Source organism: Protobothrops mucrosquamatus, unplaced genomic scaffold (genome assembly GCF_001527695.2).
Source record: "Protobothrops mucrosquamatus isolate PMUCROS unplaced genomic scaffold, P.Mucros_1.0 scaffold_126, whole genome shotgun sequence".
Taxonomy (NCBI): domain Eukaryota; kingdom Metazoa; phylum Chordata; class Lepidosauria; order Squamata; family Viperidae; genus Protobothrops; species Protobothrops mucrosquamatus.
In genome coordinates, this window is record NW_015386202.1 from 256,785 (window position 1) to 328,274 (window position 71,490).

At 39.2% G+C, this 71,490-nt stretch overlaps 5 protein-coding genes across 6 annotated transcripts in view; 1 reads left to right on the forward strand and 4 right to left on the reverse strand.

The window, feature by feature from the left end:
- The window catches only part of ADCK2 (aarF domain containing kinase 2), a 16,623-nt gene extending 9,744 nt beyond the window's left edge, over positions 1-6,879 (reverse strand). The window contains exons 1-3 of the mRNA XM_015817246.1: positions 6,782-6,879; positions 4,858-4,869; positions 1,248-1,374 (exon numbers count right to left, since the gene is read on the reverse strand). Coding sequence (XP_015672732.1) covers positions 1,248-1,374; positions 4,858-4,869; positions 6,782-6,879 — 237 coding nt within the window. The remainder of the gene's footprint in view (positions 1-1,247; positions 1,375-4,857; positions 4,870-6,781) is intronic.
- A 12,319-nt stretch (positions 6,880-19,198) lies between these two features.
- Positions 19,199-25,566, reverse strand: LOC107288636. Its single transcript, XM_015817279.1, has 5 exons — positions 25,410-25,566; positions 23,333-23,509; positions 21,922-22,021; positions 20,957-21,087; positions 19,199-20,083 (listed from the first exon to the last, which is right to left on the reverse strand). The coding sequence occupies exons 1-5, from the start codon at positions 25,473-25,475 to the stop codon at positions 19,808-19,810; spliced, it is 750 nt and encodes a 249-aa protein (XP_015672765.1). The 5' UTR covers positions 25,476-25,566; the 3' UTR covers positions 19,199-19,807.
- Positions 25,567-28,361: 2,795 nt separating this feature from the next.
- LOC107288698 lies at positions 28,362-35,884 on the reverse strand. The gene is made up of 5 exons (XM_015817341.1): positions 35,760-35,884; positions 33,609-33,782; positions 31,525-31,624; positions 30,101-30,231; positions 28,362-28,808 (listed from the first exon to the last, which is right to left on the reverse strand). Exons 1-5 carry the CDS (start codon positions 35,811-35,813, stop codon positions 28,536-28,538), a joined length of 732 nt encoding a protein of 243 aa, XP_015672827.1. The 5' UTR covers positions 35,814-35,884; the 3' UTR covers positions 28,362-28,535.
- Positions 35,885-37,003: 1,119 nt separating this feature from the next.
- TRMT10B (tRNA methyltransferase 10B) lies at positions 37,004-49,670 on the forward strand. Of its 2 annotated transcripts, none has more exons than XM_015817291.1 (9): positions 37,004-37,107; positions 37,681-37,883; positions 39,167-39,275; positions 40,106-40,230; positions 42,970-43,122; positions 43,558-43,636; positions 48,282-48,349; positions 48,618-48,741; positions 49,368-49,670. In XM_015817291.1, the coding sequence occupies exons 2-9, from the start codon at positions 37,707-37,709 to the stop codon at positions 49,469-49,471; spliced, it is 939 nt and encodes a 312-aa protein (XP_015672777.1). In that variant the 5' UTR covers positions 37,004-37,107; positions 37,681-37,706; the 3' UTR covers positions 49,472-49,670. The 2 variants fall into 2 exon arrangements, with proteins under 2 accessions (XP_015672777.1, XP_015672784.1); XM_015817298.1 differs by having other exon boundaries at positions 37,684-37,883.
- A 1,328-nt stretch (positions 49,671-50,998) lies between these two features.
- FRMPD1 (FERM and PDZ domain containing 1) overlaps positions 50,999-71,490 on the reverse strand; it is a 40,697-nt gene continuing 20,205 nt past the window's right edge. The window contains exons 6-16 of the mRNA XM_029284398.1: positions 69,923-70,030; positions 66,349-66,444; positions 65,341-65,466; positions 63,735-63,854; positions 61,896-62,032; positions 61,413-61,539; positions 60,066-60,161; positions 56,239-56,421; positions 56,009-56,156; positions 54,575-55,363; positions 50,999-53,494 (exon numbers count right to left, since the gene is read on the reverse strand). Coding sequence (XP_029140231.1) covers positions 51,204-53,494; positions 54,575-55,363; positions 56,009-56,156; positions 56,239-56,421; positions 60,066-60,161; positions 61,413-61,539; positions 61,896-62,032; positions 63,735-63,854; positions 65,341-65,466; positions 66,349-66,444; positions 69,923-70,030 — 4,221 coding nt within the window. The 3' untranslated portion in view covers positions 50,999-51,203. The remainder of the gene's footprint in view (positions 53,495-54,574; positions 55,364-56,008; positions 56,157-56,238; positions 56,422-60,065; positions 60,162-61,412; positions 61,540-61,895; positions 62,033-63,734; positions 63,855-65,340; positions 65,467-66,348; positions 66,445-69,922; positions 70,031-71,490) is intronic.

Here is a 71,490-nt window from a genome sequence, read left to right on the forward strand (position 1 = left end):
GAGATTACTATTTTATCAATGAAATTACTAAGATGATAAAATGTAATTGGCTATTTACACACAAAGAAACAATAATTTAGGCCATCATCTGGTCTTTATTTGAATGTATTTCCTATTCAAGGAAAAGAAAGAACTTTCCTTCCTTCCTCCCTCCCTCCCTTATTTTCAAGCCTTGAATAATTGTACTTTATTAAACAATGCACCTGCTAAATTAATGTATTTCCCATATACATTTGAGCTCCAATCAACAAAATTACTTTAGCTGATCATTGTTTGTGTGATCACACATACCCAATAAGGATAAGGGTGCATTGTATAGATTGCAGCCTTCTTTTTAAACATCTAACAGCAAAGGCATGATTTAATGTTTTCCTCCCTGATTCTGCAAAAGATGCATGTGCATCCATATAATTTAGGAACAGATCTTACACTGCACTATTAGAAAACGAAGGTAATCAAGTTACAAGCATAATGGAGCCTGCTCATTCCAGTTGAAAGGGTGTTAAAGGGTCCCCATCCTTGCTCTGCCTGATGCCTTTGTTAAACAAATATGCAGGTTGTTAAGTGGAATTTGGGGTGCCTCAGGAATGGGGAGAGCCTAGTGCAGGCATACATTAGTTGTGTATTGCTAAATATGACCTAAAATGTTATTTGTTTTCCATACAAGTCTTAAACCTAGATGAAGAGAACCTACAAATGAAGGCAAATATATGTGTCCCAGGATAATAATGTTCCAATCAATTCCAAGCTCAGAATACTAAATCTCTGATTCCAGTGACCAATCTAGGTTGATCACTGGAACCAGAGATTTAATATTCCAAGCTTTTGGACTCATGTTGGAGCCCATCCTCAGGGAACTTTCTCTCTACCAGAATGGGTGCCCAATCAGCACCCAAAGAGAACCTAATTAAACAAAGGAGTCAATAAATTCACAAACCTTTAAGCCCCATTGTAATTTAGTGATTCTTAAGGATACAACATTACTATTAAAGAAAGACTCCAACAGCTTCTGTGGTTAGAAGCATCCTTTATGAACTTTAGCTGATGTGCAGCTGCAACCACACCTGTACAGAGATGTCTTAACCATTCTTATAACTTCACTTTTGAAAGACTACTATGTATTGTACACAGGATTGCCTTTAGAAAGATTTAAAAACTGCTGTGGTTTCAAGATCTCTCTCTCTCTCTCACACACACACACACACACACCACCACCACCACATTTTTAAACCACCCATCTCCCTCACAGGAGATAAAGCTCCAAAACTAAGAACTGGAATTGCTTCAAACACATATGCTAATGCTTTACTAGCTGCATAGGCTCCAAGTAAATTTGTGGACCCTGTTGAAAGTGATGCTTTTAACCATAAGGGCCTTTTAACAAATAGGGATTAGGACAATTGGAAAATTATCTTGATATGTGTGTGTGTGTGCGTGTATACACACACATATACATACATACATACATACATACATACATACATACATATACACACACACACATACGTATGTATGTATGTATGTATGTATGAGTATATATACCGTATATGTATATGAAAATATTTTTTGATAGGTAGTCTGTGACGGTCTGTATTTACCTATGGCTTCTTGCTTGCTCCTCACATACCCATCCAAAGAAATGCTAGCTAATTGATAACAGAAACTAAGATTAGGAATATAAGAAGTAGAGGATGTTTCCTACAGGAAAGGGGAGAAGCCTCAGATGCTGGACTGCCATTAAGGATAGAATCTTACATCACCAGAAATACATTGGCACCAGAAATACTGAATTGGATGCAACAGTATTTATACTGCTGAAAGCTTACTAGATGGAGAATGCCCCTGTGTCCACAAAGAAGAGGACGACAAGCCTGGGGAACTCTGCCAAAGACAAATGTGAGGATGCATGGTGGGACTTGCCTACCTGATATAAATAGTATTGGGGGGGGATTGAAAATGACTTCATATCACAGAGAAATAAAGGATCTAATTGTAAATTAAACACAAAACAAGTCCTAGATTTCTGGCTTCTAGGTCCAAATGCAAAGTGGTAACCTTTAATGCAGGAGTGTCAAACAACTGGATGCGTCATGCCAAAACCCCATTGCCAGCAATGGAAAAAAAGTCGTGATATGTCGCTACATGTCACGTGACATTGCGAGTTTGACACCCCTGCTTTAATGCCCCTTAAACTTAAAGTATGACATCAAGGGAGAAAAAAAGCAGAGAACCTTGAAGTACTGTTTTCTCAATGATTTCACAAGCCACTGTCATGTATCAATAGGCCAGAATTCATGGACAAACAACAGTGTTTATGGGATACACACAGTCTCCAGCCCCACTCTGCATCCTCAAAATGCCCCCAAAGGGAAACTCAACTGCAATCCACCGATGATTTTCAGCTGTGTAAGGTTGTGTTTTTTGTTTTTTGTATTTGGGGGGTGATTGTGAAAAAAAGTTAAATGGTTCTGTGAAGCCTCTGCAATGTTTAATGCACCGATTTTGTACCTGGAAAATAAACAAACCAAAGTGGAGTGGAGAGAAATTCAGCTTCTTCTATTTTAATGATATCACTAAGTCATTTATAGTTCCCTCATTCTACCAGAAGGTAATTTAAATGGAATTTGAATATAAAAATATTGTACATCTATATCATGCTAAACAAACATGAAATACAAAATAACACTGTGTGAATCAAGCCAAATTAGTAGTGTCAAAGCACTGACACAGAAGATTTCATACTGCTGATCTACTGCTAAAGGGATTAATTTGGTTTCCACCAGCCATCTTATTCCAGGCTTAAGAAATAAATTATTGACAAAATGAAACAATCCAACTATTATCATTAAGGAATACCAGGCAATCATTCACATATTGTTTCAAGTGATTTTACAGTCTACTGTGTGAAAGTCATACAGTTTGTGAACTTTCAGTGCTGAAACTTAATTATGAGCTTTAGCTACATTTTTGAAAGACTCTGACTTATTAAGGTACTATAGCAGTTATTTAATAAGGCTGCACTACTGGTGGTCCCAATAAAAGTGGGTAGACAATGCAAAGATAAGTTTATTGATTGATTATCCGTAAGACCATATTAAAAAAATAAAAGTAAAATACAGCGTATATTTCCAGGAAAAAATAGATAAAAGAAAATACTATATAAAAATACATACGGTATGTGCTAAATAGGAAACATCAATGTTTGGATAAATACATCGCTTTTACACGATATCCCAATCTGTTCAATATAACAGCTTCTAAGCTGAAACATCTTTTCCATAAATTTAGCAGGTCTGCTCACAATGTACACTCTAGAGCAGTGGTGGTGAACATATGGCACGCGTGCCAGAGGCGGCACTCTGTGGGCACGCACGCCATGCCCCGGAGATGGCAACTGTCCCTCTTCAACCAGCCGCTTGCTAACTAGCCAAGGTCCCATGTGGCCGGATGCATCCCGGCACCGCTGTTTTCCCTCCCTCCCATCCCGTCCCTCCTGGCCTTGCATGCTCTCCTTTTCCCGGGCACGACCCACTGCATCACCTCCTCAGCTGTCAGCCGGCCATCCATCTCAGAGGCGGCTTCTTTGAACTGCTGGCGGCGGGCTGCGGAGCTCCAGAGTGTGCCGATCAAGAGGCCGGCAGGCTGTGGCTGCTGACAGACACCGTCGGCCCCCATGTGCTCACTGGCCTCTATGTGCGGAGGCCGATGGTGTCAGGCAGCCGCCGCCCCTTGCCTTGCCCCATGACAATGGCACCCCCACCCTGCCATGCCTCACCCTGCAGGACGAGCCTCCTGCCTACTGCTCCACCTACCAGAGACCCCCTGGATCTCCCCCAACCCTGCCCACCCCCCACAGGCGTCACCCACCCAATCTGCCATGACCACCACAGCCATGCCCATCTAGTGGGCCACGCCCACCTGGCACCCGGCGATAAATAAGTGGGTTTTGGGTTGCAGTTTGGGCACTCGGTCTCTAAAAGGTTCGCCATCACTGCTCTAGAGCCCAGGAAGAAATAGGATAATCTGTCACTCAGGCCCCAGTGGGCTATTATTTCAAATAGAGATCTAAGCCTATAAGAGGCATATAGTTGATAAAACATGAGCAATAAAAGAACTGCCCATGCATAGACATGCATATAGAGTCAACTAGCCTCTGAAACAATTGCACGGGCCTTTCAAAGTATGCAGCCACGTTTACATTTTGAGGAGGAGTGCTTCACTCACACCAAGACACTTTGCAGAAGTATCCCTTTCAAATACTTTCCACATATCTGGACTACAGCTAACATATATTTAGCTGAGAATAAAGAACAGTGCGAGATATTTCCAAACACACATGTAAGATTGCACTATTAATTAACTTTATGGAATGTCTAAATATCCCTCTACTTGTTTTTGAGCGACAGAGTAATACTATGAAAGCAAATACAGTAGTTCTCAACTTACAACCGAAATTTCTGTTGTTAAATGAGACATTTGTTAAGTGAGCTTTGCCCCATTTTACAACCTTTCTTGCCACAGTTGTTAAGTGAATCACCACAGTTGATAAGTTAGTAACACAGTTGTTAAGGGAATCTGGCTTCCTCAATGAATTTGATTATTCAAAGGTTGCAAAAGGTGATCACATGACTTGGGAGACAGCAACAGTCATAAGTATGAATCAGTTGCCAAGCATCTGAATTTTGATCATGTGACCATGGGGATGCTAGAAAAGTCGTAAGTGTGAAAATGTTCATACGTCACTTTTTTCAGTGCCGTTGTAACTTTAAGTGGTCACTAAATTAACTGTTGTAAGTCGAGGACCACCTGTAATAAAAAAAATGTTGCAATGTATTATATGAAATATACTAGCATTACCTTAATCCAATGCTTCAAAGAACAAAAAGACAAAAACGAGTAGAAAGTGTAAAGCAGGGGTGTCAAACTGCCTGCCCACAGGCCAGACGCGTCACGCGGAAGCCGCGCCCACCCATTGCTGGCAATGGCAAAACCGTCCTGATACGTTACGCAACGTCACGTGACGTCACGAGTTTGATATGTCTGGTGTAAAGGGTATTAATCAATCTGGACATACATGAAAAAGTAATTTGGGACTAACTTGTTACAGTATTTTAAATAATGAGGGTCTCTGAGAAATAGATTTCATGCTATGCTAAACCAAGCTATATTCTACAACACCAGTTTACATTCTTTAATGCTGATAGTCCTTATCTTACGACCACAATTGAACCCAAAATTTCTGTTGCTATTCAAGACATTTGTTAAGTGAATTTTGCCCCATTTTACAACCTTTCTTGCCACAATTGTTAAGCAAATAACTGCAGTTGTTAAGTTAGTAACTCGGTTGTTAAGTGAACTTGGCTTCCCCATTAACTTTACTTGTCAGAATGATGCAAAAGGGGATCATATGACTCCGGGACACCGCAACCATCTTAATTATGAGTCAGTTGCCAAGCATCTGAATTTTGATCACTTGACCATGGGGATGCTGCAACTGTCATTAAGTGTGAAAAATGGTCATAAGTCACTTTTTTCAGTGCTGTTGTAACTTCAAACGGTCACTAAATGTACTGCTTTATGTTGAGGACTACCTGAATACTTACTTCTTCTGTCATTTGTTTTTGCAGCAGAGATTGTGAAGAAATTATACTTTCAATAGCAATAGCAAATCACTTCTGAAATCTTGCCAAGAAAATTGCAAAGACTTCTCCAGGCAGTTATCAGGAGTCAAAAACTGACTAAAAGGCACCACCATTGCCAACAAATCATTATTCAGAAGTTACACTTTTCCTACTTTAGTTTCCTTTGATCTTATAATAAATTTAATACAACAAAAATTGTTGCCATTTTCCCTTGGAGCAGCACAATGCAATATTCCTATCAAGTATGATGAGTGCCATGAATATTTCTTTTAAAAATGTGGACCTTTTGTTATACACTTCAGCTTTGCAAATGCTATTTAAATCATAAATTCATCTTTAAAAAGAACTTAAGGATAGGAAACAGAGTTACCATACATAAAAAGGTGCAAAAGCTTCTGTTTATAGGTGACAGCTTTAATAATAATAATAATAATAATAATAATAATAATAATAATAATAATAATAATAATAATAATAATAATAATAATAACAACAACTTTATTGTCACTTTGAATGTACACCAATCGGCATACCTCAAAATGAAATTTCGTTGCATAAAGCTCTCAAAGCTGTAAACCACAACAAATTAACATTAGTTGACGGAAGATTAATGGAACTGCTCTAATGATTTTGGGAAGATTAATGGAACTGCTCTAATGATTTTGAGAGATTTGATATAAACTACATAAACCACATATTTTTCTCATTACACCAAAGGCTTCTGACTGATACGTGACACATCCATTCTCATTTATTTCTTGCTACTCCTATTTCCCTATTTGCAAACACTTCACTAGTCTTGTGCAGTTGCTTGCCCCATCACAGTATTTCCTCATAACTTTATGTAGAAACAACACCCACGGGGTGGGAAAAAAAGATGCAACATCTATTATATGTACTAAATCCAGAAAAAAAAACACCCAAGTATAGGAATAAAAATGGACAATGCTTCCTTGCAAGCGTGGACACAATTCAACCAATGCACCTGCAGTTAAAACTGCACAACGTGCTGCGAAACCCGCAACTAAACTGAGATCCCTCGCACCCTACGGTGTGCAAGCAGCCACACAAACGAGAAGGCCGAGACACCCAAAAGCGACCCTTCTTCGGGCTCCGGGCAACCCTTCCCTTCGTCTTACCCGCCAGGGGAGTACTCCAGGTTGAAAACAGCGCCGTGGGTGCGGGTGATGGGGGACACCGAATCGGCGGGTTGAATAGCACCATAGAGCCTCGTCATGGCCCGGAACGTGTCCCTCGCCGGCTCCACGCAGCGGCCCCNTCTGTTTGTTCACAAGCAACAGTTAGCACTGACCTGGACAGCAAAGAGAAGCAGGTCTATTACACAAAATAAATCTCACATGCTCTCACAAGAAAGACTCCAAAAGGTCCATGCATGCTTAGAAATGAATCAGTAATAATGCTAATCATGGAACAAAGCTGTTCCTTTTGTGTTAATTTTTTTCTACAGAAGCAAGAGTGCATTGAATAAACAGAATAAAAATATAATAACTTTTTTGTTTTTTTTTGACTCAATCTTGACTTCAAACAACTGCCTGGACAAGTCCTTGCAGTTTTCTTGGCAAATTTTTCAGAAGTGGTTTGTCTTGGCCTTCTTTCTAGGGCTGAGAGAATAGAACTGCCCTAAGTCACACAGCTGGCACTGTGCCTAAGGCAGGACTACAACACACAAGTGTCTTGATTTCTAGTCTAGTTGTTTTAACCATGACACCAAACTGGCTTTCTTCAATAACCATAGTGTAATATTTCTAGCTAAAGCACTCTAAATTATGTTCTACATATTTAAAACATTAATTTTATTTTCTTCCACTTTTCTTCAGTATTATGAAGCAGAAACTGTTTCATGAATTCTTCTAGCACTTCTGGTAAAACAGTTGTCCATACACAGTTGTCCAAAAAGAACCAATCAGGAAGATGCTTCCTTCAATCATCCAAGGTTCAATCGTAGAGAAATATCACTCTACTAATGGGAGAAAGTACTTTCTCCCCAGATAGAGTTCTTCTAGAAGGCTTCAATTTTTATTTATTTATTCAATTCAATTTAGGCACTACCAAACCCATCTGACCCTATGCGAGTCCTCAAATAGTAACATTAAAACCCAAACTATAACAGAACCAAGGTGAGATCCAGGCACAACATGCAAGCAAACATAAAAAAGCCAGAGACACACCCAACAGGGCCCCCCTTCCAAATCACACCAAGGCTTTGAAGTCCAAAGGGGTGGGAGCATATAGATTTCACGGGGTAGCTCATTTCAAAGGGCACCCACTGTGACAGAGAAGGTTATGCTCCTTGGGTCCCAATAGATCAGGGCTTTTCAACCTTATCACCCATTGTACCACTTTTAGGATATGGCAATATCCGAGTACCACCAGTCGCCTAACAAGGTGTCAAAAACTTGATGACCAAAAAAAAAAAAAGGAAAAAAGTGATGAAGTACAGATAGTCCTCGACTTACAACAGTTCGCTTAGTGACTGTTCAAAGTTATAATGGCACTGAAAAAAGTGCCCCCCAAGCCACAGCCGAGCAAGACACCTGCCTGCTCACCCAGCGGCGCTCTTCCTCCTGTCCGAGGTTTTCATTGTTGTGAGCATTTCTGTTGAGGATTGGCAGCAGGGGTGGGGTGGGGGGTGTTTGGTTTTTATCCCCCCCCCGTCTGCTGGGTGGTTGCAGCAGGTTTTGGTCACTTCACATGACCCTGGGACACTGTGACCGCCATAAATATGAATCAGTTGCCAAGCATCTGAATGTAAATCACAAGACCCTGGAGATGCTGCAACATTCCAGCTGATGGGCGCTTCTTCTGGGCTCAGCAGAAGCGCCAGGATCAGCGCCGAGCTCCAGCTGGAGCCTGGCACTGATCCTGGCGCTTCCGCTGAGCCCTGACAGCCCTGCAGCTCCAGCCGTCTCTCGCTCAGGCTTGTGTGGTGCTGCCACTGGTTCAGCTCATTCCTCTCCCCTGCTACCACTTTTCTAGGATGGTCGCATACCACCTGCCAGGTGCCAATGTACCACAGGTAGTACCCGTAGCACTGATTGAAAAGCCTTGCAATAGATGATATTCTTTAATTCAAGAGAACCAGAGTGGGCTAACTCTGTGAACATCCTACCAGCTGGGTAGAAACCATGGGAGACAGGTTTCACAATAACTTTGTCCTATGCCCTGTAGGGATTTACAGGTGATTTCATTAATGAGATTACTATTTTATCAATGAAATTACTAAGGTGATAAAATGTAATTGGCTATTTACACACAAAGAAACAATAATTTAAGCCATCATCTGGTCTTTATTTGAATGTATTTCCTATTCAAGGAAAAGAAAGAACTTTCCTCCCTCCCTCCCTCCCTTATTTTCAAGCCTTGAATAATTATACTTTATTAAACAATGCACCTGCTAAATTAATGTATTTCCCATATACATTTGAGCTCCAATCAACAAAATTACTTTAGCTGATCATTGTTTGTGTGATCACACATGCCCAATAAGGATATGGGTGCATTGTATAGATTGCAGCCTTCTTTTTAAACATCATCTAACAGCAAAGGCATGATTTAATGTTTTCCTCCCCGATTCTGCAAAAGATACATGTGCATCCATATAATTTAGGAACAGTGCACTATTAGAAAAAGAAGGTAATCAAGTTACAAGCATAATGGAGCCTGCTCATTCCAGTTGAAAGGGCGTTAATGGGTCCCCATCCTTGCTCTGCCCGATGCCTTTGTTAAACAAATATGCAGGTTGTTAAGTGGAATTTGGGGTGCCTCAGGAATGGGGAGAGCCTAGTGCAGGCATACATTAGTTGTGTATTGCTAAATATCACCTAAAACGTGATTTGTTTTCCATACAAGTCTTAAAACTAGATGAAGAGAACCCACAAATGAAGGCAAATATATGTGTCCCAGGATAATGTCCCAATCAATTCCAAGCTCGGAATACTAAATCTCTGGTTCCAGTGACCAATCTAGGTTTAGTATTCCGAGCTTTTGGACTCATGTTGGAGCCCATCCTCGGGGAACTTCTCTCTACCAGAAAGGGTGCCCAATCAACACACATGTACCCAAAGAGAACCTAATTAAAAAAAAGGAGTCAATAAATTCACAAACCTTTAAGCACCATTGTAATTTAGTGACTCTTAAGGATACAACATTACTATTAAAGAAAGACTCCAACAGCTTCTGTGGTTAGAAGCATCCTTTATGAACTTTAGCTGATGTGCAGCTGCAACCACACCTGTACAGAGATGTCTTAACCAGTTATCCACATTCTTATAACTTCACTTTTGAAAGACTACTATGTACTGTACACAGGATTGCCTTTAGAAAGATTTAAAAACTGCTGTGGTTTCAAGATCTCTCTCTCTCTCTCTCTCTCTCTCTCACACACACACACACACCACCATCACCACACAGACATTTTTAAACCACCCATCTCCCTCACAGAAAGAGGTAAAGCTCCAAAATTAAGCATTGGAATTGCTTCAAACACATATGCTGATGCTTTACTAGCTGCATAGGCTCCAAGTAAATTTGTGGACCCTGTTGAAAGTGATGCTTTTAACCATAAGGGCCTTTTAACAAATATGGATTAGGACAATTGGAAAATTCTCTTGATATGTGTGTGTGTGTGTGTGTGTGTATACACACACATATACATACATATATATACACACATATACACACACACACATACGTATGTATGTATGTATGTATGTATGTATGTATGTATGTATGTATGTATGAGTATATATATATATATGTATGTATATACAGTATATGTATATGATAGGTAGTCTGTGACGGTCTGTATTTACCTATGGCTTCTTGCTTGCTCCTCACATACCCATCCAAAGAAATGCTAGCTAATTGATAACACAAACTAAGATTAGGAATATAAGAAGTAGAGGATGTTTCCTACAGGAAAGGGGAGAAGCCTCAGATGCTGGACTGCCATTAAGGATAGAATCTTACATCACCAGAAATACATTGGCACCAGAAATACTGAATTGGATGCAACAGTATTTATACTGCTGAAAGCTTACTAGATGGAGAATGCCCCTGTGTCCACAAAGAAGAGGACGACAAGCCTGGGGAACTCTGCCAAAGACAAATGTGAGGATGCATGGTGGGACTTGCCTACCCGATATAAATAGTATTGGGAGGGGGTTTGAAAATGATGGAAGATCAAAGGTTTTAGCAGAGAAAAGCCATATGCCAGACTGACACAGAGAATACATTTTTGCCTGTATCTGCAAGTCCTTCATTAATTCTAACAAAGGCTGGAAAACCCAAACTTTGCATATAAAAACAAATAGCCCCAAATAAAAGTACTAGTTCTGCTAAGCAATATATCTTGGGAATTGAAAATAAATGCTGAACAATAGCAATCTAGAATTATATTTAGCTCTGAATTTCTATCAAATTCCAAGAACCCATAGGTAACCATATACATTTAATAAATCAGAGCCCATTGCAGATTCTTCATATCACAGAGAAATAAAGGATCTAATTGTAAATTAAATAACAAAACAAGCCCAAGATTTCTGGTTTGTAAGTCCAAATGTAAAGTAGTAACCTTTAATGCAGGGAAAAAAACCCATTGCCAGCAATGGAAAAAAAAGTTGCGTCACTACACGTCACGTGACATTGCGAATTTGACACCCCTGCTTTAATGCCCCTTAAACTTAAAAGTATGACATCAAGGGAGAAAAAAAGCACAGAACCCTGAAGTACTGTTTTCTCAATGATTTCATAAGCTGCTGTCATGTATCAATAGGCCAGAATTCATGGGACAAACAACAGTGACCCAACTTTATGGGATACACGCAGTCTCCAGCCCCACTCTGCATCCTCAAAATGCCCCCAAAGGGAAACTCAACTGCAATCCACCGATGATTTTCAGCTGTGTAAGGTTGTGTTTTTTGTTTTTTGGGGGTGATTGTGAAAAAAAGTTAAATGGTTCTGTGAAGCCTCTGCAATGTTTAATGCACCGATTTTGTACCTGGAAAATAAACAAACCAAAGTGGAGTGGAGAGAAATTCAGCTTCTTCTATTTTAATGATATCACTAAGTCATTTATAGTTCCCTCATTCTACCAGAAGGTAATTTAAATGGAATTTGAATATAAAAATATTGTACACCTATATCATGCTAAATAAACATGAAATACAAAATAACACTGTGTGAATCAAGCCAAATTAGTAGTGTCAAAGCACTGACACAGAAGATTTCATACTGCTGATCTACTGCTAAAGGGATTAATTTGGTTTCCACCAGCCATCTTATTCCAGGCTTAAGAAATAAATTATTGACAAAATGAAACAATCCAACTATTATCATTAAGGAATACCAGGCAATCATTCACATATTGTTTCAAGTGATTTTACAGTCTACTGTGTGAAAGTCATACAGTTTGTGAACTTTCAGTGCTGAAACTTAATTATGAGCTTTAGCTACATTTTTGAAAGACTCTGACTTATTAAGGTACTATAGCAGTTATTTAATAAGGCTGCACTACTGGTGGTCCCAATAAAAATGGGTAGACAATGCAAAGATAAGTTTATTGATTATCCGTAAGACCATATTAAAAAAATAAAAGTAAAATACAGCGTATATTTCCAGGAAAAAATAGATAAAAGAAAATACTATATAAAAATACATACGGTATGTGCTAAATAGGAAACATCAATGTTTGGATAAATACATCGCTTTTACACGATATCCCAATCTGTTCAATATAACAGCTTCTAAACTGAAATATCTTTTCCATAAATTTAGCAGGTCTGCTCACAATGTACACTCTAGAACAGTGGTGGTGAACCTATGGCATGCGTGCCAGAGGCGGCACTCAGAGCCCTCTCTGTGGGCATGCACGCCATGCCCCGGAGATGGCAACTGTCCCTCTTCAACCAGCCGCTTGCTAACTAGCCAAGGTCCCACGTGGCCGGATGCATCCCGGCACCGCTGTTTTCCCTCCCTCCCATCCCGTCCCTCCTGGCCTTGCATGCTCTCCTTTTCCCGGGCACGACCCACTGCATCGCCTCCTCAGCTGTCAGCCGGCCATCCATCTCAGAGGCGGCTTCTTTGAACTGCTGGCGGCGGGCTGCGGAGCTCCAGAGTGCGCCGATCAAGAGGCCAGCAGGCTGTGGCTGCTGACGGACACCGTCAGCCCCCATATGCTCACTGGCCTCTATGTGCGGAGGCCGATGGTGTCAGTCGCCGCCCCTTGCCTTGCCCCATGGCAATGGCACCCCCACCCTGCCATGCCTCACCCCGCAGGACGAGCCTTCTGCCTATCGCCCCACCTACCAGAGACCCCCTGGATCTCCCCCAACCCTGCCCACCCCCCACAGGCGTCACCCACCCAATCTGCCATGACCACCACAGCCACGCCCATCTAGTGGGCCATGCCCACCTGGCACCCGGCGATAAATAAGTGGGTTTTGGGTTGCAGTTTGGGCACTCGGTCTCTAAAAGGTACGCCATCACTGCTCTAGAGCCCAGGAAGAAATAGGATAATCTGTCACTCAGGTCCCAGTGGGCTATTATTTCAAATAGAGATCTAAGCCTATAAGAGGCATATAGTTGATAAAACATGAGCAATAAAAGAACTGCCCATGCATAGACATGCATATAGAGTCAACTAGCCTCTGAAACAATTGCACGGGCCTTTCGAAGTATGCAGCCACGTTTACATTTTGAGGAGGAGTGCTTCACTCACACCAAGACACTTTGCAGAAGTATCCCTTTCAAATACTTTCCACATATCTGGACTACAGCTAACATATATTTAGCTGAGAATAAAGAACAGTGCGAGATATTTCCAAACACACATGTAAGATTGCACTATTAATTAACTTTATGGAATGTCTAAATATCCCTCTACTTGTTTTTGAGTGACAGAGTAATAATATAAAAGCAAACACAGTAGTCCTCAACTTACAACCAAAATTTCTGTTGTTAAATGAGACATTTGTTAAGTGAGCTTTGCCCCATTTTACAACCTTTCTTGCCACAGTTGTTAAGTGAATCACCACAGTTGATAAGTTAGTAACACAGTTGTTAAGGGAATCTGGCTTCCTCAATGAATTTGATTATTCAAAGGTTGCAAAAGGTGATCACATGACTTGGGAGACAGCAACAGTCATAAGTATGAATCAGTTGCCAAGCATCTGAATTTTGATCATGTGACCATGGGGATGCTAGAAAAGTCGTAAGTGTGAAAATGGTCATACGTCACTTTTTTCAGTGCCGTTGTAACTTTAAGTGGTCACTAAATTAACTGTTGTAAGTCGAGGACCACCTGTAATAAAAAAAATGTTGCAATGTATTATATGAAATATACTAGCATTACCTTAATCCAATGCTTCAAAGAACAAAAAGACAAAAACGAGTAGAAAGTGTAAAGCAGGGGTGTCAAACTGCCTGCCCGCAGGCCAGACGCGTCATGTGGAAGCCGCGCCCACCCCATTGCTGGCAATGGCAAAACCGTCCCGATACGTTACGCAACGTCACGAGTTTGATATGTCTGGTGTAAAGGGTATTAATCAATCTGGACATACATGAAAAAGTAATTTGGGACTAACTTGTTACAGTATTTTAAATAATGAGGCTCTCTGAGAAATAGATTTCATGCTATGCTAAACCAAGCTATATTCTACAACACCAGTTTACATTCTTTAATGCTGATAGTCCTTATCTTATGACCACAATTGAACCCAAAATTTCTGTTGCTATTCAAGACATTTGTTAAGTGAATTTTGCCCCATTTTACAACCTTTCTTGCCACAATTGTTAAGCAAATAACTGCAGTTGTTAAGTTAGTAACTCGGTTGTTAAGTGAACTTGGCTTCCCCATTAACTTTACTTGTCAGAATGATGCAAAAGGGGATCACATGACTCCGGGACACCGCAACCATCTTAATTATGAGTCAGTTGCCAAGCATCTGAATTTTGATCACTTGACCATGGGGATGCTGCAACTGTCATTAAGTGTGAAAAATGGTCATAAGTCACTTTTTTCAGTGCTGTTGTAACTTCAAACGGTCACTAAATGTACTGCTTTATGTTGAGGACTACCTGAATACTTACTTCTCCTGTCATTTGTTTTTGCAGCAGAGATTGTGAAGAAATTATACTTTCAATAGCAATAGCAAATCACTTCTGAAATCTTGCCAATAAAATTGCAAAGACTTCTCCAGGCAGTTATCAGGAGTCAAAAACTGACTAAAAGGCACCACCATTGCCAACAAATCATTATTTGGAAGTTACACTTTTCCTACTTTAGTTTCCTTTGATCTTAAAATAAATTTAGTACAACAAAAATTGTTGCTGTTTTCCCTTGGAGCAGCACAATGCAATATTCCTATCAAGTATGATGAGTGCCATGAATATTTCTTTTAAAAATGTGGACCTTTTGTTATACACTTCAGCTTTGCACATGCTATTTAAATCATAAATTCATCTTTAAAAAGAACTTAAGGATAGGAAACAGAGCTACCATACATAAAAAGGTGCAAAAGCTTCTGTTTATAGGTGACAGCTTTAATAATAATAATAATAATAATAATAATAACAACAACAACAACTACTACTTTATTGTCACTTTGAATGTACACCAATCGGCATACCTCAAAATGAAATTTCGTTGCATAAAGCTCTCAAAGCTGTAAACCACAACAAATTAACATTAGTTGACGGAAGATTAATGGAACTGCTCTAATGATTTTGGGAAGATTAATGGAACTGCTCTAATGATTTTGAGAGATTTGATATAAACTACATAAACCACATATTTTTCTCATTGCACCAAAGGCTTCTGACTGATACGTGACACATCCATTCTCATTTATTTGTTGCTACTCCTATTTCCCTATTTGCAAACACTTCACTAGTCTTGTGCAGTTGCTTGCCCCATCACAGTATTTCCTCATAACTTTATGTAGAAACAACACCCACGGGGTGGGAAAAAAGATGCAACATCTATTATATGTACTAAATCCAGGAAAAAAAACAACCAAGTATAGGAATAAAAATGGACAATTCTTCCTTGCAAGCGTGGACACAATTCAACCAATGCACCTGCAGTTAAAACTGCACAACGTGCTGCGAAACCCGCAACTAAACTGAGATCCCTCGCACCCTACGATGTGCAAGCAGCCACACAAACGAGAAACGGCTCTGTGGGTTTTCGCTGGGAAGAAGCCCGAGGCCCGTTGGGAAGGGAAGCAGAATGGGCGGTCCCCTCATGAGGTCCAACTTTTGTCGCGGCACCCACGCCCACTACCCCCTGTGGCTTAGCCGCCCAACTTATCGTGGTATCTCGGAGCAGTACCGGGCCTTGCACAGGGAGCGGCCGAGGTGCGTCGCCGGGGCATGGCCCTGGCTCCGTTCCCGCACCCAGGCGAAGAGCCCCCCGCCTGGGGTCGTGACTGGGGCGGTGGAAGAAAAGGAGGCCGGGGGTGACTTCGGTGACACCGCCCGGGGTGGTGAGCTCGAAGGGGGCGGCGACTGGTCGCCGTCGCCCGGGGGCGACCGCTCTGGGGTAGGGCCCCACCGCACCTTCCAGCTCATCCCGAGCCCGGTCCCGCCGCCACGACAAGCAGCAGCACCACCATTCCCCCCACCCGGCCCTCGGCTCCCCGCCACTTCCGGTGCGGTGAGCACCGAAGAAAGCGCGCCGGGCGCAAACTCGAAGTTGCCTCGAAGCGGCCGCCCAAATGGCTCTCCCCCTTCCTCCCTCGCGAAACGCGGTCTTTCTGGGCGGCTGAGCATTTGGAAAGCGAGGTCGTCTTAATGCCTCTGATTTCATTTCAAAAATGTCAGGACTACAGTGTAATTTTCCAGAGGAGTTGTGTAGAATGAATGCCTGCTTTCAGCAGGGTTTGTGCTCAGAGATGCAGGGTTGCTAGCAGGGTTCCGTCAGTCTCAAAAATCCAAATGCAAATTAATGTCTTGTCTACCCCTGCGTGTCTGTCAAATTGGTGGGAAGAACCAATAGGAGAGAATAGTTGTGCCTCAGGGTTGAACGGTGGGGTCCTTGATGCTCTCTAAACTGGTTGTTTTCTTGAAGATGTTTCATTACTCAACCAAGTAACATCACTGGTGCTGGAGAGGAAGCCAGCAATATGTTGTCCTGTTGCTTAATCTGTCTAGAGTAGACATCCAGCCTTTCACAAAATAATCTGAGAATGCTTGGCATAAAAACTGGGCTTGTGACATTATAAATATGCCAGAAGGAATTGCAGCCATACTTACACTTACCAAGGAATACTGTGTGGCACAAGTATGAGTTAGGGATGAAGCTACTAGCCTATCTTAATAAAAAAAGCATAATGGAAGACAAAGTCAGTATCCATGGGTCTATCTGGCAATGGCCATGATATAAGGAAGATAATGACTTGGAATGTAGGAGGAAGCTAGAGTTCAATGTTCATTGGAAGCTAGAGACATCAGCAACAATAGGGACAGTGCACAACAGTGATCACTGGGAGATCAGGAAAAAAGTCCTCAATAAATTGATCAGTTCCATAGCCTATATTCTTGGTTTCAAGACTTCCTTTAAAGGAATCAGGGAGAAGCATGCTGTACCTGTCATATCCCATTCAAATTCTTCTGAGTGTTGGTTCTGCTGAACCACAGTCCACCTGGAAAGGTTGAGCAGAATATTTGAGAGACATGTTTATTTCAGGTTGAAAGAATATACATTTTCTTTTTCACAAACACTCCTATGTGCTTTTGGAAAATAGATGATGCCAGGTTGTTGGCTGAAAACTTAGCTGACTTGCAGCAAAAGTTAGGCTGCTTTGCAGTGAGGAATATGGAGTTGAAAATTATGACTCAAAGATCAAGTTGTTACTTAGAGAGAAAACAGAGTGAATGATTGCAAGTTATATGTACATAGCAAAAACTAGAACAAGTAGGAGAAATGTGAGTGGCTTAATGACACTGGAGATGGTGTCTGCTGTAGCAGATTGAGTCCTAGAACTGTGTGACATGGTGAGCTCCCGTCACTCGCCTCAGTTTCTGTCCACCTAACCGTTTGAAAGCATGTTTTATACAAGTAGATAAACAGGTACCACTTAAACAGGTAAGGAGATAAGTTGGTGCTCCATGCAGGCAATCAGATTCCTGCTGGCTCTGAACTTCCTGGTTATGGCGCCTGTTTACAAAGTGGTTCCGGGTAAGAGAGGGAGCCTAGGAAGTGCCACTGGTCTTTCTTTCTGGTGCAAAGCCAGCTTGCCCTCCTTTGGTACACCTTGGGAAGCACGCGAGCATGTACTACAACAGAGCTGGTAAATTGGCAACCAAACTATTATTCTGCAATTGAATTGTGGTCTCCTGGCTAATGTAACTACTCCATATACTACTATTACTGCTACTACTAAGTTGTCAAACTTTCCAGCTGAGGCTAAAGAAAGTATGCTGATTGCCACAAATATATGTGGAGGGCCTATAAACAAACAAATCACTTGGGTATGCAGTATGCATTGTTTTTCAGCCTCCAGGTTCCTTAGATCTTTAGATATGGGATTTTCAGAAAGTAAAGCTGTTGTCCAAAAACTTCCTAAAACATGAAGTGCTTGTCCTTGATTCAAAAACCAAGATTAAATTAATATATGGTGTCCTCGGCTATTTAAACAGACCATGAATATGGGTACCCTCTGCTCAATGAAATGTCTACTCTAGGCAATCATCAGAGGCTGTTTTTGGTAGATCTGTACTTATTGTACCTGATTACATCCTGCATTAAAACTTCCATTTGTCTCAGATGTATATTCCCATACACATTTGTAAAAAGCATTATGGCTCATTATTTTTCTGATGTTTGTGGGATTTCATGGTTGGTTTTTGAGGAATTAGTGATACAGTAATAGCTTGATGAATTAATAAGACCAATTAACGATTCTGAAAAATGGGTCAGTAAGCTTTCTAGGCCACTAATTTTGCTTTGTATTGGATCCCTATTTTATCTAGCACTATGGAATTATTGATAAAAATAGGTCATGGCAGCCTGCAACACTATAGGACTGAATCAATGAAATAAGCATAGAGTATATTCATGCTTTTTGTTTCTAAATTTCCAGATTAAATAACTTCTCATCTATGCAGAGAAGAAAATATCTGAGTGATATTTGATGAGTATTAAAATTAGATTTGGAATGAATAGGATACATTTTGGACACAGATTCACTATAGTTACCCTTATCTTATTATAATGGGCAAATATTACAGACCCAACTCACCAAGCTAATAAAATGAGCTTTCAAACATTGGGATTAAAGGAGATATGTTTACAGCAAGACTTTCAATGCATATCAGTCTTGAACAATGTATTGCTTCAATTAAAAAAAAAGCACTGTGACTGCTTTTTCATCTCTACTTGAAAATCTAACATGCTTGCAGAAATATTTAACATAGCTCTGATATAGCGGCATCAGGAAAGCTATTACATCATTATAATTTAAGACAATTTACAAAGAGCAATAGCAAAAACAATAGCAAAATAAATACAATAAATACATAAAATAGCAAAAAATAGCAAAAACATATAATAATTTATTGTAACTGTTTAATACCTTTCATTTTTCAGTTATGTTTGTGTGACCTTTTTTAATCAAAAGATAAAAAAGCTGAAATTCACAAATGTATGAAAGCATTGTTAAATCCAGGGAGAAGAAAGAGAATTACATTCTCATTAAAATAATAAAAAAGAGTCCTGATCCAGTGCAAAAACTTAAGCCTTTAGGAAGCAATCATGCTTGCCAGTACTTTATAGAGGAAATGAGAATGTAAACCCAGCTTATTTGTCTGTTCCAATGTTTGAATAAAAAGTCTTATTACAGTAGAGATTTAGTTAGCTATACAGAAATAAAATATATGAGGTTCTTACTTCTAATCATATCTTTAATTATGATCAAAAGAAACTGAACTACAAGTATCTGATCTCACTTTTCTCTTTTCAAGAAACTCATTCCAATTGACATCTACGTGAAATCATTTCAGAAGTACAGTACAATCAAAAGTAAAGTTTGATTCTCTTTTCACTGCGTCTAAAACTGGTCCACTTTAATTTGATAACTTTCACTCAGTAATTAGTCAAGCTTGACCTTAAGTGTTTGCACAGATTAGGATATCAACAAGTTTTATTAGGAGGAACTGGTCTTTTTCTCTCTTGGTACTCTTCCCATGATATAGAACTCTGGGTTGGGATGCAGATCTATTAAGTGAGCCAGGCGATTGGACATGGCAAAAAAGGCTGAAATGGAGCCTATGTCCCAGGCATCTTCTCGGTCAAATCCATGTGCCTCCAGCTTCTGAAAGTGCTCTTCTGTTATGTTATCTGCTCTGCAGATAGCAAGGGCAAAGTCAAGTATGGCCATTTCCCGATCATTTAGATCGGCCAACTTCCAATTCACAGCCACCTAAACAAAAACAAAGCCACCAGAAATTACAAACTTCCATTTGGGTTCATTTAGGATTAAATGTGAGATCTTTTAACATGCACACTCAGATCAGCTTGTGTCAAAGAAATCAGAATCTTTAGAACAAAGATCGAGGAATATTTATGAATGCAAACTATAATGCAACACTGGATATTCATAACAGTGTAACCAGATAAAAGATTTTTTAAAATTTCTGCACATATTTATTTTTTTTACTAAATCAAGTTGCCCATCCCAACAACTGAGTTTGGGTGGTGAACAATATTACAGTTAAATTAAAAACAATTATAAAACAGTTACAACATCTGAGGGTATCCTGGCCTGTGCAGGATATTTTTCACTTTCAAAGGAAGATAGTGTGATTAGTAGCATCTGCCAATATAATCTTTTTGATAATAACCAAAGCAGGTTGGAGGGCTGAGTTAGCTTCCGCACTGCAATCTTTAGAAATGGATGAATTTACTTTACTTTTATTTTATCAGAATCTCATTTAGATTAACATAAGAAGAACTCATCTGTAATTGTTACTCGGCCTTCTTTAAATAGCTTTCAAATTTTTCTTTCAGTTGCAATTTAATACAGGTGCTACTTAAACTTTTTGCAACCATATTCCCAGAATGGAATTCAATGAAGAACAAAACTGCTAAGAATAACACAGTCATGAGATATACACTTTGGAAAACTGGCTCCTGGACTTAGAAGTTACTTTCACTCATTTCTTCCAGTTTTCCCAACTTTTCTCACATAGATTCCAAGGTGCTGTATGTATTTGATCATGCGTATGTACATGTACTATTTAAAACAGAACAGAAATCAAACCCACACAGAAAGGAAAATAAACTTGGGTCTGACCTGATCTGCCAAAGTTAGTTTCTTGGAGTAGATGCGATGTAAGGCACTATGTGCAATTACACAGTAGGGACAGTGGTTGACAATACTGGTAGCCACAATAATGAGTTCTTTGTCAGCCTTGCTTAGGTTTCCTATGAGAGAAAGATGAATCTTATTTCTATAGCTGCCTTAGTCCATAAAGCAAGTATTATGAGTTTAAATTACTAGGAATTATCCTGCCTTAGCTTGACAATTTCAATCCATGCCTGATGTGTTATCATGTCACTGCAGGCAAGCAACTTCAAACAGAAGTTAAACTTTCTATATTTAAATACTGTTATCTTCTGCTAAGGAGGCCCTGGCAAATAAGGCCCTTGAAATGAGACTGATCGCTTTTTATTATTCAGCTAGGAAAAACAAATATCCAAATATATACTGAATTCTAATAGCTACTACGCTACACTCATAAAGATCTTGCAACACAGTTCATAATCTGCACAACCAATGCATACAAGAAATAATTTTGGATCTCAAATAATCAGGACTAAAACTACATTTTTTTAATGCACCAACAATTGAATCACTACTGCAGTAATCTGCACAAATATATTCACATTTTAAGAGCTAGCTTTTAAAATAAATAAACCATTCCTTGCTGTATATTGTGAAATTCTATGAAGCCTTTTATTTTCACTGAAGCCTTTCAAAGGCATCGTCATTCTTATTCCAAGAATTACTGGAAAACCATGTTTGATATAACAATGGTCCGTAGTAACTTTCTGATTGCAAATTAGGGATTCTTCAGGGATATAAAAGCTAATGGATATTATTGTAATTGGCCGATTCCTGTTATATAGCCAAGGAAAGTTTGAGCCAATTCTTAAATTGGACCTATATTTATTGGAATACTAAATGCAACAAAATGATTTAAGAGATTCTTACCAGGAAAAAGTTTCTATCAATCAGTGCAAGGTGGGTATTCTTACCTGTCTCTTTGTTCATGATGGCATTGTAATAGGCAAAGAATGCCCTAAATTCTGCTGGCCGATGAGCCATAACCTTAAACACGTTGGGCAAAAACCCAGTCTGAGAATTAAGAAAAAAAGTAGTCAGACATCACTTATGTAAGAGTCTATCCAACATCTGTATTATTTCAATTCACAGATGCTGTAGTTACAAGGTGGAATTAGTTTGAATTATGTACAGGTGGTCCGCAACTTACGACAGCTGGGACCAGAATTTCTGTTGCTAAGCAACATGGCTGTTAAGTGAATCGTGACCTATTTTACAACCTTTTTAAGCAAATTACTGCTGTTATTACGTGACTCACATGCTCATTAAACAAATCAAACAAACCCCCCACTTGTATGCCGGAAGCTGGTTGGGAAGATTAGGAAATAGCGATCACATGACCCTGTATTACTGCAACCAGCATAACTACATGGCTGTTGCCAAGCGCCCAAATTTTGATCATGTGATTCTAGGGGTGCTGCGGCTGTTGTAAGTATGAGGACAGGTCATAAGTAATTTTTCTCAGCGCCATTGTAATTTTGAATGGTCGCTAAATGAATGGTTTATTCAAGGATTACCTGTAGTGCAGTATTAAAGAGTGATTTTAATGGGGAATAATAATGGGTCAATGGGAAAATATATACTTTTCTACAAGGAGAACTCTGGTTCTCAAGTCTTGTTCCTTTCCAATTGAAAGGTCACTAGCAGGCAAGAATCTTCTAGAGCAGGGGTGTAAACTGCCGGCCCATGGGCCGGACGCGTCAAGAGGAAACCGTGCCTGCCCCATTGTTGGCAATGGGAAAAAGGCTCCGATATGTCGCGCGACGTTGCGAGTTTGAGATGTCTGATCTAGAGCACCACATTAACTAGAGAAGACTACACTTAGCTACATGGAGTAATAAAATTATCTGCTATCAATCAGATTTTTTAAAAAAGTTTCTCAAATATTATTTCTTCCAAACAATAGCCCTGAGATCCAATGTAGTTCAACCGATGCTCAGTCATCCTGGTGGCTTTTATAGTTCTAGAAAGTGAGAAGAACAGGAGATACATAGTATATTAAGTTCTTGAAGAAGTCTGATTGATGGCTTGATGGCTTTGCAGGCACACAGTATCATCCAAGGATCTAATCCAAGGCATATCATTTAACTCAGCAATGCTTAGAGTACCCAATCCAGACAATGTTTAATCAGAAATGTTTTATATTTTCATGTTCTGCTAAAGACATCCTTCACTTCAGATGCCTCTTTCACTGATACAATGGACAAAAACAGCCATCAGAAGGTATCAGAGCCAAAGGGGGAAAAATGTTAATAAGATAGGAAATATAGTCACAAAATAAGGAAACTAGCATAGGCAGGATTGTCCCAATAAAGTATTTTTTACCTTTACTTCCATTTCCTCCATGAGCTCTACTATATCATATGGCAAATCCGTCTTCTTGGGTATTGGATAGCGTCCAATTGCCTTAGTAATATTTTCTCCTTCTGTATTCTTTGGATGATTCAGTGCTACACTTTGGGATCTCCCCCATAAGTTTCCTGATACACTGAGAGGAAGAAACTAAAATACAGAGCAGAAGAGAATGTTCCATTTGCATAGGACAGGGGTAGGCAACCTTGGCTCTTTTATGACTCATGGACTTCAATTCCCAGAATTCTTGAGCCAGCCATGCTGGCTCAGGAATTCTGGGAGTTGAAGTCCACGAGTCATAAAAGAGCCAACAAGGTTGCCTGCCCCTGAAATAGGATATTAAATAATTACTCGTATTTTTGATTGTCTAAAGCACCTTTAGCAACTTTTCGCCAGGCTACAGTCTTTAGAGCTTCAGTATCACTGCAGGTCCAAGATCTAAATTCACATTTCAAACTAGTGCAGTGAGATTGCTAAACTTCCCACCTACCATTTTGAAGAGATGCTCTTACCAGTGATAAATCTGAGTTTACTGTCAAGTATAAGGATAGCTTTTTAAATGCATACTGCACCCAATAGTGTTGAGTATGATATTTGAAAAAAATCTACAGTCGCTAAAGATATTGAGAATCATGGGATTCCTTGTGTAATTTGTATTTGGATCACTGCTTTAGATTCAAATCTTAAATTCAGCTGTTTGGGGCTCAACCGTTACCAGCTTTTCATGAAAGTTCAGAATCAATGAATGATTTTGTTAGCAGTAGATCCATTTTTGGAACAACCTTCTTACCTCCTGCTATAACAGTTCAGGCTTAGATTTTCTTCTGTTTAGAACAGAATATTTTCTCTTTATTAAATTTATATGCCACCTATCTTACTACTGGAGCAACTCTGGTGAAGAGTATGTGAGGAGAAAGCAAGCAGAAGGGCTAAGAAACAGAAAAATGGCCAAATGTCTCCCAGTTTTGAAACTCTTAATAAATAGAAGTGAGGGAACTGTAAACTCGCTTTTTTCAGAGATGTTCAAATTCTGAATGAAAAGATATGGGATTTTTTTTATATAAAGGCCAAATGACATTAGAAAATAGGGACACTGTGGGATTCACTGTGTCATTTTCTTACATGGGATTCAGAATGCTCTCTAGAGTTGTGCCAAAACAACAGTATTAAGAAAAGGCTTTATACCTTTTATTTCACTGATGGTTGGGATGATGCTATGAACTGTTGGGAAACAGCCTCAGAACACTCACTTTTGAAAATGAGAATGATAGCCTTAATCTGCAATCCTATTTTTTTAAAAAACTATCCAAATATGAAACTTTTAACACTCAGAGTTCAATAAAGATTATCTTGCCACATATGTGATAGAGATATCAACTAAATAATTGCCCAGAGTTACTTTGCATAGTGAGATGGACAGCATGTGTATATATGTGTGTGTATGTATTATATATATATATTATATATACGGAGGGAGGGAGGGAGGAAGGAAGGAAATAAAGAAAAAGGGGAGGGGAGAGAGGGAAGCAACTATATGAAATGAGTTGCTGCATCTCTTTTTTTCTCATTAACATTTTTGTCAGAGACCAGGTGCTTTTGATTCTCTGTTTTGGTGAAATAATGGCCTCCCTCCGTACTCAGGAAATTTCTGAAGAACACAAGAAAAAAAAAACCCCGCTATTGAGAAAGGCATTGCAATAAGCAAGATTGTGCTTTTATACAAACATGAGAGATGATCCTTGCAACAGGCTATTTCACAATAAAAAGCGTTCCAGAGTTCATTTGAAATAATCACCGGGCACAGTTATAGAAGATCTGTTAGCTGAAAATTTCCCTTTAGTCTCCTCATTCTTACCTACCCTACAGTATAAAATATAAAGGGGCTGAACCCCACCACCTCCCACGACTCCCCTGGCCGAAAGCGCCCCCTGTTGAATTAGGTCGAACAAGCGCCGCTCCAGGAAACCCTTCGACAGCCGGGGTTTCTAGGCGAGGAGGGTGGAAATATTAAGGGGCGGCGGGGAGGGACAAGTGGAGGAGCGCTACTCACCGAAACGGAGCCGCCACCGCGGCGGCGGAGGTGGAGGAAGCCGGAAAGGAGAAAACGCTTGATCATGGTACCCTTGCGGAAACAGGACCGAGCAATCCGAATCGCTAGCCTTCAGCGGGTCTTTGAGGCGAGAGGAAGCACGCATGCCCGGCACTGTCTCCCCAAACCCGCCTCCTTTATGATATCATTGCGAGCACGCCTCTCAAAGCCAAGCTGGCTTGTGTTGTGCAGTTCAAGCTGTGGGGGCTCCTGACTACTTTAAGCCTGGCGTGGGGAGGAATGAGATCGGAGTTGATGGGAGGTAGCCATGCCGAAGAAGCAGGAAAAGTTGCCCCTGAGAGACTGTACGAGGCAGGCGAGGATGGAGAAGAAGAGGAGGAGGAGGAATTAAGTTTAGATGAGAAGAGACAACACAACTGAGATTTGGAGGCGGGAGAGGACGTGGTCCAAGGCTGCCTTAATTGGCTTCACAATTAAAGCAGCACTAGGCTTGAAATAGACACATACATAGAAGAATGGACGCTTAAAGTGTCAAATTTAGCAGAAATGGCTAAGATTTCTGCCTATTTGAAGGATCACTGACAAGAAAGATACATTTCGGTTTGGAGAAGATGGATAGATTATATTCAGAATAAATATGGGACTAAAAAGTTCCATTTAGCCTATGCGTAAATTTTAGAGTATTATTAGTATTAATAGTTTATTATAGTGAAATTTTTATTAGTTTTAATTATATGATATTATTATTACTTTTAGTATTAGTATTGTTTAACAATATGGATATTCTATCGTTTAATAATTAGGATACTAATTTGTTTATGTTTTAATTATTATTATATTTATGTTAAAGGGGAGTTAAAGCGCATTATGAACTTGGTTATTTATATAGTTGGTTAATGTTAGTTAGATTATGATTATTATATTTGTAACCCTGTATTCAGCTCTGGGAAGTGGAGGGAGAGGGGGGGTTAGGGTGGGTTGGTTTTGGGGTTTATATTGTAACTTTTATAAAACTTTTCAATAAAAAAAGAAAAAAAAGAAATATACACATACGCGTCCCAGGGTTTCAGTTCTAGACTTTTTTCTCCTGCTTATCCAAATTAAGAGGCCTTGGCTGGTTTCTTGATATCCTTGGGCTGTTACTTAAAATATGTTTATATAGTAGTTTTCTGCTGAAGCCTTGAAACTGCTGGTTTCTGCATGTGTATATGAAGAAGGAAGATATTTAAAGTTATTTTACTAAAAATAAAATGTTTTGTCCCCAGATCCTAAGATGTTCATGAATTTCATTCAACATACATGAGGTGATGAAAAAAATTCATTAACAAAAAGATAAGTAGTTACTGTTCCCATGTCCTTGCAGATTTTAAGGGAAGTCAACCTGATGTAGTGGTTTAGGTGTCAGGCTAGAAACCAGGAGGCTGTGAATTTTAGTCCCATCTTATATATGAAAACCAGCTTTGGGCCAGTTACCCTCTCTCAGCACAACCCACTTCACAGGATGTTCATATGCAGTTCCAAAGTGCATACTTACAAAGCTGAACACACTGTGGGATATTCCAATTAAGTTTTTTCAATGAACTTAACTAGAGATAAAATTATTTAGGAAGCTTGCAAACTGAAGGAGACAAAGTTCATTATTACTGAAACATTAGACAAACTGTCTTACAGAAAAAGATTACATTTAAGGCTTTTTCAGAATGATGAAAAAGATTTGATAGAAATGAAGGTTTTCATTTAAACTTATAATGCAACCATATGGAAGAGAAACAATTTATACTATTCAGGATAGGAATAAAAGCAGACTTGAAAAAGACTCCCTCTGGTGTAAACTCAAGGAACAACCTTGGAGATTTGGCCAAACTGGAAATGATGATCATAAATGAAAGAACATTGTATATAAAAAGTATTATTAATAACTACTTTTTAGGATGAATAAGTAAAATATTTAATAGAGTATTAAAACATCTGCTTGTATGAGGATTAAGTTATACGTGCATGAGATAAGTAATTCTTTAGAAGGGAAGTTAATATGGAAAACAATATATTAGGATAGAATTGATTTATTAACATTATTAATTCATTGTGTGGCGAACAATGTGTTACAACATAATTAAAAAGAAAAAACATAAAACAGATACAGAAATTAAAGATTTGTAAGCAAACTATAAAAAATAAGTTCCTAAAGGTATTATAAACATCCACAACTAGAAAAACATGTGACAAACAAAATTTCAATACCATTTCTAAATTCAAAGCAAAAATATTGTGATTTTGAACTTTATTAGGAATGTTTTTTTAAAAAAAACAAATTATTTATGTTCAAATAATTACTTACAATAGCAATAATAGCACTTACTGTTCAAAATTCTTTGAAGAATTACACAGAGAGTCCTTGACTTACAACTGAACCCCAAATTTCTATTGGTAAGCAAGGCAATTGTTACATGCCTCATTTTATGACCTTTTTGCCATGGTTAAGTGAACCACTACACTTGTTAAGTGAATCACATGAAGCTGGCTTCCCCCATTGTCAGAAGCTCCCTAATATTCCAGGACACTGCAACCATTGTAAATACAGGCCGGTTGCCAAGCACCTGAAGTGTGATCACATGACTATGGGCATGTTGCAATGGTCATAAGTCTGAGAACTGGTCACTTTTTTCAGTGCTATTGTAACTCTGAACATTCATTAAACGAATGGTTGTAAGTTGATATATATATCAGAGGACATCAAAGGACATTAAGAATTATAAATTGGAGTTAACCAGTGTTATCAACACAAAATATTCAATACGTAGGTTCATCATTTATAGCAGGGGTCTTCAAACTTGGCCCTTTGTGACTTGTGGACTTCAACTCCTAGAATTCCTCAGCCAGGCACTGCCTGGCTGAGAAATTCTGGGAGTTGAAGTCCACAAGTCATAAAAGGGCCAGGTTTGAAGACCCCTGATCTAAAGTATAGAAAATATTTAAGTATAAGAAAGTAAGCCAGACGTGCTATATCAACCAAATAGAAAATCTCTTTGAAAGTACAGTATTGCATGTATAGAAAGTGGTGATGTCCATTAGCCACACTTAGCCATAGCAATGAGGAGCCAATATTCTTGTAAATACCAGCAAACTTTATTTGGAAGATTGGATCTTGTCCTCTTCTCTATCCATGTTATAGTATTCTGGGTTGGGACGCATATCTGTGAAGAGAGCTATGCGATTTGCCATGGCAAAAAAGGCTGAAATGGAGCCTATGTCCCAGGCATCTTCTCGGTCAAATCCATGTGCCTCCAGCTTCTGAAAATGCTCTTCTGTTATGTTATTTGCTCTGCAGACAGCAAGGGCAAACTCAAGCATGGCCACTTCCCGATCACTTAGATCGGCCATTTTCCAATTCACAACCACCTATATAAAAACAAAATACAAACTTTGAGACGCAATGTTTTTTGGTTTTATTTTCTTCAGTAATCTTTCCATCTTTCTTTTAAGCTGCTATCTTTAGAGCAAGCTTCTTTTTGCATAACTTGTTTCTTCTGGGTTTTTTTGAACTTATTGTATATAAATACAAGAAATCCACTCACACCGTGGTCACTTCCTGGCCGGGTTTGTGCAATGAAATCTAAATGAGGCTACTCTTGAAGTCCATCTGAAAACTGTAACAGGTCCAGACTGCAGTGAGTGGGTAATATTGGGCATACTTGTACACTCATGGAGCACCAAAACTTCACAAGCTGTATTGGCTTTCAGTAGGTTTCTGGATGCAATTCAAGGTGCTGATTATCACTGATAAAGCCTACATGACATAAGGCTGGATTATTAGCAGGACCGCATGACTATTTCTGATCAACCCTGACTGCTCTTTAGAAGGCCAGATTTTGAAGTTGAAACTCAAGGACTTTGGCCACCTAATGAGAAGCAAGGACTCATGGAGAAGAGCCTAATGCTGGGAAAGATTGAGGGCAATAGAAGAAGGGGACGACAGAGAATGAGGTGGCTGGATGGAGTCACTGAAGCAGTAAGGGTGAGCTTAAATGGACTCCAGAAGATGGTAGAGGACAGGAAGACCTGGAGGAACATTGTTCATGGAGTTGCGATGGTTTGGACATGACTTCGCAACTAACAACAACATATTATTTCTGCCTGTCCTACTAGATTACACAAGGTGAGCATGCTCCAGGTCTCGTCTCTGGGGCAGTATGGGAACTGGAAGAAGCATCTTCTCTGCTGCTGTATCTATCTTTGGATAGTTGGCAGCCCCAATTCTATTAGCTTTTCCTAGAGCAATGAAGATGTCGCTTTTCTCCTGGGCACTGAGCTTTCATGTTAACTGATCCACTTTCCTGCCAGGAGAGTAATGTTTGTTATGCCCACCTTGGTTATGTGCATTTATATGACTGTGGTTTGTTATCTTGGCTTTATCTTGTTTTTATCCATTTTTTGTGCTCTGGTTTTTACTGATGTACATTGCTAAGAATCATACATTATGAGTTAGGCAGGCAATACATGCATACATACTGAAAATGTTTGCTGCCCAGAGTCTTAATGGATTTGACATCCTACAAACTAAGCAAGCAAACAAACAAATGCATTTATTTTATTCATTTCTTCTAATTTTACAGATGTTTCATACAACTAGATCCTAATGAGGGAAAAGAAAATGCTTTCCAGAGACAAACAAGGCAGATATGGGGACTGACCTGATCTGCTAAAGTTGGTTTCTTGGAGTACTTCCGATGTGAAGCACTATGTGCAGTTACACAGTAGGGAGTATGGTTTACAATACTCACAGCCACAGCAATGAGCTCTTTGTCAGCCATACTTAGCTTTCCTGTGGAGGAAGAGAGTTGTAAAAGATGAGTAGCCTCAGAGCAGATTCACCGAAGCTCAGGTTGATGTTATATATGAATTTTGCCCCCCAATAATATCATATTGTTATACAAGATCAGGCTTTTTAAAAACATACTAATGTTTTATTATGCCAGTGGAAGCAAGAATAAGATTTTTTTAATAATTATATAGTACTGTCTGCCACCTTCTGGGTTATATTCTTTAAATCCTGAAAGAAGCCCCACTTGCTCACAAAGTATACTGTACAAACACACATTACAGAGTCAAAGCCACAATAGGAGTCATTCAAACCTTAGTCCCCAGAAATCATGTCAATGCCGACAGTCATTATGAACAGACAGATTAAGGCAAGTATAATCAACAAGAATAGAATTGCATTCTCAGCATTATGCAAATGACCAAATCTTAAGAGAAGCAAAAGCAGCCATTACTGTTTTTTTAGAGGAAGAAGGCAATAGTTATGCATAAGTTTGGCACTTATCTGGCATTCCATAACCAAAAAAGAAACCAGAAATAAACAAATTGGTGATACTAAAAGATAGAGCAATGCCATACATTTGAATATCTCTTCAGATCTGTTCTAATGCCTCAAAATTATATTACTAATTATTGTTGACCATTTGGTACCCTATTCCATGCAGTAGTGGAAATTAAATTATCATGTTGAAAAGTGACTACTCTCTATTACTAGCCATTCTTCAGGATTCTAAAATCAAATCCTGTTTTGTTGCTTGTGGAGGTGATTCATTTAAGCCAGTGAAAGACATGTCCTTTATATAGGAATGAGATGCTATATAGGATCTCTGCTGCAGCCACTTCTACTGCCAGAGATAACCAGTTTCACATTCTGAGTTATAGCCTTTATTGCAAAAAGTACCTTACTCTTGTGACATGTATTGGAAATTTTAATTAAATCTCCCCTGAGCTTCCCAATAATCTCAAAAAGGACATCAGCAATCTTAGCAGATTCTAGTATTCAGATAAAGAACATGAGACATTGCATTCAATAGTTTAAAACTAGCTCCCTAATATAAGCGAAGGATCCTGGGAAGATAATTGCTTTTGTATTAGAGCCCTACTGAATCACCTTAAGATGATTTTAAAGCTTTTGGATATCACAGTAGTTTAATTATCTCTGTTGACTCAAACCTTCTTTGGTTCAATGATTCTTGAATTACACCTACATTCTTAGGAACACATCTGGAATGCAATCTAGTGTAATTGGTTTAGAAAAATCTTTTCAAAGCATCCATGTTTTGACTGCTACTCATACCTGTTTTCTTGTTCATGACGACATCGTGATAGGCAAAGAATACCCTAAATTCTTCTGGTCGATTAGCCATCACTTTAAACACATTGGGCAAAAACCCATTCTGAGAATCAAGGAGGGGGAAATAGTCAGACACCTTAAAATCACATTCAAGACTATTTAGGGAAATATCCAGGAGTCCAGAATTATTCTCCACACTTACTATCAAGACATTCTGGTGGGATTAGAATTTCTTGAACCATAATGTTTTCAGATTTGTTGTTGGTTTCTCTGATAACGCTCCTTTAAAAATAGCAGGGTGAGTTTTCATTTTAAGACAGCTACCCCCCCAAGCCATAGAAGGAAGACAATCAACAATTTAGCTGGTGCTAAAACATTCCCTACTAATTATTCTTGATTCTCAACTTGCACACAAGATGATTAAGTGAGGAAAAGGTCCAAGAGAGAGGAATCAGGGGTGGATCCTGCATTCTAGCAGACACTAAATAACTGAATGAAATTCTTGGGACCTGACAATATTTGCCAAATCTTTGAAACGATGAGCTGAGGTTCAGATACAAGGGTACTGTTGAGTAATCTCAATTCTCTCTTTATGAAGCATCCTAGCAAAATAAGGACTTGAGCCTTACAACTGAGGCTTTTTAAGCAGAAAAAAACAATTTCTCAGTGGAAGGATGTAAAGGATTCGGGCCCAGGTAAATGGAAAGCAAATGCCAGCTAAATAATATTGGGCTATGTGGACAAATAAGCTGATCGGTTTTAAGGCAGCTTTTAATAAATTCTAGCAAATATTCTTTGCTTTAAAACAATAAACCTGCAAAATAACTAAGAGAAATGAAACTCAACAGGTACTCTTTCACCTTGGGAGTTTTCTGTTACCAGATATTGAGATTTATAGAGCAGCGGCCCCCAACCTTTTGGGCACCGGGGACCGGTTTTGTGGAGAGAGGTTTTTTCCACAGACCGAATGGGGTGTGGTTTCATGTGCTTCCTGCATTCCACAGAGATTTCCCTTGTTTGCGCGGCCTGGTTTCTGGCATGCCGTGGCCTGGTGCCAGTCCACGACCTGGGGGTTGGGGACCTCTGTTATAGAGGGTTTCTGAAATGGCATGATAGGGCTACTATATTAGTCTGAATGACAACAAATAAGTAGCACCTGACCAAGCCATTCATTGTCATTTCCCTTTTCCACTATGCTATGAAAGGCATCAGTTAGCCTGGAAGAGTAGAAAAGGGCTAAACAAAAGTATTATCTTTCTGATCCTGTTTCTCATCTAACCACAGCTTGATTGTTGTGCCTATTTTAAACCTCAGTACGCAACTTAGCTGAATAAGAAACATGCAATAGATAGCATATCAAATCCTCATCTTTAATCATCATTAGGTTCACATGTAGAGCAGTGGTGGGATTAAAATATATGAACAACCAGTTCTTTGTGTAGATGCCGCTTCCAGAAGTCCATTCTGGGCCTGGGTAACAAAAAATTAGCTGCCATTTCTACCGAAATGGTGCAAACTGGCTGAATCCCACCACTGATGTAGAGTTAAACTGTCTAACAGCTGTCCAACAAAGCAACTCTTTAGGAATTGCATTAACTTCTCTTTAATCTGATAATGATCAAACTCTAGTCCAGTGGTTCTCAACCTTTTTAATGCCGCGACCCCCAACCGGTCGTAAGTCGAGGACTAAACCGGTCGTAAGTTGAGGACTAAACCAGTCATAAGTCGAGGACTACCCAACCGGTCGTAAGTCGAGGACTTTCCCTGCCTGGGAGCGCCACGCATGCGTGGTTCCGCCCCCTACGCCGGCCGAGGCGTAGCTGGCAAGCGGCAGAGACGGAGCAGGCCGACCACCAGCTGGCCCAGCTCAAGGGAGGTAAGGCACCCGCCGGAAAAGGGGGAAAAAATGGCGGACAGCCTTGCTTGGCAACCCCTGTGAAATGGTTGATCGACCCCAAATGGGGTCGCGACCCATAGGTTGAGAACCACTGCTCTAGTCAAGTGTATAGGAAGAGCACTTATGTTGAAGAAGGTTGATAAAGATACTACAAGCTTCTATGAACTGATTTTTTCCAAATGATTTTTACCTTCACTTCTGCTTCTTCCAGGTGTTCCATTATATCATGTGGTAAGTCTTTCTTATTGGGCATTGGATATCGCTCAGTTGGCTTGATGTTTTCTTCTTTTGTGTTGTATGCATGAATCGAGGTTACACTTCGGTGTTTCCCCCCAAATCTCTCAGGCATGGTTCGTGGCAGAAGCTACAAACAGAAATATAGAATATCTTCCATTTTAATAAAGTATATATGGCATATTATTCATCAGTGCTCCCCAAGCTTAGTGAAATTAGAACTGCATTATTTATTGCCTGGAACTCTTTAGTAGGTCTGTACAATTCCAGGAGCTCAATGGGACAAATTCTCACCAATGACAAAGTTGCTGGAAGAACTGGCCTCCGAGAAACAGTAGTAGAATGAAGCAAAGAACGAATGAATGCACAGATTTAGAGGACTGCATCTACAATTAGTCCTCACTTAATGACTATTCATTCAATGACCATTTGAAATTACAACAGTGCTGAACAAATGGTAATTATGACTGATCCTTGAAGTTACTACTTTTGCAGTGCTCCCATGGTCATGTCATCAAATATGGGCACTTGGCAGCCCACCCACATTTATTTTTATTATTTATATAACTCGTTTTTAATATGGTAACACCTGACCCTCCAAAAACACAATGATAAAAAACATACATAAGCAAATAAAAATAAAAATAAAAAGTGCTTTTTAATAAAGTGAAAAAAATACTTTTAGCAATAAGTAGTGATCTAGGAGTGATTTATTGCACAATTTACTGTATCTGTTTTTTGGCAATGAAGCTGATATTTGTGATATTAGGCTAACAAATGCTGAAGATTCCTTTTAGGTCAAATGGAAAAGAGAAATGGTAGACTATGGATCAGAATGAAAGCTGCAGTGAAAATAATTCAGGCACACACAAAAAAATAGCGTTATCCAAATCCTGCCTGTTGAAAGGTTAAATAGGTGGAGTCTCAATTATGCAAAATCTTTTAACTAAAGTTGTCCCTGTAGCCTCCCCATTCCTCACCCTAGTATAAATAATGTAAAGTATCTAATTTTCAGATTATATGTATGCACCCTGATCATAGCCCTGAATCTGCAAACAGGTATATTCAGAAGGTATAACGACATTTAAGTGGTGCAATTTCACAAAGTCTTAAATTGGCATGCTTTATTGAATTGTATAATTAAATTCACACAAAAAATAACATTTATAAATTTTGAGTTTTGACCTCAATGAGTTTTCACATATACATTTTTACCATTCTGCAGGCACTTTTAATTATCTGCTTTGGTAATTCTAATAACCTCCCAGAGACCCCCACTCAAATTTAACTTTTTTTCCAAAGAAAAAATGTTATAGGGAAGTTATTAGCTAGAGTCACACCTACAGTACTTGCAATATGCAGTCACCTCTTGCAACATTCAGTTTCCCAATAAACAGTTCACCCAGTTGCAATAATCACTAGGTACAATCTGTTCCTTAACACAACTATGCTCTGAATGGCCTCTCTTCCAGAATGAAGACATCGCCTGGGGCAATTCAAGACTTCTTCCTCAAACTGGAACCAATGGGGAAAACCCGTTCTGCATTACCCTACTGCTTCATTGCCCCCACTCTCTGAGACTCTGGGGTGACCTGTGGGCCTTAACTCAATACTGTCATTAGAAGAGAGTGGTGTTTACCTGTGGCCATTTTAATTCCCAACAAAAAGCACCCAGCCCATTCCCATCCTAGACTCTCTTTCTGCATCACAGTTGGGTAATTCCCCAACTCAAAGTAGGTCTTCTCCCAGCCACAATTTTGTACTGCCCTTTATAGCACAGCCAAACCCTTAGAACTGTGTTTCTCAACCTTATCCATTTTAAGATGTGTGGACTTCAATTCCCAGAATTGAAGTTCACACATCTTAAAGTGGACAAGGCTGAGAAATGCTGCCTTGGAAGAAGCATCAAGTTGCAAAAGAGGTGTTTCCTTCTGCCTAGAAAGATTTTCCCAAAGATTGCACCGCATATCTGAAAGGGAAGTTGGGAAGAGAGCAGAAGAGAAGTGGAGCCAACGGGATATTTGGGGGAAAATTCTCGCTCGACAAGAAAAGCTAACTGGAGGTGACCAAGTCCTGCAGAAGTGGCTAGATTGAGGGTAATACTCGCCGAAACAGATCCTCGCGGCCAGAGTTGCAGGAGGCTGTTGAGAAACGGCTTCATTATGGTATTTCCCAAAGAAAGAGCAACAACAGAAGTTTGGGACTTTCAGGCTTCTACTCTCGGATCGGAAGAAAGCGCGTCCACCAATCCGCCCCCTTTTCTAACCTTAGAGGGGGGGGGGAGAATCACTAGGAACAAATCAACTGCGCCAGCAAGGGGGAAGTTGCAGGCTTTGTAGCCAATGGCAAGAAATGTTTAAAGGGAGAGTTATGCAATGGGTAGAAATCGGAGCAAGTCTCTCACTTTTCCAGCTTCACTTAATGGGATCGTTCTCTTGTGAATGACAGTGGAGTTCCAGAAAGCGGCTTTCAGATCAATAGCCAAACTGCTGTTTTCCCATCTTTTCTTCTAGAACACATTTTAAGTTATTTCCCAAAATCGTTGTATGTGTGCTGCTAGGTGCGTGCGCCTGTGTATTTTTTTCTTTCCCAGAAAATACCCATTAAAGAAAAAAAAAATCTAAATCCATTGTGGGTGCATCCTGTATTTTTACAAGCAGTGGCAGTTTAAGATGGTTTACATGAGGTAAGGACGTGGGGAGTTAGAAATTGAAGGTAATGGCACCATCTAGATCTGTAAGGAAGCACAAAACCTCTGGAAATAGTCGGGCTATCCTTATCTATGGTTTAACAGCATGCAGGTGGCAGCTTGTCAGATTAGGCTGCAATATGTTTTCTTAGAGGAGAAGCATAGCATATTATGTGAACACTGAAATTGTGTTAATTTTTATTCACGTGAGCTACGGTTCACGGAGTTACGTGCACTCAGAATGTGTGGTTAATATATTTCTGCTCCTCCCTTTCTAGGATATAGGTGAGGTATTTAACATAAGCATGGTTGATGCATACATGAAATGGCAATCAAATCACAGAAAGACCGCCTGATTTCCAACGACTCTGAGCGACTTATAATTAAAAAGTTTTTTTTTAAAAAAATCAAAAGATAAAAAGAAATCAAGAGTGGCCCGAAAAACAATAAATTTGAGAATAGGTTTTCAGAATTGAAAAGACTGTTTTTGCTTTTCATGAAAAAATCTAACTCAGGATGACATTTCAGAACGGAGGGCCAGCGAATCAAATTTAAGCTCCTCCCCCGTCGTCTCCAAATCAAAGAAACGCACCCTCCCATCCGCCCAATCCTGAAACAGATAATCCTCTCCCGTCGCCCATAATGAAAACTAAAATTCCCAGAATGCAGCTCGCTCCCGGTAGAGGGAAGTCTCGTTGGATGATTCCTTATAGGTGAAGGAAATCAACTAGCGTGGAGCTAATTTTTCGTAATGTATCAAAGGGAGGTGAGTAACCGACGTTTGGTCTGAACAATAATTCATGACTATTAAATTACTTAATCGATTTGGCTGTTGCGTATTCATAAAAGTTATAAAGCATATTTTGTTTATCTTCTTCTGGATCACACACTGATTTTATTTGTGCAATGTTACTTAAGAAACTCTTAAGTAGAAAAAATCCCTTTAAGACGTTATATGGCAGGAGGAATTGCATGCTTCAGAAATTCTTACACAATTGCCAGCGTTTGAATTCGAATATGGCTTCTTTCACGTTATCTGGAATTGGCAATGCAGAATTCTTAGCTTTCCGTGCTATAGCACCTGTTAAGGCTGGTTCACACATTTTCCCATTTTCTGTATAAAGGATGAATACTCAGTGTGAATTATGCCCTTATCAATTCAATGTTGGATTGCTATAACATGCTCACTTGGGGCTCTTTTGAAAACTAGCCAGAATCTGCAGTCAGTACAGAAGGAAACTATTCTGTTTTAGGATGAGAGCAGCTTCAGTAGCTGGCTAGTATCTGCCAATTAAATTCTATGGTCCAGCATCTAACATAATTTTTTCTGTTTTCACAGCAGTTTGGACAAAAGAAAAAAAAACAATGACTAATCCTGAGAAGAAAGTAGAGAAAAGTATTTGTGGAGATTATTGTGATCAGCAGCAAAACTATGGAGATGGAGATGGGGAAAATTTCTGGGACACATTTGAGCTTCTGGAAATTGATGGGAATGATGAAAGATCCAGTGAACAGGTGACAGGAAATGAGAATTGGTGTTCGGTAAGTAAAATGGCCTTCAGCCATTCATGTCAAAAGCAAATTGGGGTGATTTTAATGTGGTTTCATGTTGTGAATCTCAGTGTTTCACAGGGATCATATTTTACATTGAAGAAGGGCTTGAAAGTCTTGCTAACAATGGCTTTGTTTAAAGGCATACTTGTAGATATGTAAGGTAGGTACTTATACATTGTGATTGAATACTCCTTTTATCTCCACCTTCCCAGTTTGTAGACAGCAAAAAAGCTCAAGCATTTCACTTACTTCACTTTTCCTTAAACTTATATGTTTTGAAATAGCTCATTATTGCTCTTTAGCTAAAAGATATCAATACAAATGAAGAAAATGGGAAATTACCATAACTATTTAAGCAATACAAAACACATTCGATCAAGAATCAAAACAGATTTGCTCCCAAATGTCTGGGCCAATGGAAAGTTTTTAAGGTGGTGCCAAAAAATGTCATGTTGACAATAGCTGAGCCTTTCCCTGCACCAGTGTCCTAAAGATCCTTTAATAATAAGAATAAAACTGGAGCACCACTTGAACACCGTTGACAAAATCACCATCGCTCAATTACAAAAAGGCAGATTTATTTGGAACAGTTTATATCCTGTGATGATACCTTTAACAACAAGACAAGATTCAATAGATTTGGATAAAAATGCCAAATCCAATCTAAACATCTGGCTGACTATGCAACCAATCATCATAATAATAATAAGCAGGTCCTTGGGAAAACCTAAATTGATGGATAAAAATGCCAAATCCAATCTAAACATCTGGCTGACTATCATAGTAATACAAATGTTATAAAAATACTTATACAGCAGATCTTTCCTGGATTCCCACAAAGGTCCTTTATGCATTTAGAAAGGCAAGCAGTGTGCTAAAATGCCATTTACATATAACATCTGCTATTGACTGAAAGCACTAAGCAAATAATACTGTACTCCCAACATTTTTAGTGGCAGAAAAAATATTTCATAACTATTCTGCCACTTATTAGTTATCTGGGAAAAAACACAGCACACAATTATGTATTCCTTTCTGTCTGTGTATAATAGTTTCTATGTGTGAGAGGTAGAAAAAGAAAGAGGAGAGATAGCTACTGTGTATACCTGCATTAGATGGACATATGCAAAAGTTTAATCAATGGAATATATTCACCTACATCCAAATGCATATGCACCTCTAATATCAAGTTCTGATAAGAAAATCTTTGCAAATGGATTCTTTTCTGCCTAATATGTATCTGATTATTATTATTATTTTTATATATGAAGAGGAATGTTCTAAGGAAACAACGGCACTGGGAGAAGATTGTTTCTGCAAAGAAGGATAAAAGAAAATGTGAAAGAGAACGACGTAAAGCGAAACATGCTGAACAAAAAGGTACAAGAAACACAGAATAATTTCTGTCTCCGTCTTCTATAAAAAATAGTTTGCTTTCTGTACTCTAAAGTTTCACAGAACTCTACATAGATTTTCTGTGAGGAGATTCATAATGGCAGACCAGTCTTCTGAAAGAGGCTTCTCTACTACAACTAATATTTTGTAATTGTCAGATCCTCAAACTATATATTCATTTCATTTTTGTTTTCAGGTACTGCCATTCTGTCTTTCACTCTTCGGTGAGGGCGAAGCTCTGTGGGCTTTGGGATGCATTTCCTTTACTTTGTTCTGTCACCTTTGGTGCATCTCTCTGGGTGTGAAAGGGAGGAGGAATGTGCCTGGGGCCATCGGTCTTATCTCTACTCGGCTGGGAAGAGACCCGGACGAAAATGAAATGCCTGAGAACTGTGGCTTTATCACTCCGATTCCCATAACAACTTCACACCTGTGGATTGGCTGAAATCATACTGAACCATTGGGCGCTGGGGAGGGGTTTGAAGGGAGAGTTTTAATGTAACATTTTGCACGGGAATTCTTCAGATCTTGCCTTGCTCTTTTGCTATCACCGTCTCTCAATAAAAGTTCCTTTGGAAGCAATGACTTTCTTGGGAGCGCTAGCTAAAGCAGGACCTTACAGTAATGTTCACCTGGAAGGAAGTGTAGGGCAGGCTAGGCAACATTTTTTTCTAGAGGGATTTTGATTTATAGGCACTGAAGTGCCTTTCAAAGAAGTTATTGCTACTCTGAAAAATCATGACTTATGCCTCACCTGTTTGCTTAACATTGTTCAATAGTGAGCAACTGGATGATTTGTTTTTTCTTCATTTCAGGCACTGCTCCTCAACTTAGTAAGCGAGATTTAAAAGCCATTGCAAAAGATCGTCTTCTAGAGGCCAAGGCTACGGGGCCTCGGCTGTGTATTGATATGAGCTTGACCAGTCACATGACTAACAAGGTAGCTTTATATTTTTGCTCTTTTTTTAAAAAAACATGGAATTTAATTTTCAGTATGCCTCTGCTCTTCAGTACCTATTTCACAACATTTTGAAGAGGATGCTGTCATGGTTCCGATAGATGAAACCCATCAAAAGAACTTCCTCAAAGAACATTTTATTCAGGAAACAAAGTATCGGCACTATATAGTTGAACCCAAAACTAGATTCCATTCCTCCAGATACAAAGTAACAGAATGTAAGTCCCATCCCCACAAAGCAGTCATAAATCACATTCTCCAATTAGCCAGGAGCCAGGCTCTCTTCCCAGCTCCTCAACCCACTAAAACGTTATCTGTTTGTGTCCTTGAGTTTCCCACGGAGCTGCATTGTTATTATGGCTAGCTGAGCTCAAGCATTTACCCCAGCCCCCCTTCAATATCTAATTTCTAAACAGAAGAAAAACCATGTTAAAAGCAAAATAAAAATGGCTGCAATTTCCATCAGTTGTCAGAGCAGGAACATCCAATGTTACAGCGTTGACAGATGCATTTAGTTGTATTATTTGCAGTATTGACTGAAGAATTAGAAAAATTAGAAATGTGGAAGTGAGCATTTGATTTTTCCTCCTGAAAACGATAGAAAGCTTCATGCACATTTAAGCCCAGACTGGAATGTAACTTGTTAGTTCTAGAAGTGCAGTTCAACCTCTGCAACATGCATGGAGAAGAAAATGGTTGAATGAAGGATGTCGGATTCTGTGAGAGATTTTATACCTTGCTTGTAGTTATAAGGCTAAGTCCTCTTGAACCAAGGAAACATTGAGATTGGCAGGATTTTAAGCATATTTTGTACGATTTACCTCTTGGAATAGTTGATGGAGAAGACTTTGCTTAAGGGCCACTGAAAGGCAATAGATGGAAGAAGTGCTCTTTATTAAATTTATCAAGGATAATGTTGCAAGATCAAAATGTGTATTACAGTCACATATGGCAGAGCATGAAGTCCAGTGTTTCGAGATGCTCATAAACTGGGGGTCTTGGTTCCTTTGAGTCAATTTTGACTCCTGGCAACTGCAGTTTTCTTGGCAAGGTTTCAGAAATGCTTTATTCTTGCCTTCTACCTAGAGCTGAGAAAGAGTGACTGGCCCAAGATCAAACAGCTACTTTTATGCTCAAGGTGGGACTAGAACTTACAGTCTCCTGGTTTGTAGCTTGGTATCTTAAACAGTACACCAAATTGGCTCTCTAAACAGCTAATGCTCAGTAGGAAATTTAGAGCAGTTACATCAGCCTGAAATAAAACTGCCAAGTTCTTGGACTCATAAGCTTTGGTCATGACCCTCCATGACTCTTGTTTGACTTTAAGTTATTAAATATGTTAATATAAATTGGGATGTGGAAACTTAACAATTAAAGATGCAAGTGTGATGTTGATCTACATTTCCAAATTCTCATATAGAATTTGATATTTTATGGAGAACTCACAGTTTGGCAGAGAATTATTCTGCCTTGTTAGAAAGAAGTTTATAGTCCTGCTGTTAAAAAATGGATTCCAAACATATGTTCCCAGTATGAATTGTCTTTATCGTATGCCAGTGATGGCGAACCTTTTAGAGACCGAGTGCCTAAACTGCAACCCAAAACCCACTTATGGATTGTCAGGTGCCGGGTGAGTGTGGCCCATTGGGTGGGCATGGCTGCGGTGGTAACAGCAGACTGGGAGGGACTAAAAAGTTCAATCAATCAATTCCAACTTTGTAAGATCTTTTTTTTTCCCACGAGAAGTTGAAATTGATTGATTGATTGAACCTTTTTTTTTTGCACACGGCGGCGGAGGCCTAAAGCGAAAAGGTTTTATAAAACCCAGCTGAAGGCCTAGGACTGGAGCGACGGCGCGCGTGCCCACAGAGAAGGCTCTGAGTGCCACCTCTGGCACCCGTGCCATAGGTTCGCCATCACTGTCGTATGCAAAATGAGAAGATGAGGCAATATGTCCTATATCAGGGGTGTCAAACTCAACTTCATTGAGGGCCGCATCAGCATTGCGGTTGCCCTCAGGGGGCCGGGTGGGTGTGGCCAGGATGGGTGTGGCCTATTGGGTGTGTGTGGATGGAGTGGGTGTGGCCTACTGGGTGGGTGTGGCCAGCTCTACATCGTTCGCGTCAAGGGGGCCTGTGGGGGCCTGGGCAGGAGTGGGACAGATCTGAGGGTCTCTGGCAGAAGGGGGTGAGACCAGGACAAGTGCCAAGACATGGTCCACTGGAGGAACCTCACCATTCCTCTCAGGCCATGCGGGGGGGGGGCTTATGGAGCTAAGACTGAATGTGTTTCAGCATAGATGGCCAGCACAAAATTGTACATTGGCTCCCGGCTGGCCTGGGCCAGGACCAAGGCAGAGGGGGCTGTTCCGTCACTGTTTCCAGGATGGCTTCGCGGGCCACATGAAACCACGGGCTGCATCCGGCCCCCGGGCCTTGTGTTTGACATGTCTGTCCTATATGGTCAAGCTTTAAGAATATGTTAAAGAATTAGCCTAGTTCTATATGAATCTGTTTTTTTCCTTTAGCTTTAGTTCACTTTAATTATTATTCAATATTATTTGCTTCTTTGTTGTCTAAATGCTTTATTCTTTAATCTTGTGCATTATATTTTGATTGGTATATTTCACTGAAAACAACAAAAAGCTCTGAATAATACTGGAGCTTTTTGAAGAACATCTAAAACAAAAAAAACCACTGAGGCTTTTTTCTCTTCTTCAAGGAAATAAGTCGGCTTGCGGCACAGATTAGGCGGCTTTATGGGTCCAACAAGAAAGCTCAAAAGCCCTTTTGGCTCCACCTCACAGGGATTGTGAAAAACAGTCCTATTTATGAAGCATGCTTGAGAATGAATGATGGATTTGCCAATTATCTGGTAAGTATATCTCCCCTCTTCCCCTCTGTTTTATCTCTCTCCAAGTGATGACACTGAAGGAAAATACTTCTTTCTCAAATTGCTCTTATCAATAGAAGGTAAAACACATAGAATTGGTAGCTTTGCCTTCCTTTCCCATAATATTCTGTATGATTAACTTGGTACTTTCCAGAGTTGCAGTCCCAACATAACTAGACACAGAATAGTTGCTTTTAAGAAGTCCTGTAGTTTAATATCTTCAGTAGACTTGTAAAATATTATTAGGTTTAAATTGGGCTAAAATGCTGTTTTGATTTAAAATCTGTTTTTCAGTAGAATAGTAATGGATAGTCAGAATGACCTGTATTTCCAAAATTGCACACTCATTCCTGCACAAGTGCTCTTTCTAAAAGGATTTTCTGAAATTCCATTTACGTATGTTGCGTTCTTTTTCAGATGGATGTGACTGCAGAAAGTTATCTTGACCTATTTCCTTTGGACATGATTGTATATCTCACACCGGATTCTGATAATGGTATATTGCAGCTTTGGGGCTGTTTAAAGTTTGTTGTTCTTATTTTAAATAATTGGATTTGGGGTTTCTTAATGTAGGTTTCAAATCAGCTTGATTAAACTTGTTTCCACGTATCTGACATCCTCCTCATAAGCTGTCAGCTAATGCCATATAGCCTAGCATTCAGCTGGGACAAACAGCCGTATATGCCAAACTGAGCAACAGTTACGTGAACTCAGCCCTTAGTAAGAATAGCAGTTAGTAGGGTAACTATAACTTAGCCCAACCTGATCTAGGCTTGTGGTTTTTGCTGATGCACTTCCTCTTTTTCTAAATACTGTGACTGGGAACCAAACATTAATTTGTCTTGATTGGTGGAATGAGGGCTCGAAGTTACAAGGTTTTTGCAGCCCTGCTGAAATAATGCAGCACTGGAGTCTTACTAATACTTAAAAATTAACATCAGATAACATAAAAGAAACTATAAAATAAGAAAAAGTACTATAAAATGAATCTTAAGTAAAATGTAAACCTGTACAGTAATGCAGTATATATAGTTATAAATTGTACTTTAAAATCTAACAATACATTTCCAAAGATGAGTAGAGCAAGTATGAACATATTGCTCATATAGATCAGAAGTCAGCTGTTTGTACATATTCACAGCTGTTGTGCAAAACGTTGCTATATTATTTATACTAAGGCTTTTGCTATCTAATAGAAAGGAAATAATATAAGATTCTTCAGTCTGGTCTCTGGGGTGTAACAACAAAGGAAAATGGAATCTTCTTGTTAACAGGAATGTATGGATGGATTCATGGAGCCATCACCACAAGGGCAGGTCCGATTAGCTATAGGAACTTTTATTAAATCTCCCATATAAAAATGCTAAAGGCCAACTATTGTCTGAAGAAAATCCTTTGTCGAAATGGGGAAGACGGTGAGTCAGCATAATTAGCTGACATCCATCTAGGGTGGTTAAACTGTAATGGGATAAATTTTGAATGAGGTCTCTCTCATTCTAATATTCACTATCTAGGAGCCTTTGTTTGATATCTCTCAGCCACCATAAATTTGAGGAAATTTGGAAATTGAGAAATGTTCTAAAAATTGCTAGAGTCCAAAACAACTGGAATTTATTGGCTAAAAGTAATGGGATCGACCCGCTGGAAAATGAATAACAAGGCTGTTTCCTCAATCGTCATCTGGCCAGCTTTTAGCCTTAGAATTACATTGAATACACATTTTAGAGCTTGAAGCACTGCTCTAATAGACTTAGTTTGTAATATTTCCTCAACAATCAGCCTATAATTTGGGTAAGAATGTAATGGAGATATATAAGCAACTGAGCCAAGCATTGCTCAGTGAATAGAGCTATAAAGATGACTTCTTTTGTGTGAAAAAAATAGCTGAAGAATCTCTTTGAGCCCTTAAGAATACAGATTTGATATGTACATTCCATGATCCTGAGTCTTGAAGGACTACACCTGGATATTTAAAAACCTTCACTTGCTACTGTCCTGTTACCCAGTGAAACTACCTAAATGTTTTAAGAAAGATCATTTTAGATAGTTTTCGACTTACAAGCATAATTGAGCCAAGAATTAGGGTTACATGTCATGATGGTTGTTAAATGAACATTGTGGTTGCTAAGTCAACCCATTATACCCAATGGGCATTTTTTGCTGGAAACCAGAAGTAAACACCATTTTCCACAAAAAAACATTGCGAGTTGCCGACGCTGCAAATGTTGCCAGTTGCCAAGTGCCGAAAATGTGATCATGGGATCTGGAGGGACAGGAGGCTGTCAAAACCAGGTTGTAAGTAGCTCTGTGGAGGTCTGTCATAACTTCTAACAGTCACTAAATGACCAGTTTTAAGTTGAGGAATTACCTGTACGTTAGTCTTCTGGAAATGTATTCTAAGGTGATTTTCTTTGCAGTAGTACATCAAGTGAACATCTGAGGCCATTTGGAACCCTTGAAATAATCATCTCCATTAAAAAAAAAAGAGTGAGGCATTCATGTTTGCTAGTCTAGAGAGCTGAAAATTTGGATCTGAAAATTCCTTTGCCTATAAATTCAGTATAAGTTGAACAAGGAGGCAGCTACGATAAGTTAATAGGCGTTGCGAGTAACATCAAGTTCCTAATTCTAGAATATTTATAAAATGTCTGGATTAGGAAGAATAACTGAATCTAAAATACCAAATCTACTAAATCTTCCCTACTGAAGAAGTCTCAAAATTGAATGAAATGTTGATTTAAAATCACTAAAGGCTGCCTAAAGAGAAGCTACAGACCTTCTACCATATTATTCAAGAATATCATAAAATAGGGACTAACATGTAATATTAACCTTTAGAGCAAAATAAGAGCTGATACCAACAATTAGGGGTGTAAATTTCAAAATAGAACAATCTATAATATTAAGCAGATGGTAGTTTATTTTGATGCACTTTAGGCCAGAAATACTCTTACTGGAGATAAGAGAAAATGATAGTATAAACGGTATCTATAAATAACATTGTTCTTTTCATAGCCAGTACTCAAGTACCAGCACTTAATGTTTTATTTACCCAAAATAACATCACCAGCTAAATGCAAGCTTGCTGAGAGCACCACAAGCTTTGGAAAACAGCAAAGTTCGCAGACAGATAAAACATAATTAAGAATATTTTTTTTAATGAGGAAGGAGAATTCTTCAAAAGAGTCCAGTGACTAAGCTTATTTGAGCTGGGAAAGAGAAAAAAACAAACCCTTCACAAAACAGACAAGGAGAAATTGGGGTCAAATAGAAATGATTATTAGAGTTCTTCTGTATTGCATATTGTGTAAATTTTGCTAGGCATAATTTTAATATGTTTGAGCACACCTGGACATTTTGGTTTGAACCAAGGCAGTGACTAACACTATTGGCAGCAGTTCTATTTCAGTCTTTCTGATTTTAGTTGTGTTTTTTTAAGACCGCTATACAATTCAGAGAACTAAGGTAGAATAACATATTACTCAATGACCCTGTTCTCAATGCATGCTTAACTGGCTCAAGGAGAGTTAATGTATTGTAGCAACACAGAGAAAGATCAACTACCCTGCCCCTCTCCCCTAGAGTTAAATTTGCCTCAGAACTGACCTAACTAATTCCACCAAGTCAGTTGTGTTATAGAACACCTAAGTCCCATATTTTGACCCATTTTGCGTAAGTATTCAAAGAACAGAGAATTTGACATAGTGGCAGAAGAAGCCTTTCCATTACAGAATTGCCTACCAAGTTTAGCCATACAGTGTAGAACATTTGGCTTGCCTGGGCTACATTGAGTGAAGAGGAATTGTCTATATACACTATAGTTGATATATATATAAATCACATAATATTTAAAGGTTATAATCTTGTGGAGCTGCATGATTAGCTGTCCAATGCCAGTTAGGCTGTTGGTTGGACATGCCTACTGTAGAAGAAAGCTCCCTCATTCTGATTGGATGAAAAAGGAAATGGAAAAAGGGTTAATAGTGTGGAACCTTGCTGGAACAGTAATGGGGCAGATGCTTCTGCAATATATGGCATTTCTTGGAGAAAGTGAACAGAGATTCTAAATTCCCCAAATTGTGATTTTTGAGCTAATTAGTAGGACTGTGTGCTGCCAAAGTCATCAGTGACAGAGCAGTTAATGCCTTATTGCAGGGGCGTCAAAACTGCCGGTTGCACGATGCGGAGGCTGTACCCACCCCAGCTGCGGCAATGCAAAAAAAGTCACAACACGTCACGACATGTCACGTGATGCAGTGAGTTTGACACCTGTGCCTTATTGGGTTAAACATACTATGAGAAGAGACTAATGAAGTTTTCACCCACACTCTTAACGTACCACATTTTGTTTTTTAAAAAAAATCAATCTGTATTATTGTTCTCCACTTCCTGGCATATGATTAGAAAGTTAAAAACATAAAACCTGAAACCCATGACCCTCAGGTAACACACATATTCCCTGCAACAATCCCCTAAAATTGGATTCTCCTAGCTTCCTGGCTCAGTGTCCAGGGAAAGCTAAGCTTTTACTTACCATTGGGATTCGGGCCTTTTGAATTTGGGATACGGAGGGGTAAATTGTTGCACCGGCAGGCACAGCAACAGAAGTTAAGCCTCTGAGATACCAGTAGATGTTACTGTTTAATTGAATGAACTTAGAACATGTCTGTCAGGTTTCATGGAATTGGCAGAAATAAGTATAGATAGGCAGTCCTGCACATAGGTCCAGTCTTGTACTATGAAGATCTTGTAGGTGACCAACAGCACCTTGAACTGTACCCAAAAACATACTGGGAGCCACTGCAATTCAAAGTTGTGGTACTACAAGAGCCTACTCAGGAGATGGTATTACATGAGTTTACTGTATCTGTTAATTACCAGAGCTACATTCTGAACCAGCTACAGTTTTTGACTGACTTTCAAAGGTAGCCCCATGTAGAGTGACAGTGTATATTTTGAATGCTCATAATAGTGTTATACCTTTACTGCCAGTTCTGATGTTCTCTGTATTTCTTTGCCTTTACTACTGACTCCTAAAGGTGTGATAGATAGGCAAAACATAACAAGATTATGAAGATGATATTGATATAATGCAATCTGCCTTTATTACTTGATGTTTATTTGTGTTCTTCTCATTTTAGTTCTTGAGGAAGTTGATCCACAAAAAGTACATATTCTGGGAGGGCTGGTGGATGAAAGCATTCAAAAGGTAAGTATATTGCACATATTATAATGATATTCTTGCAGAAATAGTTGTGTGGTATTTTAGTGGTGAACTGCAGGAACTTAACTCTTATCACATATTATTTTCCAGTGAGCAATTAGCTAATATAATTAAAATAGAGCTTCTGGGTTTGGAGGATAGGCATCATAAGCTTTTTAAAGAATCTAATAGCCAGATGTAGTTCATTTAAAAAAATGTCCAAAGAATCATTTCCTCCCTTCCCTTTTTTAGTGTATATAATTTGTTTTTGTAGAAACTCACTTTCCAAATTGCCCAGGAAAGACATCTGCAGACAGCACGATTGCCTATTCAAGAGTACATGGTAAAGAACGTCAATGCAAAAAATTACCACTCAACAACCTTGGCCATCAACCAAGGTAAGTAATGCACACACCTGTTGACAGAATTCTCTGCCATCTATTTGCAGGCATTGTATTACCACCAGCTTTCCTATACAATTTATAGCTGGAATTAGCTGTTGCAAATTAACTCCTGATAACTTGCATGGATGGTGTTGGTCCATTTTTTTTAAATTACACCTTTCTGACAATTCTTGTACAGTTGATTGGTGCACACTGGAATTTGGAGTCTTGACAGTTCTCTACAGAATTGTTGCTCACTTTTGTTTATTGTACTTTTTAGGGCACAAAATGTCATATCACATGATGAACTATTCAAGAAATTGCTCCTCTTTAGGCTTAATTAGATATAGTCCTAACATAGGAGAGCTGTCTTATGAGATATGGGCAAATGGGCATTAAACAGTAGACTCTACCTGGAGCAAATAGGAGAGAGCCTTGAATGTAAAGAGTCGTGCTGTATTAAAGACCACAAATCTTGCATACTCCTTATTAATATATTTAATTTATTGTTGGAAAATAAGAGTCTAAAAAATGCAGAGGATGGCTACTGTTTCTATAGAAGCTCTGTTATGCCATGATTGGTTTCTATCCTCCTTGTGATTTCATGACATTTTTATAATTATCCAATGCATTTCTTTTAGTGTTTGATGCCTTATCAACTTTCTGTGATACCAAGAATTGGGAAGAGGCACTTAAAGTTGCAGTTTCTCCTGGAAAGGGATACATCTTCAAAGACACAAAGTGACAAAAGGATTCAGGATACTAATATGAGAAAACAAGATTTGGTCTGTTTTTGGTAACCTACAACAGTCTCCTTTACCCAATTGTATTCTGGATATTTTGGACTACAGTGACTACAATTTCCAGTTGTAAATTATGGGAGTTTGACTCCAGCACTACTGTATATAGACATGTGGGGAGAGTAAACAAGTCATTGATCTTCATTTCTGCTTACTGTACTTCTTGGGGAAAAGACTGGGTCTCTCATTGCTTATTCTTGGTGAATCTATTAGAAGGGTTAAAATATTGTTTGTTTTACATTACAATTAATTGCACTTACTACTGATATGCTCTTTTTTAAAAAACATGACATTTATGCTGGGAATTTTTGCTGAAAACAATCAATGAGTCTTTCATAATTAAACAAATGGGTAGCTTTTCCTGCACTCATAGGCAAGGGAGCTGGGGTTATGTCAATTTTTTAAAAAAATAAATGCTTTATTGCTCTAATATCAGATTAAATCTCCTTGCCACCATTATTTACCCTTCCAAGCACAGTGGAGTTGACTAATTGTGTTATTAGGAGTGTTCTAAAATTAAGGATAGGAATGTTATAAAAGGCTCTAGAGTGCTAGCCTACATAGGCACTCAGAAGCAAGGCTACTATAGTAGAGCTTACTTCCTGCTAATTAACTAAATACAGGAGACCTTATGTATTTATTTATTGGGTAAACAGATACAGCACTTTCATTTTCAGTGAGTACAAAATTTCAGCAATTGAGTGGGAAATACTGTTCAAAAGTTGTGTTCTGTTTAAAGGGGAGCATCCCTTTAAAATAGAAAATAAAATCAACTGGGTGAAGAAAAGCTGTTACCACCTATAATAGGCTGTGAAAACAACCCTGGGAAACAGGAGGAAGGGCCATTAAGTGCATCAGCACTTCTTCGTGGTTTCCCAAGGTTATTCTCACATCCTATTATACCACCGCACTGCCTGTGACGCTTCACTGCCTATGACCCTTGGCATGTCAGATAGGTTGGGTTGAAAGAGTGGGGGTGGCCCAAAGTTGCCAAGTGAACCTCCATGGCTTAGTTAAACAAGAATCTGGATTTTCTTGGTGTTAGTCCAGTATCTTATCAATCACACATCACTGGCTCTTCTTAAAAATGTATCTTTGTAACCTACTCCAGGTGCATTTATTTAAAACACCAGAAAGAGTCCCAGACAAAAGACAGATACCTGTGGTACGGTTTCATTAACCTTGATCAACATGTCCAATTGGCACATACTAACACTGTAAGATAATATGTTCAGTAGATCTGTCCAGTTTGACCTACAACGTTCTCTTTGAGCTGTTCTTAAGTAGCATTTATCCATAGCAGTTAATCAGAAAAGATCGATCTTTTGCCTTCTACACTTAGAGAGGAAAGAGAGAAAAAAAGTAAAATTGGATGTGAATCAACATGCTATCTATGACTTTTATGAGACTTATTCCCTTGACTTCATTCAAGCTTTCAGCATTAATATCCATTGACAAATGAAACCAAGCAATTGCCTCAGTTCCTTCAGCCATTCTTTTACACATCCCGTTTTTATTAGAATCTCCCAGGGTTATACATTTATCAAGCCAACTCAGAAGGTCACAAAAAAATACGCAAGTTTTCAAAATAGCTAATTCTCTCTTTATAATGAATTCAACAAGAGTTGTACTGTTAGTGCAAAGAAAGGAGAAGCAGGAAGAGACAGCAAATCCATCTCATGTGCAGGATGAAGCTATGAACTGCTGTACAAGGCAGAAAAGGGAAGCCGTGAGGGCCGTATATTGGCAGACACATAGTTTTAGGCTTAGGCTGGAGTAATCCTTCTCATGGGTTTGCCTACATGCCTCCAAAAACTGTTGATAGCTACACAAAACATCCCTCAGGTTGGTTTTAAGGTCTATGTGCCCATTACTGCAAAGGCCACAGTCTGTGAACTGTAAGCATACTTCTGTCAACTGAAGGAGGTTTTGGAAGGTCTTTTGAACTATCATTTGTGTCTCTGGAGAAGGCCCTGGTGCTTTGATAATCTTCTGGCAATTAGACAGCAATCTCTGTGATTCCGCATACAAGGCATTCTTGTTTTCGGAAAAAAGGGCAGCACATTGATCCTCTGGATGTTTTCTTTGGTTTCCCGAAGACCACCTTAAAACTTCCTGTAGCTCTACCACATCCCCTAACAAATGGCAGAAGTCGAATGGCAAGACAGACCATTTTTCTTTCATATAGCTCAGTTCTTTGATAGGTAATTCTGGAAGGTATCTGTGATTCTGAGAATCACTGGGGCCCCCATTCGTATAGGTATGTTCTTGAAGGCGCCTGGTGGGATTAAAATCTGAAGGCAGTGGATTTCTTGTTGAAGGTGGAGTTGTTAAGGGTCCTTCAGAAATGCTACTTGCAAAGGGTTTGGTGCAGTCCAATTCTGCTTCATTTTCTACCCCATGGAAACAGCTTGCATAAGAAAACTGGCAGCTGCATCTCTCTGGTTTCGGTCTGGGTGTAGATGTTTCCTCAGAATTCACTAAACCTGGTGGACCTGTATCACTAAATGCCACTGCACCCCCAGTTGCATTGTCAGAGGTCAGAAAGGATAGATCTGAAGTACAGTTTCCCTCACTGGGTCTGTCAAAGGAAGGGTAACTCCGTCCAGCTGAATTATCAGTTTCACTCTGTTCTGTGTTCTCCTCTGAGGAAGCCATTAGCGAACTGTATCTCTTATTTTTATAATCTGTAATGAGAGCATCTCCCCTGAGGTTTTTCCCCTCTGTTTTATAGTCACCAGTAACATCAGTAGATGGGCACAGATTATGAGACATACTCATGGCTGATAAGTGGGCTGGGACTTGATTTATCACCCCATCTTTTAAAGATAAATTATTAACACCCAGGCCATTTTGGCTAGTGATTCCCTGGCACTCCTTATCTGCTTGCTGACAGATTTGTGCATTTTCTGCTGCTGAACTGAAATTGGGCCAGCATATTTGGCCTGATGTATCACTGCAGTTGAAAAATAGTTCAGTTACATTTGAAATCCCCAGATGTTTCTCATCTCCCTTATTTGACAATTGGCTGATACCTTCTTCAAGCTTTAAGTCTCCGAGGGCCTGGCTGGATTCACACAAGACGGAATCTCTCTTGCAGGGATCTAAAACAACTTGTTCCTGTTTCTCATCTTTCTCTGCAGGCAGAGAACCCAGGTCCAAGTCTGGGGCAAAAGACAAAGGTTTGTCTTGGATGCTGTTCAGAGACGCTGAAGGTTTGGTGGTAGTGTGTATTATTTCCTCAATCAAAACATAACTGACTCCTGCTGGAGTTGTACCCGGTTTTTTATCAAGTGCTTGTTTTACCCGGTTGATTGTGCCCGGTTTTTTATCAAGTGCTTGTTTTACGGAACACTCTGCCTTTACTTCACAATGTCCCTGAACCCCTCTAGCTATTTCTGTAAGTTTTTCTGTTTTGCCTTTGCAAGTGGGATCAAGATCTTCCTGGTGAAAAGCAATTTCTGGTGTACTTAAATGGTGACTCTGGTGGGGGGGCATATAAAAAGAATTTAAAGAGTAATCACTCGAGTCTAAACTTCCTCCACTTGCCTGGGCAGAGGCCAGGCACAAAACTGCATTGGGTCCTGATGAATTCTGCCCCATTTCTGTTGCGTCAGATGATGAGGTTGAATTTTGGACCACCTGGATTTTCTGTGTGGCTTCAAGAAGCCTGGAAATTTGCTGGGGTTCCTTCAGTAAACTCTCAGCAGCAGATGCTCCTGAAAGGGTGGCATCTCTACTGTAACAAACATCGGTTTCCAGGGCACAGGGTAAAGCTTTGGGGAAACTAACTTGGGAAGTATAATTTGTCTCAAGGAAGGACCTTCTTTTCCTCAAATTATTAGCAGATGTTGGCTCTTTTTCTGGCCTGGGTTTCATCCTTCTGCTTTGCCTTGACAGGATGTTTTCGTCCAAACTGCCAAAGGATGGCAGCCCTGGGGAACGAGGTAGGGGTGGAATTTCAGAACCTAAAAATAAAGAAAAGCCCATCAATATAGAGAATTATTTTCATCTTATTTCAACAATAGTTTGTGAAAAGATGTATGCTGCTGCTGCTATGTGTGAGTTATCTAAAGGTACACACACTATTACTTTCTTTCTACAAGCTAAGAAACTATGGAAATGCCAGGAGTTAACTTATGCAGGGGTCCCCAACCCTGGGTCCATGGACCACTACCGGGCCGCGGCATGTCAGCAACCGGTCCGCACAAACAAGCCCCACCCACAGGATGCAGGCAGCACACAAAACCATGCCCCCTCCAGTCCGCGGAAAAACCTCTTCATGGAACCAGTCCCTGGTGCCCAAAAGGTTGGGGACCTCTGATCTAATGTCCTGCCTCTCTCACCCTGTGACTGAAAAGTACTGTATTGTGACCAGCTCAAAAGCGTCACCACTGCAAACAGAGTTGGAGACATACTTGCCCACCATCCTCTTCCATCCACTTTTCTATCTTTTTATGGTACAAAAGGGATGAAAAGTTGAGAGAGAGACTAGAAAAATCCTGCTATCAGGGGCAGTAGTAGTTAGTAGTGGTAATAGTTAATTTCTATGTTAAAGTGTTCTCACATAATCATTCCACCACCGTTAGTTGTATGAACATAACTAGTACCACCACAATTTATTTCCATATATTGGTTCTTTTAGCAACTAAAAGAAAAAAAAGTATCGGAGGAAATGTAATATGAAACTCTGAACTGGAATTTTCTTTGCAATAGGTCTTGTGGAATAGCCATTAACTCTCACCCTTGCCTAAACGGAAACAAAATACCGGGCAGATACAAGGAATAATTAGATGGTGCGTATTTTGAGTATGAAGGGAAAAGGTAATAGCCAGCTAGATTTCAGTAAGCAACTCAATCAACTTTAATTATTCTAAGGGCCTCATATTGATACTATAGCACTGCAAGACACAGTGAACAATGCTGTGAACTGTGAAAAAGACCAAGAAGGATTGCTCAGACAGCAGTCAAAATAACACCCCTATTTAAAAGACTTTGGGAGGTTCATACCACAACAGAGTTACTCTAGGGATTTTCTTTTTACGTACCTGCTTGTGGCTCTGTTGGGGTCATCCTTTCAGTTGCATCACAGACGTTATCATCTGAATTAGTCTTTTCAAAGCCAGAGGGAGATGTCAAGACAAAGACAGGAGTCTGGCCCTCACTGATTTTTTCATGGTCTTCAGGCTCCTGCAAAGAGCAGCTTTCGGGGCTGCAACTCTGTGTATTCTTCCCCCCACTGCTGGCTGGGGAGAGATTGGCACAGAGGCTGTAGTACTCCATGACGTTGCTTTTGGCCAACTTGGACTCTAGAATACTCACACCGGTTTCTTTTCTGGATTCCTCTTCTGGCTGTGGAAGACCCGGACTGGATACCAGGGGTGGCAGGAGGAAAGGAAAAAAACTTTCTTGTGATGTTCTGCTTTCCTCGTCTCCATCAGCACCAAAAAGCATCTTGTCATTATACGCCAATTTCTGAAGAGCAGAGTTACAAAACTGAAAAATCTCTGGCCTGCTTGCTGAGCATGCTTCTAAGTCATCTTCTTCCAAGGCATCCAGAGAGTCACTTGAGCCACTGGACTTCAGCCCCTTGCTTTCTGTGTTGGCTGAGTCAGACGCTTCCGAAAAGCTATCGCTTCTGTTGTAACCATTGCAAAAGCTCGTTTCTTTGGCCTCTGGGGTCTTCTTTTCTTGCTCCAGCTCTTGCTCCTCTCCTTTCTCCTCAATTGGGGGGCTAATACTGCTGTACCTAGGTGAATGTGTGTCTGAGAAACGGTCGAAGGAGGAATCTGGCTCAGAAGATTCTTCAGAGTCACTGCAGGTTCTAGATTCATATCCTGCAAACACAAACAGACAAGTTTCCTTGGAGTTGCACCTTCCTTCCAACCAAACGTAGAATGCAGTTGAAATAAAAGCTCCCTGAAAAAGGTTCTTAAGATGACTGTACAGCTAAAATGTGAAAAAGGATTCCTCTGAACGTATCCAGAGTACTGTTCTCTGCAGCATCATTTGGATAGCCAAAGGATAAACAGGGACTGTCTCTAAGTGACAGCCTTTGAGGGTCCATCTCAGTGTCTGGAGACTGTGGAGATCTGGATGGGAGAAAGTAGGCTCAGGTTCAACTATAGGAAACCTGAGAATTTTGACTAGCATGCAAAATTATGAGAACTGTGCCTTGAATGGCAACTAGGATGTTGGTTTATGCACTTGAAATTAGATGAATTCATATTCAAATGTGACAGAAACATCTCCCACATCCTTTCAATGCATCTAAATGACCACTTCAAAGGGTGTTTCTAAGAACCCTTTTGCTTTTGCCCATACAAATGAAGGGGCAATAAAGCTGTATGGTGAAGAAATAAATAACAGACTTGAGACACCAGCGTGCTAAATGCATGCATGGATTTCTAGCAACAGGTGTACTATCAAGCTGGGAAGATTCCTCTCGCTCCTTTACTTATTTAAGGAAACTTGCTTTTTACCTTCCTCGGCAGAGATCCGGTGCATTTGAGTTTTTCTCTCCTCCCAGGTGAATATGTAGCTGCTTGAATCTACAAGCATTCTGTAGTAACCATTGATGAGACAAGCCAGATCTTTGGCACTTTTGGACTCCAGCAGCACAGTGAGTACCTTGTAGGGAAGACAGGAAACATGACGAGCTGAAATGTTCCTGACAGATTAATGCATCAAAATTGATAAGAAATATATTTACCTTTATATCTTGGAGGTAGATCTTCACCGTGCTTACTTTCTCGGATTCTTTAGTGAGCTCCAGTCTGCTTATGTTGGCAAATTCTGCCAGCAAGTTTACGGAGCTGAGTTTGGTATTAAGCACGTGACTGATTCCGTATTTGGCTCCCACCAGCAAGACAATGCATGTCTCTCTGTCCTGTAGCTTCATGAGGGAAAAGCAGCTTATGACCAAGCTTAAAAAAGAACAAACTCATGCCTATGTATTCAATGGCTACAATATCTATACAATTTAATTTGGATATGTAAAGAAACCCACACAGATGAAGTAACACAATTTGAACTTTCATATCTTTATGTTTAAATACACTCTAGTCTTGAGTAGACATTTCTGATCAGCTCAGAAGTTCTTTTAATAGTATTCTGTAGACCCTCCCCCAGCAAAGAATATGTCTCTCTCGCTCTCTGTATAAAATAGAGGCTTATACTTGTGCTGTCTCAACAATGGTTTAGAAATGTTTTAACATGTGTGAAATTAATCACCATTAATTCAGAAATATGTAGTTATACAAATAACAGCTTATTATATGTTATGAATGCAGCCAAAAGTTTACAAAAGCATTACAAAGCCTAAATGGGAATCGAACAGCTAACTTTAACATAATTCAATGTTTTTATGAAACTTACTGGCCATCATTTATGCTATACTGTAGAGAGGAAAGCAGGAAATTATCCAGTTATTTCATTTATTAACTCCAGCACTGGATGAGGGAAGCAGGCGTGTTTTTTCTATATTACTGATCAATTGAGGAAATTACTATTTCCACATATTTGCTGAACATTTTTGGAATAATAATAATAATAATAATAATAATAATAATAATAATAATAATAATAATAATAATAATAATAATAATAATAATAATAATAATAATAATAATAATAATAATAAAAAAGTTGGAAGGGACCTTGGAGGTCATCGAGTCCAACCCCCTGCTCAGGCAGGAAACCCTATACCATTTCAGACAAATGGCTGTCCAGTCTCTTCTTAAAAACTTCCAGCGTTGGAGCATTCACTACTTCTGGAGGCAGGTTGTTCCACTGGTTAATTGTTCTAACTGTCAGGAAGCTCATCTTAATAGGCGTGATCAAGCTGTGGGCCCCTCACAATTTGTGGATCTGAGAAATGCTCACAGCTTTTAAGGTGACTGGCTAACTAGTTAATTTGGCAGGAGGGTGTCAAGGCTGGTCCTGGGAAGAAAATGGGTGAAAGAGAACAGTGGCTTCATCTCAAGGCCTCAGAGGGTAGGCCTTCCTGGGTTGATCCTATGTGTTATCTATACACCAGGGGTCTTCAAACTTGGCCCTTTTATGACTTGTGGACGTCAACTCCCAGAATTCCTCAGCCAGCATGGCTGGAAGCTGAAGTCCACAAGTCATAAAAGGGCCAAGTTTGAAGACCCTTGCTAAACACAGACGCACTAATGGAGTGAAGAGTTGAATCCAGAGACTCAAAATATAGGCGCACAACCTTTTCCCATCAAACATGCAGCAGCCTGTTCGTCATCTGACTCTATAGGTAGCATCAGGCCTCTTTCTGAATGGAAATGAAGAAATGATTATGATAGGTCTATTTATCTTCCAAGCAAAACAGAAATAGTGTCATGCGTGGACTTCTGGAAAAGCAGGTTATTGGTTATTTCAAGGTGAGAGTAAAAAAACACGTGGCTTGACATTTCTAACGCTGATATTGAATTTCAGAACTCTTAAAATAACTGGGCCTTGTGTACCACAAATGGCATCTTCTCCTTTATTGCCTCGCATTAAACATTAACAGCAAAAAGTGTTTCTGAAACTTGCTGCAGTCATGGACAACATTTTCACCTTGGACCAGACTCTCGCAAGGCTAAACAAAGTCTTCTCTGTCCCCACCTCTCTAGTTTCCAGCACAATTCCAGGTGCTAACAGTTTTAAAACCCTTCTTTTGCATCTACAGGACCACTTACTCCCACTAGTAACTACCTATCCAATGAGATAGAATTCTTTTTTATTGGTGTAAAATCTGAGATGTCCACATGGGCACTATTTTATTTTCATCTTGCCTCCCCTCCATGAATTCAAGATGCCCCTCCCCTCCTATTGTAAACATACCAGATCTCTATTAGTAAGGCAAATAAGAGTGACAGCTCAAAGTAATAGCTGAGCAATAGCATTACTAAGAGTGACAGCTCCATGCTCTTGCTTCAACCCATTAACTATTATGCCATCCTTTGTTTTGGAAACGTGCCAATCCTCCTTTTTTCCTTTAAAGGTATCTGTACACCACACTGGAAACAGGGAAGTTCTTCTGATGCGAGCAGTGATAGATGACTTAACACTGCCACACCCTGGGTTGTGTCATTGCATCAGTATTTCAATCTGTGATGTGTGCATGTGTCCTGGCATTTGATCATTGGATTTTAATTTTGGCTCATGTGGCAAGGAGTTCAATTCTAATCAATAAACAATCAAATAACTGCCTTGTTTTCTCTAATTTGTGAGAGGTGCAAATGATGACAAGGGGTCTTAAAAGTCATTTTAAGACAAAGACCTAGCTATTTCAAATAAAGGATTCAAACAGTTTCCTTGCATCATGACATTCCCAATGACCTTGAGAAAATCCCCCATAAATCACAGGGATGACCTGGCTTTCATGCTGTAGCTTGAAGAGTTGAACACAGTGGTAGAAAGGCTGAGACATTCACTAAAAAAAAATACTATTTTGCTGTAAAAAAGAAATCTTAAGTGTTGGGTCCTTGATGTTTTTTGAGCTTGGATGTTTTCTTGCAGACATTTCATTACCAGGCTGGATAACACCATCAGTGGAAAGGAGAGTGGGGTTAGTTGGCTGTTTATATATATATATATATTCAGGAATATATTTTGCATTTGGCTTGATCTAAAATGTTAACAGTTTCTCAGTATATGCTATAGTCAAGTCTGTCTATGTGTTACAAGATTAAAGCGCTGTTCATGTCTTTTTTCTGCCATTTGATGTTTGTGGTGCAGTCTGCCATCTGTTTGACCTACATAGTGGCTGTAACAATCCTTACATTGAATGGTGTACCTGACTCCTAGTTTTTCTTCTTTGATTAATTCTATCAGAGTGTAGATATAAACAGCCAGCAGATTGCGCTGGCAGCAGGAAAGGATCAGGTAAAGAAGAGATTGCCTACAGAAATTGTTTTTCCCCCCCAATACCCCTCCTGCATCGCAGACTGGAGAAATGGAAAAGTAAGAGATTTCAAGTCAGTACTGTAAGCTGCTTGAATAGCATGCCTGTGGCTTCCAGCCTCAGACTTCTAGCGCAATCACATTGCTTTCAATGTGTAGAAGATCAAACAGCTTATTCTCTTGTGATCCCTTGTGATTTCCACTTTATGGGAAAAGGGGGAAGGATCAGGCAAAAGAGAGATTGCCTATGGAAATCACTTGTTTTTTTCCCCTCTCATCTGCTCCCCCGGCAGAGCAAGGAGATTGGAAAGGAAGGGAGAGTAAGTTGTTGATGTAGTGTGCCCATGGCAATCACATTGCTTTTGATGTGTACAAGACATTAGCAAGTGCTCAAGCAATACAAAGGGTGGGGAATAGTTGGAAGGCAAACAAAAGCCAAATCTTATCAGTTTTGAGCTGGAAAACATAGTTGCAGTCATGTAATTTCCCACTTAGCAACTATTTAGCACCAGTTGCTGGTCCCAATTAGAACTACCTGTATCTATAAGAAAACAGCCAATTTCAGAGAGCACCAAGAACCCAACAGTTCAGCCCTGAACTACATATTTTCTTTTTTATTAGAAATCATAAATTTACCATGAGCGTGGCATTAAAGACTTTCCCTCCATAGAGTTTTAGGTCTCCAAGAATCTGCAGATAACACAATCGCACTTGAGCTGCGGAAAGGAGATTCTGCAATTGTTGAAAAGCAAAGTTAACACAATCAGATCTTTATAATTGGTAAGCCCATAGCCTCTTATGTTGTCATACAGTAAAATTTGGGTACAGTAATAATATGGCAAGCTATTACTACCATGGCATTCTTGGGACAGTAGTGGGGCAAATGTCCCAGTTGTCAACCAGTATTATGGAGCATTTCAGAATCAGAAATATAGGCAATTCTTGTTTACTGACTGTCTTGTTTAGCAACCATTCACAGTTACAATAGTGATGAAAAAGTAATTTTATGACCATTGTTCACGTTTATGATCTTCACAGGTCAAAAAGCAAACAAAAGCTGAAGTAAGATCGTAAGTTGTAGTTTCACCTAAGGATTGCTTTAGTTAGTGACCAAATTGCTGGTTCCAATTGTGTTCACTAAATAAAGACTACCTTGGGAACTGTCAGTATTTCTGAAGGCATCACAGAGAAATATTCAGCACAAAAATATTGTGTTTCCTTTTAACTAATAAAGTTATCCCAAGCATTGAACAATACAATAAAATATGAGATGAGTTGATTCCCGATTGATAAATACATATTCAAATCACGAATTTAGGCAATTATTCATTATCTTTATCGGTATTCTCCTACTTTTTTACCAACAGCATATGCACATCCTAAAATTCCCCATCACTGTGTTCTTGGAACGTAAGTGTTATTATGTGTGGTTGTGTGTATATAAATAAAAATGATCCAGTCATTGACTAAAAAGGGTGATTTGATCTCTCTCTGGTCTGCATTAGAAAAACTACTGAGATAATAAGATGAAGACAGAGTCAAATTCCACTAGAACAGGGGTAGGCAACCTTGGCTCTTTTATGACTCTTGGACTTTTATGGCTCTTTTATGACTCGTGGACTTCAAAGGGGGGCTGTGTGTGTGGTTGTGTGTATATAAATAAAAATGATCCAGTCATTGACTAAAAAGGGTGATTTGATCTCTCTGTGGTCTGAATTAGAAAAACTAATGAGGTAATAAGATGAAAACAGAGTCAAGTTCCACTAGAACAGGGGTAGGCAACCTTGGCTCTTTTATGACTCGTGGACTTCAACTCCCAGAATTCCTGAGCCAGCCATGCTGAGGGGAAAGGGAGAGGTTTCCAAGCTGAGCTATGTTGGCTCAGCAATTCTGGGAGTTGAAGTCCACGAGTCATAAAAGAGCCAAGGTTGCCTATCCCTGCACTAGAAGGTAACCTTCCCAGATGTCTTAAAGGCACTTTACCTTTTGCCTTGGGTCCAGCAAAATATGATTCCTCTTCATGTGGAAACTGATAGCTTTTTTGATGTCTTTGCCTCTCATGTTTCGGAGTAGAGTTGGGGAAATAAAGTTTTCTATTCCCCAATCCTTCCTGTAGCGTAAGAAAAAAAGAGAGAGAGAGGAAAAAGACCTACCCCAACATGATCATCTGGCAGAACTTGGGGTCACCATCCTATAATTGTTACAAGATGGATTTGGAGTTCAAAACTGCGATGTAGTTTGGGCAATTGCTAGCCTTCAGAACCAGAAGTGACATTGTTCATCCACCAGAAGCGGACAGCCAAGGAGAGCAAAGGATGCAAACAACTCAACTAAAAGTCCAACTTATATGACAGATCACTTTTGAACCCCTTGGCTTAATGTCTTAATTTTTTTAAAAAAAAAATCCACTGTATTTTCCTTGAGAAGTTTTAAGTAAACTTTACAACTGAATACCTTTTCACTTACTTAATATACTTTAGTGAGACTTTCTGTGGCTGAGCGCAGGTGATCATCCGTTCTTGCATATGCAAGGCGGCCAGCCGTAACGCAACACTGCACTTCATCTCAACAGCAAACCTTTCTTGAAGCACGTCACTACAGCTCTGCAACGGACAGGGCCAGGTTAACAAGGGGAGAGAAGAGACAGATACTTGCACCAGACTGCTTTAATCTAACCCTGTTATTTTATGAAGTGGTTTCTACTGTTAGAACATTTGGCAATTATGTTGGCTGCAAAGCCCAATGTTTAATTAATTTCCTTGGGCCATGTATAATTTGAGACTGGTTCACACATGCACCCTATTTATTTCTTAGCTGGACAGAGAATTTGTAACTTCTGTATCTGGAAACACACATTCAGTTTTTAAGAAGAGATTGGAGAGTCATTTGTCTGGAAAGTTATCTTCTTATTGAGCAGGGGGTTGGACTAGAAGATCTCCAAGGTCCCTTCTAACTCTGTTATTCTGTGTTCCATCACATACGTTGATATGAGAAATCAAGTGGGACATGACATGCACATGTCAACCCAATCCAGAATTTTGAGCCCACTTTTTCTCTATGTAATTAGGACAGAAAGAAACTGACCAAAAGACTCTTGTGGTATATATATAGCTGGGTATTTAACGTGTCACATTATAGAATATATAGGTGTGTGTTAGAGACAGATTTATATTTGTTTTCAAACATAACAGTATTCTTATTATCTTGCCAGTTGTTGATTTGCTTTCTTTCCTATTTTGACTTAGAGCATTGTGACTTAGATAGCTAAGTAAAGCATGAATAATTCTGGAAACCATAAACTACCCATTACTTCCTACTGGAACATTATGCTAGGCAAACAACACATTAACAAGTATCTACTGTAGGCTGTAAACTGTGATTCGTTTTCATACAGTAAGACAAAACAAGCACATTATAAAGTTGAGTGTAATCTGTGATTGCAGCCTATATGTGTATCTGAGTAGGCGTAATATCTGGACATTTCTATGTAAGCCTCCATCTAGGAACATGTTAGAATATTGTTATCTTTTTTGACAGTAGGGTAGATTGCAGTCACTGCTGATGAATTTCTTGGACTTTTCAATTTGTTGTTTAAAGATTATTTCTGTTTTTCATTCATAAGAACAAGAGATGATACTGAAAATATAGGGTGGAAACAGAATCCAAGGGAAATTGAAGATTGAAGTGAAAAATGTTTAACAAAATTCACAGTATAGATTGTCCCCAGTGAAAGCTAGCTTTCTCTAAGCCTGAGATGCAAATTTTAAATCAGTAAATGACAGTACTAGACCCTTAATGATATTTTTCTTTTCTTACTGACCTGTTAAATTTGTGAAGCCTCTTTCTACTCTCACAAAGAGATCTGCACTCATGGAAAACCTGAAACAATTAACTTTAAAACTACAGTATCATGTGAATAAATAAATTACTATAGAAACACAAAATACATTCTTCAGCCCTAGTTTACTATCCAATCCTTACCCCATTCTTATTTTTGCACATACAGTATATCATATTTGGACACACAATTTGGCCTTTGTTTTTTCCTGTTTGTCTTTGTAATTATAAAATACATGTACAAATTAAAGTCAAAATTTCTGAAATAGATTAATTCTTGAACAGTTCCAAATGTGTTCGAAGAATTTGAAAAGTTACCATTAGTGTTGTGCAGTGTAGTATTATACTCATCTGTATTCGCTATGTGAAGACACCAACATTGTTATGGATGATACATCTTAGGTTTGTGTTATTTATTGATGAAACCTAACCAAGTCAGGAAAAGCCCACAAAGCATTCCTATTTCACCTGCAAATAGAGATACTCAAAAGCAACTGGATCTTGCTGCAAGAGATGTAATGGATCCTTGGGCATAAAGCAGACTCTGAAGAGGCATCGAAAAGCATGAGATTCGTTCCTCTGAACCACCTGAAACGAAGAGATAGATTCGATAGATTCAATAGAATCAATAGATTTGATAGATTAGATTAGATAGAGATAGATAGATAGATAGCTTGTTAGCAAGATGATAGATAGATGATAGCTAGATAGCTAGATAAAGAGTCTATAGCATATTACCACTATAACAAAAATCCTTCTAATTAAAAACCAGCTTCCAGTGAATATTTGCTAAGATATTTAGATAAAAGTATTAAATACTGTATAGCTGCTTGGAAAAGTGTGGGAAATTTCTAGTGAAGTTCCAGAAGGTAGAGGAATTTCCATTATAAAGTTTTGAGAGATCAGTGGAATGTGGCTTCAGAATCCCATCTAACGTCTTGACCCTCCCCAGATATGGTAGAAGCAGAATAAATTGTGCAGAATTATATATATATATATTTCAAAATAAATTGCAAATTTGTGCAATCGCCACCATTCCTCCTTCTTGTAACAAAATTACCCAGCAATCACCAATATTTTGGTTTTTATTTGGGCTATGTACACAATTTAGGAAAGCAATCAGATAAAATGAGCATCTGTGATCAAATGGTGAAATGATGGACAGCTGCTCAAAACAGTTCAGCTTCAAAATTCAGATAGAGCTGCCAAAGATAGGAAGGGATTTAGGATCACCCAAATCTTTGGGGAAACCTAATCTATGTGGATCTCATCAAAGAAACTAAAAGGATGGAAAATCCTATCTAACAATAATCATTCAATATCTACTATTATAACAAGGCGAATGCTTGCCATTCTGGAAAAAAGAATTGAAGAAATAGATCTTGTATGATAATCAGTGTATTATCTTCATTTCAAGATTCATTAGGGAAGCAAATTATATTAAATCCATTTAAGCATGACTTAAGTACAATTCAATGGTACTTTAAAGAAAACAAAGTGGTATTAAGTAAACATTTATGGTCTACCATTTGTAATAAGATTATACAAATTCTAAGAGGGTGTTTAAAATTTTACTTTGAATAACAAATTGACAGCTGTTAACACTGTGTTGAAAAGAGTTCATGAAAATAGATTCCAGGGAAACTGATATTCATATCAAAACAAATCCTTATTACCGCCATAAACCAATAAACGAAAACTGCTATTGTTTCAGTAAGGCTGCTGCTATATAAACAGGTTTACAAGCGTGCAATGTTCTGAATCAGAGACCTAGTTTTCCATCAGTCATATATTTCGAAGGGATACATATTTCCATTTTGGAAGGTGTGAGACTTCTGGTTCTATTAATGTGACTGATGTATAAATCCCATTTCTGTTATCACTAGCCATGCTGGCCAAGCTGACAGGAGTTGATCATTGGAGTTCATACTCTCCCAATCTATGGATTATGAAGCAGAAAACAAAATGCCAAAGTGAGCAATTCTAACCCCCCTGCACTGGTTAGTATCTCCAGGCAAAAGTTTCATTAATTTGCCCGACACCAACAGAAATGTCCTAAAGCAGTGAAACTCACCCGTTCAATGAGCTCATCATCATGCAGGAGACCCATCTTCAATATATTATGCTGTTCTTCCAAAACCAAGGCAAAATGTTCAATGCTTTGAATGGACAGCTTTTCTTTCAAAGTGAGTATAATATCCTATCATTTGTGGGGTTTAAAAAAAAATCACAATTTCAACAACATGTAGAAATCATCTGGGAACACACAATGATGTCCTTAATCGTTCACAAGGATAATTGTACACATGGCAAAAGGTGCAGCAGATCTGATCCATGATGGAGAAGCCATTCAAATGCATAAGAATTCTTTGGCACACTATCTTGGCTAGTGTAGCATACTGACAACAAACCCCATTGTTGACTGCAATGTAATCTGATGACAATTTGAAAAAAGAAATACCCACATGGATTAGAATCAAAATGGAATACCATCCAGCACAGAGATATAGAGGATTAAGATTTGTACTACTGATTTCTCTGACCATTAAGTACGCATTACTATACATTAAAATGTAGTCATAAAATTTGCAATGAAGGGCATTAACCATAGGCTACAATAAAATCTGCTACTTGGCTAAATGTGGATCATGTCCCAACCAAATTTATGAGCGTTAAAAAATAAAGACAGCATTATGGATGAGGCAAGTTGGCTATTTGATTGCTTTCTTATTCTATTTTTAAGACACTTCAACAAACAAAAATATTAAAATAGGTTGTTTGGTCCATGAGGCTCCAAGAGTTTCCATCATATACCAGATTTGTTACTTTACCTGCTCACAATGCATTTTTCATTATTGTTGTAGATGCTGTAGCAATGTATTCATCTTCTGGCTTTCGTCACTGAGTTTAAAGGGAGTTACATGGGCATCTCTCCTCTTTTATTCAATTTCTATTCATAATACATCATACAATATAGCGGAGAGTTTGAGAAATATTCACAGGCCCAGCCCTTCAATGGCCACCATTGCCAAGTGAGAGCTCCTAAACCAACATCTAATCCCTATATTATATTTAAACATACCTTGACTGTTGTGTTTGCTTCAAACTTGAAAGCTTTAGTCTGTCCATTTTCTAAATAGACTTTGAGAACATTGGGCATACACAGAAGAGAACTTCCCTAGATAAACACACAAAAGGCGGCATCCAATTAATAAGTTTGACTCTCAAATTCTGTCTGAAATATACAGCAGTCACTTTACTGAGGAACAAAGGGAGTTCTTAGCAGAAAGTAAACTTTGCTTAATTCTGGGGATTTTCTGTGAGTCCCTTAATAGCTTACAAGGCTTAACAGGGATTGGGAACATTTACATTTTAAAGAACATTTTGCCACGTTGAGGTGCTGTTGTATGTTTAGTGTTCAGCATTTATTTTACTATCTATAGAGCAAGCTTGCCAGCCAGAGGTTGCAGAGCAGGAAATAAATGCTGTTAAGTCAAGTATTAGCCTTCCTGTTGCTTGCCTTTCTGTTGTCTCTCGGGTAGAAGTGAGAGAAATCAAAAGATTAAATTTAATTCTAGTGCTATAAAGCAGCCTCCTTGTGGGGAAGTTAAAGCACTGCCACATGCTTTGGAGATATAGCAAAAAGGATAATTCTTTGTGATTTTTCAGATTCGACATCCTCCCAATATTTCAGAGCTCGTTACCTTACCCAGAATAGAGTTTATTACTTTTTCCTGTTTTATGTGGGCAGAATTCAGTTAATTCAGTCAGTTCTCAAGTCTGCAGCCGTGCTCCGTTTTGCTTGGCAGTAAGGCCAGAGAATTTGGGAAATGTCATTCTATTGATTTAAAGGCTCTGAAGAAGGGATATCTCTTGCGAAATAAGAGTTAGGAGGTAATTTTGCAATTCCAAAGGTTTTTTTTTTTCTTTTGCTCAGCATCTTGTATTTTTTTAAGATCTCCAAGGAGGTTTCTATTTTAAAAATTCCTTCACAAAGAATAATGAACTTCTCCAGGAATAAGGATTGGTCTTTTAAATGGTGGTGTCCTAATTTAGAAATGTCTTTCCTGGCACTTGAATGGCTGGAGCGAAAACTTTTTTTTTTTAATTGTCATGAAATTTTAAGGCACTATCACCTTGCCCTTTAATTTTGGATAGATACAATTAAAACAAAAAGTAAGGAATAGCTCAGTGAAATGAGATTTGGAGTGGGATTTGGGGTTTTTTTTTGGGGGGGGGTTATATCTGGTATTCTCAAGTGTCTTCTCTAACACCAACTTTCAAAAAAGGCAATAATTCTTTTTATCCTTTTTCTTCAAAGTCCAACTTTCACTTTTGTAGAGTGTCACCAGAAAAAGCATGCCCTGCATGATTCTAATGGTTGAAGGTCTAGACATGTCATAGCATTTGACTATCTTTTACCAAAACCTTTGCTGCTATTCTACCAAATGCTGGTCTGTGTCATATTTCCGGACTGTCGGTTCCTTTACTTTTGACAGTTGATCTTAAAAGGTAGAAACTAGCCAGTGCTTCCATATCTTCTGACTGAAATTCCAGTCCTAAAAGATATCAATGTGTAATTGATTTATCTTTCACTAGCATTGAACTTATTCCTTGTTCCCGCAGTAATTTTGCCTTTGTAGCTTTAGATTTTCTTTGCTTGCACAGCAACTCTCAAAGGGCTTTACTCCAGCCATGTGGCAAACACAATCAGCTCTTCCTCAGTAGCCTGTTGGGTGCCATTTGACCCAAGAGGCCCATCATTCAATACTATATAATCAATCACTTTATCTTGTCTAGTCATGGGGTTTTCTTGGCAAAATATGGAAGTGATTCATCTTTGTTTTCTCCCATACACTATGAATTAATGCAGGTATCCCCGTTCAACATCTTTCTATATTGCTGCTGGCTGATAAAAGTGCTTGCTTGCTTTAGCTGGACATCTGAGATGACCTTGGTGACCCTGCTGGAGTGATATACTATTCTCCCAGCATTCTTTGCTCATTCCTCCCAGGAAAAACCTCCTCCCCCCCCTCCCATGATGAGGCAGCATAGCAGAATTGAGGGGAGATCATCATTTACATAGCCAGATTCCTCAGATGACCCATGCAGAGGATTGCCACAAGACTTACCCTGGAAAAGTAAGGTTTAAAAGCATTTCCTCTCATCAACAATTTATGCCTTCAGGCCAACACTGTGAAAGCACTTCTGGGATTTTTCCAAAAAAATCTTACTTCAGCTGTAATATTCCATTTAAAATTACTACTGTGATAGGCCCTCCTACGAAGGTCGTTGTGCCGATTGGAAAAGTACTGTAAACTATCTGGGAAAGTTATCTTCCTACATGGATAGAGTGGATGGACTTAGAGAGATCCCTATATATAAAACAATGCCTACTATTATATATCCATGAGCTTATAATCCTTGACTGAGCCGAAGAAAAAAGGCTAGACTGCAAGCAATGTGAGTAGAACTTGGAGATCAAGAGGTCTGGTTTTTGCATCGTAATGTAAAACTACTGATTTCACATTTTCCAAGAAACATGCAATTGGAACTGCAGTAATATTCACGCAATATTTGAATTTTTCCATGCAGCTTTCAAATTTAAAATATGCATATTAAATGTTTTGAAGAAAAGTGCATTGTATCAGTGGACATGATACATGAAAATGGATTGCATTAAAGAAAAGGACAGATAAAATATGTGAACTAGAAACATGCTGTGTTTATTACCAGAAGGTGCGCACAAAACTGGGCCGGAATGTTTGTGAGGACTTTTAAAACAAAACAAAAAACTTCAAACTGAGATCAACATAACTGAAAAAAGGGAAACTAGGCAAAAGCAAAATGGAAGGTTTTCTTCATCTCTGCCAGGTATAAACTGTAGCAAAATGTTCACACGTTTGTAAACAGAAAAGGATTGGAAAAAAATAGGATTTTGTTTAATACCCCATGCAAAAATGGGCAACTTGAGCCTCTTGACTATTTCTGAATTCCCAGGAAAGCAGTCAACTTAGCCAATAATATGAGGTTCTGGAAACTATAGTTTAACAAAACTTGGAGGAATGCAGGTGATCCCTACTTTTTAGATTAACAATTTTGCAATTACATTGTTTGTTAATACTCCAGCAGGAGAAATAGTGTACATAAAAATATGTCCACACAGAAAAATTCAAGAGCGGTTACAAAAATTTAAGATGGCCTCTGCAATTGCACAACTGAAGTATGCATATAAAAAAAATCCTGAAGCTTCATGATCATGGCTACCATTTTGACATTTTTGACTCTCCCATTGCCTCTGCTATAACCTTATCATTCCATTCCATTTATTTTTCCAAGAATACTAAGGACAATTTGACTTCAGCACATTTACTGAAGTTAACAAGACTTTTCCTTCTAGCAGCAAGAGAGATTTTTGCTTATTTTTCAGTGGTAGCCTACTTGGTTCAAATGACCTTGAGCATATGGATCGATCTATCTATCTGACAAAGTGCAAATATATTTAGGTTGGAGGGGATAACAGCTGTGAAAAGGCCAAGTCATCTTTGTTTCATGCTCACTCTCAGCAGTGCAGTTAGCTTAATATGTAATTTGGTCTACCTGTCAAATTTTAAAGCCAACTATCCATATGGCTTGGCAATAGCAATGGCACAAACCTGATTATGTCCATTCACAGCAACTTCTTCCGCAAAATGGACTTTAACAGGATTTGTTTTTAGCCTGGCTCTTTTTTCCGCTGTAAGAAAGGATGATTTAGGGCCACCCTGAAAAACAACAGCACTGGGTTGGCAAACTATTATACAACACAGTAACAAACTCTGAGAGCACTTAACGCCTTCTCACAACAGAAATTGAAACAGAATCACAAGAAGAGTAGGGCCATCAAAAGCTTGCTGGATCAGAGCAGGGCACCATCAAATACAAAAGGTGGGTAATTTGGAACCTTCCCACCATTTCCTCTTTTTTTTAAAAAAAAAAAACAACACCTCCTGAAATAATTTTTTCTTTTTGTGACCTTATAATCCCTTGCTTTGGGTCAGGGTGACTGAATGGAGCTGAGTGTTTACTGGCCAGATGCCCTTTCTGACACCTATGCAAAGTTCGCAGCAGATATTTTCTCTTTGTGTCCTTATAGAGCAGTGGTTCTCAACCTTGTTAATGCCGCGACCCCAACCGGTCGTAAGTCGAGGACTAAACCAGTCGTAAGTTGAGGACTGAACCGGTCGTAAGTCGAGGACTACCCAACTGGTCGTAAGTCGAGGACTTTCCCTGTCCGGGAGCGCCGCGCATGCGCGGTTCCGCCCCCTGTGCCGGCCGAGGCGTAGCTTGGCAAGCGGCAGAGACGGAACAGGCCGACCACCAGCTGGCCCAGCCCAAGGGAGGTAAGGCATCCACCGGAAAAGGGGGAAAAATGGCGGACAAAAAAAATGGCGGACAAAAAAATGGCGGACAGCCTTGCTTGGCGACCCCCGTGAAATGGTCGATCGACCCCAAATGGGGTCCCGACCCACAGGTTGAGAACCACTGTTATAGAGAAACATCTGTTGTTGCCTAGGATCGAACTCTCAACCTTCCGAGTGGGAGGCGAGAGTCTTTGCCTCTAGATCACTATGCCACTCCAACTCCTAGAATATCTATTTCATTTTATTTTATTTTATTTATTGTCATGACTAATTGCTACCACTGTGATAGTTATTTAATGGCCATCAACACTGCCTTGTAGTAGACGTTTTACTGTATGTTAAGTGAAGACAAGTCAGTGTAATCTGTTTTTTTGTAACTATGTGATGAGTGAAGATGTATATCATCTTCCACTACTCAACTCATTACCAGACCCTGAATTCTTGCATTGTCTTAGTTGGGGGGAAAATACTCTGGTTACTGTCAACGCTGTGCATCTATCAGTTTCTTTTATGTCTCTTCACTGCAGTGGTTTTCACCACCCTTAAACTAAGCAAACTTGCTTTGATAGGACTATCTGGAAGCAAATTGAACATTTACTGCATCCCACCACAAATATTGATGAACATATTGTGATGCCAATTTTCAATGTCTTCTCGATTTCTATCATCCCTTAATGCATGCACTTCCTGAGTTAGGGCTGGTGGTAAATTTTTAATTGCAATTAAATATATTTAAAAAATCAGGAGAGAAACGCAACATCCCAGAACAATTCAATCTCTGAATTAGCAGGTCTAAGAAATAAATGCAAAATGGTTCCCAT

Coding starts and splice junctions, on each gene's coding strand:
- LOC107288636 (XM_015817279.1), bottom strand. CDS start 25,475: ATGATCAAGCGTTTTCTCCTTTCCGGCTTCCTCCACCTCCGCCGCCGC. Junction 22,022..23,332: donor TGGAGGAAATGGAAGTAAAG/GTAAAAAATACT, acceptor CTTAATTCTCAG/ACTGGGTTTTTGCCCAACGT. Junction 20,084..20,956: donor AACTAACTTTGGCAGATCAG/GTCAGACCCAAG, acceptor GTTTTTGTTTAG/GTGGCTGTGAATTGGAAGTT.
- LOC107288698 (XM_015817341.1), bottom strand. CDS start 35,813: ATGAAGCCGTTTCTCAACAGCCTCCTGCAACTCTGGCCGCGAGGATCT. Junction 31,625..33,608: donor TGGAAGAAGCAGAAGTGAAG/GTAAAAATCATT, acceptor CTTGATTCTCAG/AATGGGTTTTTGCCCAATGT. Junction 30,232..31,524: donor CGTCATGAACAAGAAAACAG/GTATGAGTAGCA, acceptor CTTCCTCCACAG/GAAAGCTAAGTATGGCTGAC.
- TRMT10B (XM_015817291.1), top strand. CDS start 37,707: ATGACTAATCCTGAGAAGAAAGTAGAGAAAAGTATTTGTGGAGATTAT. Junction 40,231..42,969: donor CCAGTCACATGACTAACAAG/GTAGCTTTATAT, acceptor CTCTTCTTCAAG/GAAATAAGTCGGCTTGCGGC. Junction 48,350..48,617: donor TGGATGAAAGCATTCAAAAG/GTAAGTATATTG, acceptor TTGTTTTTGTAG/AAACTCACTTTCCAAATTGC.